This window comes from Dermacentor silvarum, chromosome 6, assembly GCF_013339745.2.
Source record: "Dermacentor silvarum isolate Dsil-2018 chromosome 6, BIME_Dsil_1.4, whole genome shotgun sequence".
NCBI lineage: Eukaryota > Metazoa > Arthropoda > Arachnida > Ixodida > Ixodidae > Dermacentor > Dermacentor silvarum.
The window spans coordinates 170397762-170469850 of NC_051159.1; the positions used below are offsets into that span (position 1 = coordinate 170397762).

Genomic DNA, 72089 nt, shown 5'->3' on the forward strand with positions numbered 1-72089 from the left:
GCTCGACGTTGACGTTTCGAAGCGGCTTCGCGTTCTCGAAGTGTGGAATCCGCTGCTCCACGCTGACGTTTCGAAGCGGCTTCGCGTTGGCGAACTGAATCTGGATCCGCTGCGCGCGTCGCCGACGTTTACGTTCTGCGTCGCGAGCTCTTCTCTGCGCAGCCTTGTCTTCAGAGGTGCTCGCGGTTCTGTTAATGAACTGGCTGCTGCTGTTTGAAGATGTGCCAGACAGTTCGTTGACAGATTCGTTGGCGTCCATTCAGCGCATCGGACGGCGCAGCGTGACTAAAGCGAAGCAGCAACTGAGGCAGCGGCGCATGCACCGGGTTTATATAAGCAGCTGGCGCGGAGAGGAGAAGGAGAGAGAGAGAGGCGCGCATGCGCGCGCTATCGCACAGGTGGCGGATGAAGACATGGAGGGAGAAGCGCGTTATCGAACAGATGGCGTGGAAAGGGGGAGAGGAGGAGAGAGGCGTTATCGCACAGCTGGCGTGGAGAGAATGAGGAGAGGTGCTCCGCATCTAAAAGAATTAGCGTTTGTACTGCCAAGCCGCAAATTTCCACAGCAGCGGTGGCGAAATGAATGAGCATCCACCTCGTATGCTGGAGGTACTGGGTTCGAATCCCGGTAATGCCGGGAACCCGCTCGTTTTTCTAATGGGTAGAGATGACCCCCAACCTGGGGCTCAGTTGCTTATAAGGACTTTGATCTCGAAAGGAGGACCTAAAGAAATAATAATAATAAAAAAACGGCATGTAGAACCGGCACTGAAAATCATAGGCGCTCCCCTCCCCCTTGAGCCGCCCGCTTGTTTTGGCGGCACAAGCGGAACGTCGCTCTTCAGACGCCAGCGTAGAGGGAAGTTCTGGCGTTCGCGTTTCAGTGAGAGCTGAATAACTGCAACAATGTCATGGTGCCATTATTGCACAATGTGTTCGCTGTGCAGTAAGTTTCGCCCGACAGGCGAAGCGTTGATTGCGATAGCAAATTATTAGACGGCTACACGAAATGACGTTCGTAGATTTATCAGATGCGTAAACTGTTGTAAACGTTCGCTTAGTAACTTAACAAGAGTAATGATGATGATGATTAGTAGGGTTTATTGGCGCAAGGGCCAGATTTGGCCAAAGAGCGCCAAGGCGATGATAATGGCGTGTCAGTGGTACATGAATAGTGAATTAGCAGGCGTGGATAAAACGTTAGATGAAGCATGGCTGTAAAGGGGCCTAAAAATAGTCGCTGTAAAGAGCGTAAAATTTAAATGTAATAAGGTTATGACAATGATCAATGACGTTTACTATGAAAATGAAGAATGCATTGAAAAAAGAGTGAAGATATTCAAGTTATTTTACATTTTGTAATTGGCAAAAGCACTACTGCCTAAACAGAGCCCTTGAACCACAAGGGCCTGGAGGCAGGTGCTATACTGAACTACTGTCACAGCTTAAGAGTAGAATTTTGGGTCAGTTGGGGACGCATATTTGAGAACGACTGTGTGGAGCTGTGCACGGTGTGACGTTGTATGTTTGTGTATGTGACACAAACACTCTCTCTGTCTGTGTGGCGTCTTAACAAGACAGATGTTCACGGGAGAATAATTTGGAAGATATTCGTGTTTTTGTTCGTGCCGGCTTCCGAGAGCCAGACAGCGGCACTCGTACGCGCGCGTCACGCGAATGCCTCACCGACGACAACCCGTCTCGCCCCGCGGCGTCGTGTCGTCGTATCTACTCCGTCGAGGCACGTTCGTGACGTGGCGTCGCAGCCAATGGGAATTTAGGTGCCGTTTCGCTGCTACAGACGCCGGTTTTTACGCGGAATGGGCCATTGGGCCATGTGATGCTTTCGAATAAATAAATAAATGAATAAATAAATAAATAAATAAATAAATAAATAAATAAATAAATAAATAAATAAATAAATAAATAAATAAATAAATAAATAAATAAATAAAACGAGATCCGCGAATGTAGGTTGAAGGCCTTCGATGGCCAGGCCGTACACACTCAGTGATATTGTACAGGACAGGCAGACAATTCTATACCGTCCTCCGTTTGAAGCCGATTCCGCGAAAGAACCGTTGGAAAACACAAGTTCAGGAAAAGCACACGGTAGACTCTTGTCACAGTAAAGGCACTGAGACGGCTGCAAACTACGCACCGAAAGAGCAACATCGAGCAAGAACAGTCGTTCCTCTGCCATTTCATTAATATGAGAGTTGCGTCCGCAGGCGGCTTCCATTAACGTGTGCCGCTCAATTGTGGGCCCGACATGCCCCGAGCCGTGTCTCTCTTTGCGAGAGCACAAGGCGCAAACACAGACTCGACGGGCATCGATCGCCGACGTACTTTGGCGAGGACGAGCTGTTTGAAGTGCTCAGCGGGTGACCAGTTAGTCTCCTAGAAAGCCAACGTCGCCACGCAGCGCTGAGCAAAGAGGAGGTGCACCGCAACGTAAGTATTGCCGTATACGGGCGCTGTAGTGATAACCTTGGGTCTCTGTCTTTTCGTATTGGTAATAAGAAGAATACACATCCATGGAGAGGAAACTTTGAGGAAAACGCCGAAAATCGAGCGAAATGTAAGGACCGCGCAACGAGTGATGGAACGAAAGAAAAACGGTCGACGTAAAATTAAGGGATAAGAAGAGCCCGGTACGTATTAGAGAGCAAGCACAGGTGTATCTGGTATTCTTGTTGAGATGGTGAAGTTTGAAGTATTGGAGTCAACGGAAACCGCTAAGTTTTGCGCAGGAAAGAAAAAAAATGTATGTATTAAGTAGAGGTGGTTATATGTGGAGCATTATGTCGGATTTCTTAGTCAAGTATTGTATCTCAGAAATATATGAAAATTTCGCCAGAGTCGCATTTTGTAAGTCGTAGCAACGAACGTTTACTAAAGATAGAATCCTGCGAACGCGAAATAAACAACAAAACAGACTGACAAACAGAAAAGACCCACACCAAACCTCCAAACAATAATTTGAGTCCAGCCACCCGTTTGTTAACTCGTCTTCGCGTCGCTGATTAAATTGACCGATTGGTCGAGCAGGTTAAACAACGGGACTGTTTGCGTCGTCGCGGGAATTTAGAATATTAGTCTCTAAAGCTTTATATTTAAGGTCGCGGTGGCTCAGAAATTTGAGGAGCCGGAAATTTCAAGCCAAATAATCATGATACAAACCTAATAATACAAAGCTACTAAGTGAGAAAGTGCTCAATGCTACACATTTTTGATAAAACTAGCCATCAGAACTCTACTGTACACAAAAAAAATGTAAGAATAAAAGTGCGAGAAATTTAGTGTGGCAGAATTTCAGTACAAGGGAACTGCACTGTGGACCATAGTAAATGCCGATATTTTTCCAGATGCACAATTTTAATGAGTGTTTGGAGTAAATGGATAGCATCTTTTCTAAGCGGAAGCTTAACGCACCGGGACACAGCAACTTGTAGAAGTGACCAAGGCGGCTGGCAAACCCAAGTTAGTAAGTGTGTCTTTATTGACCTACAGGAACATGACAAAAAGTAACATTGGGCAAGCATTTCGCATATCATTGCAAGTCGTCATAACAATCCATCTGAGGTGCATAGGAGAAGGCGATGCACAGCCAGAATGTAGATAACGCGATAAAATCGGATTCAGAATCGCGGTGCGACAAAGACCAACGCGAAAGTGCCCCGACAAGTCTGCCGTTTTCGGAACACTTACGCGCGCCTTAATCTGTACTCTTGCGCCAAGAAAATGGGAGTGCACTTAGCGCTGTCATTCTGCACTGATTAAATGGCAAGTGAAGCTGTAAATTAAGGAGCTACACACTAGCTTTTGTTGCCTGGCCGCGTGATTCGTCGGTATTCAGCCATAATTCTTCTTCTTCCGGCTCGACTATCATTTCAGCAGGCAGCACTTGTTTCTGGTCATCCGCTTGCATTTGGCGGCAAGACGTATTCTGCCAGCATGTTCTCCCCACCAATTTCAGTACTTTCACCTAAGAGGAATGCGCCTTTGTCACTCAGGTAATGCGCATGCTGGACGTCACTCGTTAAGAACTGTCACGAAGACGAGACTCTCGAACAACTCCTCCAATGCCATCCACATACCACAGACAGACTGAAACTCCTGGAAACCTCTCATTTCCTTAGGCTCCCGTCGAGCACTTCGCAAGCCCTCCACTTCCGGGATGGTCCACGAGCACTCCATGAACGAGCCTTAGCAATTAAATAATTAATTAATTTATCTATTCGCGTTCTTCTGAACTTTTTCTCAGAAACAAGCTTCTTTGCTCGCGTCTCCCCCACTGCCGAACCGGCCTTGCCCGTGCGTTTGGCATCGTAGCACTTTGCAACTTTCCTTCCCTGTTTCTTCTTTTTCCACACTTTTCCTCTTCTGGATGGCACGGTTGAGGTCTTCTGCAGTTAGTGAGACAGCTACTGTGACGTTTCCATAAAAAAAAAAAAAAAAAAAAACGCCACCACGAATACCAAATGAAAGCTCTTGCGCAATGGCCCAGTGGTTAAAGTGCCAGTAACTTGCACCGGCACAGATCACTTAAAACGTTATTTGAACACTGCCTACAAATAGACACAATTGTCATTCAGTAAGGTTGTCCGCCGGACGAGTTGGTTCATAATATTTATCAAGCAGCAGAGAAGCGCTCGGCACAAACGATGGTTTTTCCTGTCCTGCTTAACAGTTTCCCAAGCATTGAACGGTGTATCATAAAGTAAGTCAAGAGGACTATATGCGCTATGGTGCGAAATGAAATGAATTAGCGAGAGAACAATCTGGTAAGAAGGAAAGGGAAGAAGGTTTTTAACAAGTGGCTCTAATTTACTGTACTGCATGGCGGCAAGGGGATTGAAAGTATGTTGGCCGTACTGACGTGTACCTTACGGAAAGCGTATCACAGCGTATGCATGTACCGCGCAAGCACGATTACCTAGCCCTTAAAATCGAGTAATGTCTTTGAAGCGTTCATCATTATGCCAGCAGATGACAGCGGGCACTTGCCGTCTGTCGAGGTTTTGAGATCTGCTTTGTCAAAATCACTGATGTTACAGGGACGGCCGTTTTCCATGCATACTAGATCTGACAGAAATATTTCTAAATGTGACGACGAGCCACAGACGATGGAACAAGTAACGTTCAGATGATTATTGCGATATTTCATGCAATTATGGGAATTAAGTGCCGGATGTACAGTCACGTGTTGAGTGATAATGTGTGAACACCCGTTCATTTGCTTTTATTTAACCGCCAGGATGAACTTGCATTCATCAACGGTGGTGCGGGTGCTGGTATGGCTGAGCTGCATGTGTGGTTTCTTGTACCAAACGTCGGAGATCATCGAGATGTACCGCCGTTACCCGTTCACGGTCACCATCATCGAGGAAGTGCGCCAGAACATCATCTTTCCTGGATTAACCGTGTGCGTTGAAAGCTGGTGAGTCTGCTCGCCTGTGACTTGTCACACCACGGGGTTGGGAAGCATCGGAGCTTTTGTAGAGCTTTTGTAACGAAGATTTCGCAGACATTTTGAAGAGAACAGTAATACACTATATTTTCTGGTTACGTTTCGGAGCCCTTAAGCATTTCTTGTGCTTAAGAAGCAGCAAGCGATTCACATGTGCGAAGTCAGTCGTCAGGCGTAGTTGACAACACATAAGATTGTGGCATGTCCTTCACGAATTGGCTCCTGTCCACCTCACAGGAACTAGAAAACCTTGCAGGCTCCGGAACATCAACCATATCCGAACTCGTTATGGGATTGGAATCTAAATGATTCGTACATAGTTACGCCTTGAGCTTTCAGAAATACAGCTTGCAAGTTTCATGGCACGCAGCTTCCAAATAAAATTGTTAAGGCCTTACCATGCGTTTTTTATGAACTGCTGACCTAATGAGCAAGTGCACTTAGCCTCCACCATATTTAATTATCTAGACTGCAGGAAAGCAGCCGTCAGGATCAGGTTCGTACTCTCTGTCAGAGGGCGCTTGCTGGAGGCACTTCAGACCTTGAGTTGCGCGATGGCCGACAGCCGCGTTCTTGCGATTCTCGCTTCGTAACGAAATCGGCCGCTGTGGTGGGAGTTATGACACTAGTCGTGATGAGGGGGCACGTCTTTGTTCTAAGGCGAGGTGGCTGATGCCCTGGCGTAGGGTGGAAACGCCAATAAGCGGCTGCTGTGCCTCAGTAGCGAGGGCGCTAATTTTTGGCGGGCTCGCCAAGTGGCGCAAGCGAGAAATAGACGTTGCCGAACCAGCGACACCGAGCATATAGTACGGTATCGTACCATGATTACCAGATTTATATTTGGCGCTAGTGCCGGGTGTGTGGTGCCAGAAAGAAAATGTCACAGTCGCCCTGCAATGAATGCGAACCAGCGACGAAGTAAGGTGACTTTGGTAGCAACAACACGCAGAACTGTTGTCGACGCCATCGGCGTTTTGCCCGCGTTAGTCAAAATGCGTGCGGCGTTGGTGAGCTGGATCTGATATAAATAGGCACTTGGTGCCGCAGCAAGCCTCCCTTCCCCCCTCCCCCACGGCCTCTCGCGCGTCCGAAGAAGGCGCGTTTGCTCCAGATTTGCAGCCCTTAAGCGAGCACGGCGCAGAACGCGCGTTTGTTTCCGCCGGCGTTCACTCCCCTAGTGAAAGACGCGCGCGCCCTTTCACTCGCACATACAGCGTTCGGCGCGCGGCGACGATTTGAGGTTCCCTCACGGCGACGGCGACGGCGACGGCGACGGCGACGGCGACGCCGACGGCAGAAATCTGCTTTTGAGTGTCCATATAATTGCTATCGCAATAAAATTACAAGCCACGTGGAAATGACTCGGAGTACGTTGATTTGTCATTCATACTTATGACAGCTAATTTGTCTCTGCAAAATTCTTGCATGACAATGATTACACACTGTTAGCTTCTTTTTTTCTGCCATTGAACTATTTAAAATACTCGATAAACAAAGAAAACTGCTCAAAATATCGTTTACCTACAGTAAGTATTACTTATCAAGTGTCTGAATTTCCCGGCACGCATGCTACAAAGCGTCGACTCTTATTTATGCACTCCCAGTTACGTAATAACGCCAAATAAAAAGGGACGTAGAACAATTACTTGCGCTAAATATATGTTGCGAGGTTAACAGTTAACACTAGATTGCAAGCAACTGCAAAAAACCGCAATATGTTTTCTCAACGAAGCATTGCAAAATTGTAGAAAAAAATCTATGTACTACCTGCCATTACCATGGTGCTTCATCGACTACAGTGCGGATTTCCCTATAATATTACCTATGAACTTTATGCAAAACTTACACAAGCTGTACCAACGACGTTTCTTTCAGGATCAATACATCACGGTTGTGCGAGCTGTACCCGAATTCATGCACCGTTGAAGCTCAGGTAACTACTGTTGCGTCATTCTTGCTTTCGTCCTCATCAGACTCTCTTTTCATGTGATATTACTTTCCGATAGTAACCAAAATGTCAAAATGTTCCAAAAGTAACCAAAATTTTCTTCCAGGGAATGAGATTAATAAAGCTCTGTACAAAGCCTGCTGCACAATCCATACACGAAAATTCAGCAGTGTGTGCCGTGGCTTCTGAGAGCAAAGCCAACCATCGTTAACGCTAATGACAGTTAATCAAGAAATGTACTATCAGCAGCGATTGATATGCGGACGGTGGCGCGTTTGGATCTCGGTTCATGCCGCGATCTAACGATATCAATGTATGCCAGATTGCTATGTCTTACTATGTAGTTTCGACCATCGCTCTTTCCAAGAACACTTCATAGATTAGACAAGACCTGCAAACTTCTCTGTAAGGTTAGCACCGAGGGTTCGTCGGAACCATAAGCCTCGCAGGCATGCTCCCTGAAGGGGCAGTGTTGCCGAGTTTTCATTGCTTTTTAATGACTTCTGCTTTTTTGAATTTATAGGCAGAGTAAATTAGTGAAATAAAGACGTGGTCAGATACAAGCTAAGCGATCTGCCAGGTAATACAAGGCTGTTGTCAGAAACAAAGATGCTTATGCGCAGAGGCAATGTCTGGGGCTTTGACAGCATGGGGGCGAAGGACCCCCTCAAGCCATCCTTGGATGGCTTTTCCCCTCGCCTCCCAGCACTTGTATTGCAATCAATCAATCAATCAATAAATAAATAAATCAATAAATCAATCAATAAATCAATAAATCAATCAATAAATAAATAAATCAATCAATCAATGCCGCATTCAAGGACATAATTCTTTATTCACGAGACTTGAAATACCACGTCACTGGTGCTTTGCACAAAAGGTGCGGAGGACAAATTTAAATGGCAGGTTGAAAATTGGTGCGTAATATGAATTGTTCTTGTGTTTGTATTATTTACTACATTACCCCCAGGGCCAAGATGACATTGTTGTCAAAAACAATAGTTAAATATACAAACGAGCTCAAGAACATGAAAGTACTTAAGTTAAAATGACAAATGCCGTCCGTGTCCGTGTTCTTGTCCGTGTTTTTGGCGCTGTTTTAAATATGTATGATCAGTACCAAATAGCTCGCACCCAAACCCTTCTGAGTCAACAAATAGCATGAGTGAGTGAGTGAGTGAGTGAGTGAGTGAGTGAGTGAGTGAGTGAGTGAGTGAGTGAGTGAGTGAGTGAGTGAGTGAGTGAGTGAGTGAGTGAGTGAGTGAGTGAGTGAGTGAGTGAGTGAGTGAGTGAGTGAGTGAAATAACTTTATTGGAGGTCCGGCGAGGACGCGAACTCGTGGCGCGCTCGGCTAGTCCCACATCTGGACCGGTATACCTAACCATAGCCTCCTATACAGGAGGCTATGACCTAACATATAACAAACCTTGCAACAGCCGTGTAAGGTGGAAGTCATGTCTTCTATACAGGCGACGGATTGGAGAAGGCAGCTTCATTTTGCAGTAGTTCCCGACAAAAAGAAATAAGTAACTTGGGCGACCATGAGAAACAAGGCTCTTATATGATATCTCCTAATCCTAATCCCACAAGAAAAGCGGAAAGTTACCTATCAAGTAAGGGGTCATGCAAGGAGACACAATCTCTCCAATGTTATTCACTGCAGGCTTAGAAAAAGTATTCAAGCTCTTAGGCTGGGAAGGCTTAGGAGTGAGGATTAACAGCGAATATATCAGCAACATTCGGTTTGCAGATGACATTGTCTTTTTCAGGAACAATGTGGGCGAATTACAACAAATGATTCAGGACCTTAACCGAGAATGTGAAAGTGTGGGGTTGAAGATTAATATGCAGAAGACAATGATAATATTCAATAGCCTAGCAAGGGAGCAAGAATTCAGAATCACCCGTCAGCCTCTAGAGTCTATAAAGGAGTACGTTTATCTAGCTCAATTACTCACAGGGGACACTGATCATGAGACGGAAATTTACAGAAGAATAAAATTGGGTTGGAGTGCCTACGGCAGACATTGCCAAATCCTGACCGGAAGCTTACCACTGTCGTTGAAAAGAGAAGTGTAAATCATTGCATTTTACCGGTGCTAACATATGGGGCAGAAACTTGGCGGTTAACAAAGAAGCTCGAGAACAAGTTAAGGATTGCACAAAGAACGATGGAACAAAAAATGTTAGGCCTAATGTTAAGAGGCGGGAAGAGAGCGGTGGGGATCAGAGAGCACACGGGGATAACCGATATTCTAGCTGACATTAAGAGAAAGAAATGGAGCTGGGCAGGCCATGTAATGCGAAGGATGGATAACCGGTGGACCATTAGAGTTACAGAATGGATACCAAAAGAAGGAAAACGCAGTCGAGGACGGCAGAAGACTAGGTTAGGGTGATGAAGTTAGGAAATTTGCAGGCGCAAGATGGAATCAGCTAGTGCAAGACAGTGGTAATTGGAGATCGCAGGGAGAGGCCGTCGTCCTGCAGTGGACATAAATATAGGCTGATGATGATGATGACACTTTCAATGCTGGTTTGTGAAAGGTGGTAAAAAGTTTGCACGAAAGGCGTACAGCAAATAGTTAGGCTGATAATGATGATGAATCCCACTTGATTACACGTTACTTCCTAACAGTGCTGTAAAATTAAATTAATTCATTTATTTCTATGCCTGTACTTTGAGGCCTCGCTGTGTAACTATATGCATGAACGCTGCGATGCTGTTGCACGCATGGGAATTTTGGAAAATGAAGGAGCCCTTTCTCGACATAGCAGATTAGGCATTGATATAGATAAACTAGTGAGGTAAAAGTGTTTTTACCCGCCGTGGTTGCTTAGTGGCTTTGGCGTTTTGGCGTTGCGCTGCTAAGCACGAGGTCGCGGGATCAAATCCCGGCCGCGGCGGCCGCATTTCGATGGGGGCGAAATGCAAAAAAACGCCCCGTATACCGTGCATAGGTTGCACGTTGAAGAACCCCAGGTGGTCAAAATTATTCCGGAGTCCTCCACTACGGCGTGCGTCATAATCAGATCGTGGCTTTGGCAAGTAAGATCCCAGGATTTATTATTATTACATAAAGTGTATTTACATGAGGACATGATCTACTAAAGGGCGATGTCTTTCGCAAGAAAATTGCACATGTGTAATCTGCTCTGTATGTTGGCTTCTCAATACGTGGTGACTGCTGACAGCCACTTGCTGCTCGCAGACGATGGCCGAGGATGTGTACCAGGTCCAATTCGAACCCGAGATGCGGCAGCGCATCGCTTTGGAGCAACGGGACCTGTTCCGTTGCAGCATGCGCTCCACTGTCAGCTCTTGCTTCTCCTTCAACTGCCTCGAAGTGTGAGCAGCTTTGTGATTCCACTGATTATACAGCGGGAGTGTGCGGGCCTGTCTCTGCAACGGTAAACTAAAAAGAAGCTTTGACATTCACTTGACTGCAGCAGAGCGCGGTAGTGAAAATGTTTGCACGGGAGCGTACCGAGGGCTCGGCCTCTAAATGAATATTCATTGCACTTGGTGGGCTGTGCGCGTATATATATATAGATGACAAAGAAGAATATTTATGTCGGACTGCGTTGAAGAAGAAATGTAAGGATGCGTACAGTTGGACAAAATGAACCTCTGCCATGGCGCTGTGCCATAACGCGTGTAGAGTAACTCACTACGTGACTGAGCAGGACGTTTATACGAAGTATTTGGATCACAAACGCTTGGTTATAGCAGTTTGCAATACGGCACATGATTGGTGAGCTGGTTGATGGAGTGGAGACCAGGAAACATTCTGTTAAAAACAATTCACCGGCGACTACGATACTCCCTAATGCGAAATGTGAGCGCAGCTGTATACGTGTTTTCATTTCGCGATATATTGGCTGGCGCGGACGATCTGTCTCGTGCGGTACTTTGCAAACGTAGCGAAGTGTGGCGCGAATACCCCGCTAATCGCGAGGTCGCGAGAGGCGGCGTGTGGCTGACGCGTGGGCGTGATTCACAGCAGCCGCCCCGCAGACAGATCTCCGCTCATGCAGCGCTTTGTTTCCGTATACAGACGAAGCGCGTTACTCTGGAACTATCTCGTAGCCGTCATCACCGCAAAGTCGGTCTTGCGCGGCCCTACGATTTTCTTCTCACGCTTTCGCCATACCTTCCTCCTACGCTTTCCTGCTCGCGTTCTCTTCGCTATGGCCGTCTTTCATCTGCCACTGCGTTCCTCGTTCGCTTTCATCCTTCGCTGTGTTCGTTCACTCGGTTACGAGGGACAACGCCGACGCTCGTCGCAGGAACGGGCGCCTAAGAGTTGCGTTCTAAAAACGTGAGGAGATTCGTGCCACCCTGCGCGATGACTGATATCTGCAACGTCGAAGAGCGGTCTTACAACGTATCCATGTGAAGATCACCCCAACCTATGTGCACCGGCCTGCTAACATCGGCAAGGGTCTTATATGCATTCCAAAATTACGGATGTGCTTTAACAAGCTTCACTGCAATACATATTTATATTGAGGTGACATTATTTAGCATGCGAACATAATGTCGGCAAACGGACGCCCCGGGAGAGAATCTGAGATTGTAACAAAGCGGCAGGCGCAGGATCGCCAGGTCGTTCAAAGGACCGACGGGGACACCATAACTGGCCCCCCGGACTGATCCGTGGGTTGGGGCCGCCGAGGCCGGTGCATGCCGGGAGGTGTTCGCATACAAGAGCGGCTAGCCGGTCTTACACGCCCCCCTGCACGCGGAGGCCTCGGCGAGTCGCCAAACCACGGACCAGTCCGGGTTCCAGTTTTGGTGTCCTCGTTGGCCCCTTGGGGCCCTAGAGGCGCCGACAATGTATACTAAGTAATGACGGGTTTAATACTCACTTCTTTTCACAACAGTATACTGCTTATGCTTCACCGCATTACAAAACTGTACTGTGGTGAAAAAAAATTATGGAACGCGTATAAGATTCTTATTCTAACATCACCTAACCAGGCGACCGACATCCACGAGAAACAGTGTTGTTATTTCGTTGTTTACTGTTCTGAGTTTCTTAATGGAGTCCCTTGTGTTTCTGTTAAACTCTTGACACTGTGAGGTTCCTATTTCGCCGCCAGGATTGTCGTCATTCCTCTCCGCCCCGCCAATTTATGCCCGCTGCGCCGCTGCCTCTCCTGCTTCTTTCTTTCCACCATGCCGGCTAATCTGGTGCCCTTTCGGGCCGGCCACCCCGACGGCTTTCTCGTGAATTCCACACCCAAGGCACCCCTTCTCGTAAAATGTATATTACGTCTTGGCGCTTCCGGCATTAAGCTGCAGCCTTCGTGGCTCGAGCATCGTAGTTACAATAGTACAAATCGCAGGTGCTTCGGCGGCACTAGCCTTGCATCTCCGCTCTTCACACACGTTCCACACGATACACAAGGGGTCCATTGCCATACAACTCAATATGCGAAAGCACACAACACGCCGTCACGTGCCGCGCGGACGGGGCTTTGCATGACGTCAGATGTCTATGCGGACATTGGGACACCGACAACTCCTCCGCTAGAATAGCGCCACATCTCGTCTCTAAGAGCACGCCAACCTCGACTCCACGATATCGGCTGAGAACTTCCTGTAACGACATCTGTCGCTAAATCTCCCTAATACTCAGTCATCGACAGTTACGTATAATTTAATTGTGATATTATGATCAAGTTACTCAACTAAAAACCGAATAACTGAACGGTTTAAAATAATCTAAACTGCAAGTACGCAAAAAGCCGGAGTTTAAGCGAATATCATAAGCCGACACGCTATCGATTGAAAGGAAATTAAAGGGAGGAAGAAATGAGGACACTACTGCTCGTGATTACATGAGAATTCGACGCGACATCGCTGCGATACCCTTAGTTGCTACTTGCTTCAGTCCTCGCACTTGGTTTCCTATACTGAACCGTTCTAATGCCATACGCAGTGGCAGTGGTGCGCCTAGAAGCTCAGACACCCTGGACCATATTTCGCCCGCTCTCATTATAATTTGATCGACATCACCTAGCACCACTGTCATGGTGATTGCTGATTTCTTTAGACGCCAGAGACAGGTTCTGATGAAATAGTTATTTAGCAAAATAAGAAGTACGTAACGGAACCGCATGTTCGCGCCTTGGTTGAATCGAGAGACAACATGCTTCGCTGTTTGAGCATCGTGTGATTGCACGGCATTCAGGTGAGCTTCCCTGAAGAAAAGTATACTGGGCAGGATCGCTCAAACTTGAAAAAAAAATTACGCACAATAAAATTGCAATTTTTCGTTGGTTACTTGCAGGATGAGGATGACGTATTTCCGATCCCCAGCTTCCATGTGTTACACGGTGGACGCAAATCAGTGGGCGGACCGGAATCACCGCTTTCATAAATGCAACGTGCCTTGGACCTGGGGTTAGTGCTTTCTTTTGGGTACTTTGCTGCCACATTAGATAATTGTTTAGCTTTGTAGTCACCCGCCTCGCTTTCGGTACATCGTCGGTGATGACGTGGCAGGGGCAACGATGTATGGCGAGAGAAAAAGACGGGATAACTTTAAAAAATATTTATAATTGGACAAGGGCTGTAACAATATAACAACGGTATGGGCTGAGAAAAAAAAAGAAAGAAAAAGACACAAACGCATTAAGGGGAGGATGAGGGGTGGGGGGTATATGCATTGAATCAGGTGACAGTAGGTAAACGGAAGACATACCGTAAAATACAAAGAAAACATATAAATGGTGAAAAGAAACCTGTAAAGGAATAGTCAGCCTTGCCAGAGCAAAAGGATAAATCTTACGTCAAATATAAGAGTGAATGTGAGAAAGAAAATACTGCAAATGTCTTACACAAATATAAGAAATAACAATAGAAATGAGAAATAAATGGTGGCTATAGGGAAGAGAGTCATTAAAATAGGTCAATATTAGTATAGAGGCCCTAAAGGGTGAATACGACACGACTGTGCGTTAACGGAGCGCGAGATTAGAAAACAGAACTTTCAGAACTCGTTGTTTGTTAATGCAAAACCGACGGCAGAACAGAAAAAGAACTGGAAACTCGGTTCCAGTTCATAGGCATGGTACAGATGAGATAGCGCTATAGACCCGACCGACGTACGGAGCATCGCCATTGTGCAATCGTAGCAACGTCGTCGTATGCACTTTGGCACAACACGCGGCAAACCTAGATGCCGAGAAAAGGGATGGCTTTTGTTCGCCAGGATTTGTTCGAACGTCGGCTGAATTCCCATCGTTTTACCGAACGTTTCGCAGCCTGACTGCTTGCAACGACCTAGCAATCAGCCAGTTAGAGACCTGACTTTCCTGACGTCAAAAATGTCGGTAACCAGCTATTGTTGCATAAGAAGTAATGCCTTTTGCCTCCTTGTGAGCGTTACAACGTGTTTGGTGCAGTCGTCTTGAAAAGTGTCATCACTATGAAGCCGTAAATGCAGATGTTCGCAGCATCGTAGGCACTCGCTTGATACGTTCAAATCTTATAATGCGATTAATAGCGCCGTAGTTGGCCGTATGATGTTGCGTTAAGAATACAGCTGCATGTGAATTTGCAGAGCTCTCTCTCCGCGCCGCATGGTCGCCGGCCAAGGTTATGCAGCTGCAGAGCACGGACAAACTACCGCTAGTCATCCACCGGTCGGAGACATGTCCACCAGACAGACTGTCATCCATCACGGTCAAGCCGGGACTCACGTATACTGTCTCCGTGGCACAGGTACGCTGCTCGTCGATCGAACGGATTGCCTGTATACTCATCTGCCGGTGTTAGCACAGATATAATATTAACAAAACAAATCGAAATAATCGGCATGAAATTTGGCCTTTGTTTTAAGCGCCATTGAACCAGGATAGACCTGACGAATCCTTGTTTCTTGATATTAAGTAACTCTGCTTTTACAAAAATCCAGGCAGTGACGAAAATAGAACCTTCGAATGATTCTTGCGCGCTAAAGTCTTGCGCGCGAAGCCGGCAAAGCAAACTGAACGCAGATACGACACTTAACACGCTCCGCAGTTTTAACCACACCGGTCAAGGTCACTTTGCGAGCTCCAGCACTCTTGACTGCGAACTCGATTCGCAATTTCCTGTTGGATCACAGGCAAGTAGTGGGTTTGGAGGTAGTGATTACTCAGGCGAAGCAACAATGTTATAAACCAGGAAGAATAGCGAAGAGATTCATAGTAACCCGCAGTCAAGTGCTTCTCCGAGTAGTTCACTTTTCGATTTCACACCTGAAGCGCATACATCTAGGGCGAACCACGCTTTCTACAACCTACACATATCCCCAATCATTAAGTATATATCAGCAATCATGCCATTTAGAGTAACTCATATTTTGTCTAGATCTCATCTGCCCTAAACTCTCGTTCCCGGTTAGAAGCTTGGTCGGCTTTCACTCGTTCAGTGCGGCCGATCTCATCCGTTTACCTCGCAGTAGTATTCCGCACTTTGTCTTCCTTAGCACCGGTATGCCGATGCGAATGAACCGCCTTGACCTTCGTCGGGCTCCACAAAATTCCATTTCTTACAAAGAGGTATCACCGTTGTACTGCTGCTGCCTAGGCAAGAGTGCGTCAGTTGGCCAAGTTGGGCGGGCGCCCCATTCGGCATTGATGTCCGCGCGCCGCCGCATGAGAACGTCTGTGGCTTCTCGCGGCCGCATCGTGTTCAAAGCCAGCGCTAGCATGTCAAGTTGGATGCTGATGCGAGCGTTCACGTCAGCGCTGCCGCATGAGTATGCGTAATAAGGGAAAGAAAATTGAAGTAATTCGCCACCTTTCCTTCCACGCTGCCGCGTTGTATGTGACATCAGAGACATCAGATGCGAACATTCCCGAGCGTAACTGCCTCACCGACTCAAAGAAACGGCGTCCCGTTTTGTTTCCAGGCCAGCGTTACGGCCGCAGTTACGTGAAGCACGGCTATACTTTTAAGTCATGTCGAAATACACGTTGGCGCACAGATAAGTGTCTTAGATTGATATGTAATGTGGTAAAACCATTTTGAATATGCACGTATAGGCTGGTTCGGGACTTATTGTCGTCTTGTATTCTGTATTATTTCAGCAAACAGTTCGTCGTCTGCCACCCCCATTCGCATCTAAATGTTCGGATTACAAGGCAGCCGGAAAGAAGGACGAGTTCCTGGGGTACCTAACTCAAGATGTATGTGACTGACGAGTGTCATTCAGTATATTGCGTACTTGGTGTTTTCATTTTGTCCATAACTGACGGTAAAAATACGCCCGAGGCAACCTAGTAATAATCATACGGCAAACAGCGCAAGAACGGGACGAAGACAGGGGAAGCGAACGACACGTAACAATGGTTTTGTGTCACAACAATTTCTGACAACGTGCTTGCCGCTTGCATTTGTGAAGAACTGACCTGCTTGTAGCTGCAGCGCTTATTAACTAGATAACACCCACGAATATGCGCAGCATTTGATGCGTGCCTTGAGAAAATATTCGAAACCTGCGTGTGCGTCGATATCCATCAACGCCTAGTTGAAGGCAGAGTAAGTGCTCAAACCCTAAAGGGAAGAAATACGAAAAAAAATAATAACAGACCGAAGGAAATAAAGAAAATGAGAAGTAAGAAACACGAGAGCCAGATAAGATTACAGCATTTAGATTTTGCAAGGAGTTATCAGTACATTATTTTGGGAGTGCAGAAACTTCTTCAATTCTTCCTTTGCCTTATCTTGCTTGACAGCTGTGCATTCAAGAGTGCCTCATAAAACAAGAAATGAAAAGATGTCACTGCATCAGGCCTCAACACGAGTATGGCTCTAACTTTAAAGCGCCGACTTGCAGCTACCATAATACGGGTGAGTCTGCCCAGGTGACAAGAGAAGCTTGAGTAGGTAAAACATACTTTATCTCTTTGTCTGTTTCGTTTCTTTGGCGTTGTCACATAAATCAACCGCGCGGACCGGGGGTCCATGTTGCATCGCACGCCTCAAGGCTCGGCACACTATGCAATTAAGGGCGTAAAGCTATGCAAAAGACCAACATTAAACGAATGGAATCACTTTGAATGGATTGATTACTCTGCGAAAATCTCTCAGTTTTGCTCTGCTGAAGAACCTGCTTTTGAGTTGAATTCTTGGATTGTACGTGCCAAAACCACGATCTGATTATTAGGCACGCCGTAGTGGGGGACTCCGGATTAATTTTGACCACCAGGGGATCTTTAAGGTGACCCCGATGCACGGGAGACTGGCGTTTTTGCATTACGCCCCCATCGGAACCTGCTTTTTAGCAGGAAAAAAAATGTTTGTTGACTTTCGTGCGCATACTTCGGCATCCGCGACATCGTGGTCACGAGACAGGTTTCGATCTCATGACATTTTCACGTATTCGGGTCACCATTATGCCGGGACAGGCAAAAATGGTTCCCACGTTGAGTTCATGATTACATTTAAGAGCAATGTGCTCTATTAAAAAAATTAAAAATTAGCCAGACGCTGCCAATATCTGTGAAGCCACGGGAAACTGGTTGCGGTATTGATATGAAAGCGCTGCCTGTATTTAATTTTTACGTGCTTACTCACCTACCAACGCTGTTTGCAATCCTAGAAATACAATCTATCTGCCGAACTTAACAAGACATTTCCACCCCTATGGGGAGCTGCTTCAAGTTCAACTTATGTTGCCGTGGTGGTGACGCCGAGGTGATGTCTGAAATAGTTAATAAAGCGCAGTAGCCTTTCTCCCGATATAGATTTCAGCGTTTCTTGGGAAACAAGGTTTACTACAAACAAGACAGAAGTTGACAGGAAGATGGAGGCTTGAAGTGATCAACAGTGGTTGAACAAGGAATGCCGCTGTAACGACGTTCATTGTTCAATTCGGTTCAACCACTGAAGGTCTGCTACAGAGTGACTATTTTTTTTTTACGTTGTACTTATTCTTTTCCAGCCATCTGCGACAAACTGATCACGAACAAGACTGTAACGAAATGCATGAAGAAGTGTGGAGCGCCATGCGAGTAAGCGAACGTTCAATTATTTACCACAGAAAAGGGGAGATGATAGAAGGTATTAGCGTTGAGGTTACGGCGTGGAGGTTACCGCCCACAACAGTAAAATACGCTCAATACTATATGGTTCAGACGCACGTATGTGTACGCACACTACGCATGGGTCATGAACACTGCAGCACACATTATTTTCGTATTAGCAGTATCTTTGTGAAGTAGTTCTTCTGGCAAATATGTCCACTTGGTGAAATAACAGATGCATCGGCGCAGGATTTTTCGGTGTGCTCTATATTTTAACGAAATCTGTATAATTGTAATGCTGTGTTCCACGCGGCATCCTCATGTGATGATGCAAGCTTTATTCTACAGATTCACTAAATTATGTTACTTACTGTTAGGTTGCATGCGTAAAATGACGCTTGACATTCACTCATTGACATTGAATCATTTACATTCACTCATACTATAGCCATAATTAGCGCACAAGAAGCGCATTTGTAATGTGTGCTCTTCAGTGCTACCGCAGATGAAGGACATCATGTGTATACTTGGAATCCGACAAATTGAATACTGGATACTGTGCAGGAACAAGTGCATCTTTTGGTAAACCCGCTGACACGAAGAAATATATCCCGAAATGGACTATAAATCAAGATGAAACGTTAGAGTCGGCATTACTGGCGAAGACATTGAAGCTACGGCTCAGAGTGCAACTACATTTAAAACTAAGAGGATGTTAATTTTTTGCACGACATTCACGCCCGTTGTGGAGGTGTGGGTCTATAATAAAGTGCTTTTGAGAATAAGTTTGTTGATAATGCTCTAGTGTGGCTTACTCTTAAGCATAATTTTATCTCCAGCCAGGCTATTCATGTCGCAAACAAGGACGAAAATGCAATCGCTGTAAATTTCTCACCACCCAATTCAAGCATTTTGCATTAAATTGAATCAGTAATGTCTTTCAGAGAGACGTCGTACGATGTGCGTCTTACAAGCCTGGGAGAGGACCGGGTAAGTCGGACCAACATGCAATACAGGTTTACAGGCCATAGGTTTTTAACTTGGTACCACACAGTTTAAGTTTGTGTTCATGAAAAGGGGCAGCCATAGCAGAATAAGAGGACCCTTTGATTTTGTTTTATCGCGTCGAACAACTTACGAACGAACGAATTTAGTTTCGAATAAGTGGAAAGAGCCCCTAAGTCTCGATACAAAAATCTGAGGACACTTAAGCACTTTTTAGGAGTTGTGAATTCGAAAGCATTAATGTCAAATTGAACGTCACTGAGTGGTTATTCGAGTTATGAACTCCTCGCTGGCAAGCGAGCTTGTTGAGACGCTTGGCCAACGCCTCCTAGATTGCACTTGCTTGGCGCGTTTGATTTGGCTTTACCGAGGCGCAGTTAGAATGCAGGCGAGAGCTTGCGCGGACAAGGAACGCGCGGATAACACATGCTTCCCAGAGTGAGAGCGAGGGTGACGTGGCGTCGGGGCGATGCCCTCACCCCTCACGCAACACCTGGCGCGCTAGCGCAGCAACAGGTGTCCCCTTTCGCCCGTTCTGCTCCGTCGAGGCACGCTCGTGGCGTGGCGTCGTAGCCAATGGGAATTCAGGTGCCATTTTTCGCTTGTCCAGACGACAGACGTCAGCTTTTTCGCTGAATGGGCCATTTGATGCTTTCGCATCAATAAAACAATTGCCGTTCCACAGTTGGCCCAGACACACCTAATTACTCTCCCAGCGTATATCGTTGCATTTGACACTAAAAACTGTAAATAATATTTGTTAAATACTCCTGATGCGTTTACGACTGATCTGAGCGTTACAACATTCTGCTCTCCTCCGCGTATGAGTCAACGTAACCGCTTGTCCCCGATGTGCTACTCTGCGTGTTTGTGCCCCATATAAAGAATTCACTGACAGCACATCTCTGCAAGACTGATGTGACTATATACCACATTTATAAATGTGTTCCGTTTGGCGTGCTTATTCAGTGGCACAGTATTGATCAATATGTCACTGTCTCAGGCGCTGTGCTCAGCTGATCGCAATTATCAAGGACCCAGCCAACGAATTTCACAGTATGTAGCTGATTTTCAGCCCGTCTATGTAGAGACTCGTGCGCTACCGGTAGTGTTCCGAAGTGTTATGACAAAACCTGTGTGCCTGTGTTTGTTTACATAAATAGCGCAGAAACAAACTGTTAGGGATCGGGCTTTTTGGTATTCCATAATGTAACTACGTAGCACGGAAACAAAGGACGAGACGGAAGGGAAACAACACTTGTACGTGTTGTTTACCTTATGTCTCGTCCTCTGTTTGCGTGCTACGAAGTTACGTCATGCATAAATTAGGCAAGGACGTGCAGCGAAACCACAAGCGAGCACACACAAGGCTCAGGAAGCTCTTTGTAACTGCTGCATGCGTTGCTCATACCTTAGCTGTCGGTGTCCTTGTTGTTCTTGCGAATTTTATTTTTTGAGTAACGAGAAACAAACACTCCCCAATAGAAGCGTTTTCCTACTGTACGCTAAAGCTGCTAATATGAAGTCCCGTGGTGTGTGGTGGCGTGTATTTGGCAATTAACTAGTGCACTTTAACTCCAACGTAATCTGACCTGCACACATTAGTCGTGACCCTACGGCTTTTCTCGCGTACCCGAAATGGATGACACCAAAAAAGTTGTTGTGCGTAACCTATGCTGTGCTATAATTTCTAGAACGAAGGGTTTCTGTAATAAAAAGTTTTATTTCGTTAGTTTTACAGATAAAACACAATAGAAAATAGGTAAGGCTTGTGCCAGGCGGCTAACGATCTTTGTGTGTCTGTTCCTTTCAGAAAGAGAAGGAAAGGTACGTATACACTGTTCGTACGTGGTCTCTCGTCACATTTGTTTCTTTTTTTTTCTTCTAATGTGCACTTCAAGTCCAGCAGCTTCTATTTCTCCTACTTACTTTTGTCAGCCGCTTCGCTCGACGAGATGCACTTATGCCTTCTCTATATACAGACGTTCCTTAGGGAAAAAGACAGGAGCTAGTTGAGACAGACGTCGGGTCACTAAAGCTGATCCCGGTGCGTGATCTCTTCAGCCTTTACGTGATTTCCAGCCAGGCATGCAAATGGTCAGTTAACGAGATTAGGTTCTCAGCATCAAGGGCACCCGTTAGATGTGCAGATAGGGCCTTTGATGTCGTACTGCGAAACTGCAGTGCCTCGATATCGAGGACTTTGATGCGAATAGTTTCTTTTTCAGCGCTGTGCTGATGCCAACCTACCCGGTGAACAGCCAACGAGCTAGTTCTTGTCGGTTTGCGCTGCACTGCAGTAACGTGACCTTATGCTGACACTGTCTCTGCCAGTCATGTGCGTGTTCAAGCACGTCACCCTGCGGGCCTAACGCGTCACCCTAGTGCATCTATAGTGAACCAAAGGTCCGTGCGCAAAGGGGGTATAAAACTGCGTGATGGCTCTAACGTAAGAAATACTGATTTAATAAATAACAATAATTGGAACTATTTTTAGTTCCGCAATTTTTTGTATGTCGGTTCCGTCGTGTAATTTTGGAGACACTTCAAACACGAGGACCGGTGTTGCAGCTGATATTGAACGGGTCTGTATACATTAAAATTGAAACTGCGGGACGCGAGACGTGGCAGTTAGCGAGCTCATGTGTCTTGTACGCAGCGCGGTTTGCAATGGGATGGTCAGACTACCTAGGTACTCGTAACATGACCCTTCATTCAGAGAGTGCGGAAGTTCTATATGTGCCGTTGGACTCCGGAACTTCTGCACGCTTTAGCCGACGAGCTAGCATTTAGCTACAAGCTTGCCTGACAAGAGGACATTGACTGCGCAAAACGACTCAACACAAATTTGTCGTGGCACGATTAGTCGCGTTGGATCTGACTTTACGGGAATAATGCGACTACTAGTATACACATACACACATGCACACACACAAGCAATGGAGTAAGTAAGAGAACCACTTAATTCTACTCTCTAAGTTATTTCAATACCAGATAGAGATTTGCTAACTTCTAGTCGTGTAAACGAAGGAGTTGTCTCACATAATTAGATTCATCGCAATAAAGAAGTGCCCGAGACATTAGAGATTAGGCAACCTAACTGTTTACATTGTTACTATACAAGGTACATATTTTTTTAGACAATGCAAGTTTTTAAAATAAAAAGTCTATAAGCGCAGCGAACGTGCCATTTTTTCATACGAGTTTCTATGTCAGGCGGACATACTTTACCGCTAATAACGTGAGCTTCAGAAGACTAACGAAAATTTATTAATTATTTTTTTGGTGCCTTAGGGGCCGTTGTTTAAATCGCGAACTTGAAGACCGTCACATTTTGATGCACCCTACTTTTTAAAGAGATCTTGAAGATCGCACCTAATTCGAGGTATCTATAATTGAATTTCAACGGTAAATACAAGCAAAAATTGGAGGACGCTTAAGCTTCACCTTTAAGAGTGGAACGCGATAGCGTTATCGGGCCCCGTTCGCATCTCATTGAGTAGGCTTCACTGCAACACAGAACGTGGGAGAGCAGCTTACAAAAACCAAGCTTACACAGATCCCCTTAAAGTCGGCTTAACTTTTAAACAGAAATGCATTGCTGGGAAGACGATTTTTCAGGAGCAATATAAGTCGTCTTATACTAAAATGTGAAGGCCCTAGGACCTTTTTTATTATTTTATAATTTTTGCTATTGCCCCGACGCGTGCGCGAGACCAAAACGCATTAGGCAGGCTAAGTCCCAATTTGACATGCCGAGGATGTGAGCGCCATCTAGATGGGATTTTAGCAAATAACCTACCCGAGCGCGCCGCTGTTGGTGTGGTAGAAATGCTGGAAAAGGTGTTTGTGTTTGAGTTTCCTCGTAACAGAATTATGTTTTCTCGTACGTTCAAATTAGAATCCGACGCCATAATGTGTGTAGGTTGTGGTTAAGTCGTACTTTACCATTTTTCTGACGGATTTCACTGTGAGAAATTCAATTTTTGTTCACTAACACCTTGCGCCACGCGGAGGGCCAGCGCGGTCGGGGTGGTTCGGGATGATTTCCTCCGCCACGGACGCCCACACCCTCGCCAACACCGACGCTGGCGCCGACGCCGGATTTTCTGCGACATGGGGCCCTGAATGTTATCGCGTTAATATCGTTAATATCGAGCGCCTCGGCAGCGCAGATAAGGTGGCCCCGCTATCATATCAGACCGAACCGCCCTGTGCCGTCAAGCGCGAGGAAGTTAGAAACCGAACTTCGCCTCACACTTCTTTACGGGGCGTTGCCGTATGACGAGCAGCGGGACGCGCTCAGTCTCGATATTGGCTCGATTGAGCTTTGGAATTTGATGAATATCTCGAATTAGGTGCGATTTTAAGATTTTTAAATGATGGGCCATGAAAATGTCACGTCCTTCAAATTTTCCATTTAGAGAACTGCCCCCAAGGCAGTAATACAAAAATTAATGAATTAATTGTGTTAATAATGGGTCTTCTGATGCTCACGTCATTATCAGCAAAGTAGGCCCGCCTCGCCTAGGAACTCGTATGTAAAAACGCCACATTCGCGGCGCTCATTACGTTCTTTTTTTTTTTAAAAAAAAGATCTGTGTTGTTTAAAAAAAAGAACACCCTCTTTAAGTGCTTCAATTATGATTATGAACGAAAACATTGCTTCTTTGTGAAACCGTATGAACTGTTCTTGACACAAGTCCTTTGCAACTTAAACAAGTTTCGCTGATGCTAATGATTGGATTTCTCAGAGGTGCTCCGAAAGCCAGCATTTTTAGTAACTGCCAATATTACTTGGCACATCATACTTCATGAAGTAGTGAGAGAGAAACTTCTTTAATGGATGCCTGGCCCTACTCCTCCTACTAGACTGGCCATGACGCGTTCATACATAGTGCGCACGGACACAACACACACAAGCACACAGAGTAACAACTAGAATGTGTGGTCCAGGCCAGTGTCTCTTATAGGAAGGCTAAGGGCGCCTGATTGAACTCTGTGATATAGGAGCCACCTACTCGCAATGAATGACTTTGCCAAGTGTCAGCACTGGCAGTCATCCTGAAGTCTAGCAGTTAGGTCACCACCTCGTTACCACCCCTCCATTTACGACGCCATTGGTATTTGAACGGAGTCTTCAAGTGTAGACTGCACGCATGCGTAAGGCTCACAAGGTGAGCCATCGGCCATACCATGCTGAATACGCCGGTTCTCACAAGGTGAAAATACTTATTCTTGAGCCTATTCAGTTTTTATTAATAAATGCATCAAATAGGAATTATCAATAGGTAACGAAAACATCATTTCTTATACGCTTAATAAGGAGCACTGCAGAGAGCGTACGTTGTTCCAGGAATCATTTGGTTGCCGTATCATCAACGCAAGGCTCTTTGCTTGGATTTTAATATGCATCTTGCACTAGGCCGTACCGCAAATGACATGCTAAACCTGCCTAACGTTGTTAATTATGAACTTCTTGGGATTACTGCACAGAATTTGAGCGCACTGTACTTTACTTGCTTTTATGCGACGATCCTTTTACGGCGTGTCTTGCAGGAATTCGTTTTCAGTCTATGTCAAGTTCTCCTCCGACTCGCAGAAAATTTTTGAGTACCAACCAAAGCTGACGGTAAGATTTTGATGACAGAATAACACCGTCCCCAGTTTTTGGGCCGGTTTCTCTACATCGAATGGTAGCTTTTCATGTGCATGTGAATTCGAAAGTTGTAGGAAAATGTTCCATTAATCGTTTAAAAGGTATTCGCACCCCATATGTCGGTGCAAGTTGGGAAATAGTTTTTTGACTTCAGTAGCTTTAGCTAAATCTGAAATTACCTGTATTTTTTTTGACGACGACGTGTGCAACCAAGAACGTCGCTCTGGTTTGGCTACCCCCGCGGAACACGCCGGAACTTGTGAAGATTTATATGTATGTGACAGATAACACTGACAATTAACACTTGATGTATAAGTACCATGCATAGGAATTTTATTGGTGTGGTCATATTAGTACGCGCTCGTTACCAGCCGTGGTGGCTCAGTCAGCTAAGGCGTTGCGCTGCTGAGCACGAGGTCGCGGGATCGAATACCGGCCGCGGAGGCCGCATTTCGATGGAGGAGAAATGCAAAAACGCCCGTGTGCTTGCGTTGTAGTGCACGTTAAAGAACCCCAGGTGGTCAAAATTTATCCGGAGCCCTCCACTACGGCGTGCCTCATAATCAGAACTGGTTTTGGCACGTAAAACCCCAGAAAGTAGTAGTACGCGCTCGTTGATTGATCAAGAGAGGTTAATGTTCCTAAGCAAGAAGTGCCGCAGCAGAGGGCTCAGCATTTATGTTGACCACTAGGGGTTTCCGCAACATGCGCCTGCATGAAGCTAAGCACATCAGAATCTTGCATTTTATCTCCGTCGAATGCGACTGTCGCGGACTGGAGTCGAAACTTACGACAATGTGTTAAGATTGCAGCAGAATACCTATAACCACTACACCACAGCGCCGGTTGGTACTTCCAGGCTCTGTGTGGCGTTACATATTATTTTACACAAAGTCGGCGGCTTTTTTCCCGCGCTCTTATTGGCGCGATGTCCCGCCCGTGCATTGTTCACACAACCGCGGAGCCCGAAGAAACTGCCAGGAAAATTGGCTTAAGAACAGCGAGTGAGTGAGTGAAATAACTTTATTGAGGCCCAGAGAAGACACAGGGGACACCCCGCGCCACCCGGCTAGTCCCATGTCGGGACCGGCAAGCCGAGCGAGTGTTCTACCACGCACCCTAGCTCCTGTCACATTGTCATAAGAGGAAGATTGTCCATCCGGCACTACGCCTTGCTAGACGGGTTACATAGTGACGCCCACCCCAGTGTAGGGTAGCAAACCGGAAACTGACTTCTGGTTAACATCCCTGTCTTTCCTCTGTCGCTTGCTCTCTCTCTTGTTTGCTTCTTCGTGCTCCTTCGTGTACATGTCACCTTGCGGCTGGAGAATGGAATCTAAAATATGCATGGAGAACTGTGACACTCTACTTTTGTATTTTTTTTTCGGAATGTATAGTCATCGCTTCATGTTCCTCGTAGATGCGCATCCCTCTCCGATATTACAGATTTTCGACTAAGAATTTAGCTAATGTCAAATTATTTGCGAAGAAATCCTCAAGGTGAAGTTAGTTTTATGAGAGCAAAACATTCTCATTCGCCGGCTAGTTGCACGGAGCCATTCGTGTTACTCTCAAGCAGACGGCAATTTCTTGCTTTCTCGAGAATGAGTGATAAGTGAGTATATTTGCGCAGTTGCAGTAGTTGTATCTGTGGCATTTATTTATTGATCATTTTTTTGTCACCTGCGATTTACGTGTATTCTGTGATCTTTATTTTGGTGTTTAACTTTGGCAACTGGCAGCATGATGTGTTTTTTTTTCTGGTAATCGACTTACATCAAAGTCTGCCTTGTCTTATTAACGCACCAAACACGTCTTTGGGTATGGATGCAGACATTTTCTGTGCAGCTTATTCACCGTACAAGTCACCAATACATTGTTTATGAAACTCTGTTAGCCATGACAGTAAGGAGAGTCTCTTGGTTAACCTTTTTTCACTGTGTGCCCCTCTGCTGCGCAGCTCATCGAAGCGTTTGGTTACATGGGAGGATACATCGGCATGTGGCTGGGGCTATCTCTGTACTCTCTCATCACCGATGCCGAACAATGGCTGAGGAACTTCTTCATTCAGAAAGCTCTCAAAAGGAAGGCGCCTCTTGAAATGTTAGTGCGTTTTGTTTCCTATAAACTGCTCGTTACGTCGTGCTTAGACAACAAGCAGGGACATTACTTGAAATTGTCCCAAACAAGGTGCAAGCGAGCTGCATGTTCATTAAATTACGACTCACGAGCGAAAACATAATAGGAATTGCCTGTCTTTCGGATTTCCCAAATAACGGTCTGGATGCTTTGAAATAATGGAGCCTTCTTGCGCTCTACTAGATTGTTCGAATAGAGTATTTAAAACACAATTAAACAAATATTTTTAAAGTTACTTCGGGCATATATGAAACACATTTTCAATTGCAATTTTTTTCTAAAATGTTTCATGTAACTGTAAAGCCTTAGATTCATCCCTTTGCAAATACAGTAGACGCCCGTTAAGATAAGCCCGGTAACGCCTAATTTTAGGATATGAACAATTGGCGTGCATTCAGTGGACCCGATGTATAAAAAAAAATAACGTGCCATTCCATTGCTAGCTGTGAAGGTGGATTACCAGCGAAGCAGTTTAGCACACTGACATAGAGGTGGCGCAGAATTTAGATCAAAGGTATCAGCAAATTTTACTTCTCTTGAGCGGCGACGGCGGTCATCTCAAAGAAAGACACACGCACGCACACACGTTTATTTTGATCGGTGGTCTTGATCGACGGCATACATTCGCGTGGAAGACTACCGCCACCTCGGGGAGCCGGAGAAAACTAGAGACAGCGCGACGGGACCACCACGCCGGGAGAGCGGAAGGAAACTAGGCACGCAAGCGCTTGGAACGACGACAAGAGAGGGCGGTGCGAGCGTACACATGGCCGACGCAGGTCGCACAGCGGCCAGTGTTTGAGAAACCCTTATTATCTACCTGAGAGTCTACTGATTTTGAAAATGGTGCCTACTGATAACTAATCTACTGAAAATGCATATCCGAGTGATGAGACGTGTAAGCTTTTGCATAGAATGCAGTGATTTTGCATCAAATTCTGGAGCTGAGTTTTTGCACACGCAGAACTCTTGACGGACATGAAAAATGCATAGAACCCAAGCCATATATGGCGATAGACAGGCCTCGCCTGCAAAAAAGAAAAGAAGAAAAAAAAAGCCGCTATCACGAATTGCAGATTCGGTTAAGCCAAGCTTCCGCAGCTGCCTCTGACATCTGCTACTCGCTGCGGAGGCAACTCTGCGAGCTACACGAGAAGCAAATACTGTTTCGGGAGACATAAACAACTCTGCCAGTGTGGAAGATAACGTAGAAACCTGCAGAGCCGACACCACAGAAAAAAATAATAATTTAGGAAGTCGTCAATGGGCCTTTGTGGGGTGATAATTATGGTGAGGACATCGCCCATGAACCACAAGTACCACTGGTGTTCGCACATTATGCAGTTGGTAATGTCCCAAATACTTTGTTCGCTTATTTTCAGCAATATGAGGGACTCTGAAGAATTCTTGAGCGGGCTAGGTGAAATGTTAGCATTTGTGACAGCACCCAGGTTTGCACAGCTCCGGCAGGTAACAACTACTCGATAGGTTCAGCAAGAGTGAATAAAGCAGCTCCTTGTAGCATGCGAATCCACTAAATGTTATCGCTTTACATATGATTTTAACTCTGTTTCATTTATTATTTTGTGTCGTGAATATTTGGGTGCACAGAGATAGTATATTTTTAGTTTTTGCGGATCAATTCTGTTAAAACGAACTTCTATCATTCCGAACACCTTTGTACAATCCCTTCGACCTCGCATTTTGGGGAGAGTAGTGCATGAAATGACCAGTTGCTGTGTCTTCTACACTTGCATGCATTCGTGTTGCGCGCCACTTTTTCAGGTTCTCGCCACATACACAGGTGCTAATGCGCGTTGCGCATGCGTGTTGCGTGTACAGAGGACCCTTTCTTTCAATGCGGAGTGTATTTCGCGGAGGAACATTGGTGGACGGTGTCAGTAAAGCTGGGCTCACACGACGGAACATATCGATGCTCCAGACTGCTCACCGAGCGGTACTGAGTCAGTCACATGGGTGGCTGCGTCGGTCGAGTGAACGCAACTTAATCGAACCTCGCATGCAGTAGGTGCGACCGGAGTGACAGACTTCGGAGATTTGACTAGATCCATCGTTCTCACACCTCGCGTGCGTCACGCTCTGTCACGGCTACGGATAGAGCAGATACGAAAATATTAAAAATGTTTCTTGAATTGCATAGCTTTTCAAACGACGTTTTATTTACAGGAATAAAATGATGTAGTAGTTGTTACTAGCTCAGTGACTATTTCCGACGCTTGCCACACTGATACCCGCGACCTTCTTTTTTTTTTTGTCTCCAGGAGCAACACGCAACAGCCGCGGATGTTCACCACAGGTGGATACCCTGCTTGGGGGTGAGTAGGCACGTTACCGAATGGTACAATTTATGATACGTCAATCCATTTTGGGACAACCGTGAGCGTGTGCCAACGTCTGAACCGCACTTCCTTAAGTGCGATATATCTGGCAGAAGGGAAGAAATGCGCCAGTAGGAAGAAAAAGAAAAAGAAATGGCAAAATTGGCGCTGCTTTTTACCTAACTGTTGCAGTCAGCGTCGGCTGTCAGACTGGTGTTTTTAAGCATCTTGAACCTTATGACATATGTCAGAGTGCACAGCCCAAAGCAGGTATCAAACATATTTCACAGCAACCAGGCACAGGAGGCGTTCCTTAGTCGTCACTTGCTGGTCAGTTGCAGCAGACGGAATATGTCATATAGTGTTGTGTTCGGGGATGCCTCTGCATATTAATGACCACTGAGTAACTGGCGGTAGCAGGCTTTGAACATACGACGTCGCGCAGTACACTCCACCTGAGGCTACGGCTGCAGTTACAACGGGCGCAGAATAAAACATATCTTGGGCAAATTGAAATATTTGCCGTTAAAATGAAAGAAATCTCGCTGTAAAGAAGTCGAAATGTTGTCACACGCTTCACAGTGCAAGGCGTGCGAGAGAAGCTGCTTCGTACACTCGATTGGAGAGATCGGCTTCTGCACAATGATGCTTTGAGAACTAACCAAGTTAGGATTGACAGGGGGCACGTATGCATTAGTTTAGGATGCATTCTGCACTCGATGCAGTTGGGACAAAATAGCTTGGCAGCCGCTGCCGTAGAAGACAAAGGCGCCCTGCAGTTTTACTTCAGTATTTTTTGGTCTTTTCGTAGGACAAACTCACGTTCTGGGGATCTGGCAAGCAGTCGGAATGCAGCCAGCAGCGAGAAGACCTTGTTGCAACCTCGGTACTAACAAGATATTACAGAAGACCACAAAATATTGATAAGCATAACGCGTTATCTATTCAAGCAGCTTGTTTACACTGTACTTCCATCTCCGATTTTTTCACGTGGAGTTGATAGCGTTTTTGTTTCGTACCTGCGTCGTGCCTTCGACGATTTAGGAGATATTCGTTTTATGTAGGATTTGTAGGCAGCATAGCGGTGCTCCTAAACTGGCAGGAAAAAACTATCCTCGCTTCTGTTTTATGTCAACTACTGGCGTCTTAGAATTGTTGCAGGGTTTGGCGAAATCGTTTAACACCACTAAGCACAATAAATGCAGCTACGCATCACACACTTTACTGGTCGACTAATAAGACTTTCGTCTGTTAAATTCAGCATGAATGACAATTTCGGCTATAAGTAATATTGATGTAACATAATGAGTATTGAACACCATCACAGGCGTAATGGTCATATATATATATATATATATATATATATATTACCATTCGTATACTTACTTACTCGTGCACAGTAAAAAGTTGATAACGAGCTTGATATGTGTAGCAAATATATATATGAGGGTTGTGTTGCATTATGTATGATGTGTAGCCATTTTATTTTCAGTTCTACATTAGTGTATATCGGCTTTATAGTGAGGCAAAGGGGAGAAAATGATTTTGGGACAAGAACATTTTCACGTTTTCCCCCCACGGTATTAAAAAAAAATAAAATTTTTATATAGTATACCATAAGGCGCAATTAATTCATCTATTAAAATGTTTAATGCACAATGAGGTCATAGTGCCCTCCCCTGAAGGTCAAGTAGGCGTGCCGATGCAGCTGGCGTTCGAAGGTTGGTGCATTACCTCTATGCTTTGAGACGACGAAAATAAAGATGCCCAATCCGTAGCGTGCATGCCAGCATGATATGGCAGACGCAAAGGAATTTGGGTAACAAAATAAGTTTTATGTTTTTTTTTCTTGACTTGACATTACTGCAAGTCCAAGGTGTCAAGCCACCCCATGGGAAGCAGGGAACTAGTAAAACCCCAGCAAGCGACCTTCCTCCGCCTCCAACTCACTCCAGCACGATGTCATCATCATAATCATCATCATCACCAGCTTATATTTATGTCCACTGCAGGACGAAGGCCTCGCCCTGCGATATCCAATTACCCCTGTCTTGCGCTAGTTGATTCCAACTTGCGCCTGCAAATTTCCTTACTTCATCACCCCACCTAGTTTTCTGCCGTCCTCGACTGCGCTTCCCTTCTTGCTGAGCACGAGGTCGCGGGATTGAATCCCGGCCACGGCGACCGTATTTAGATGGGGGCGAAATGCGAAAACACCCGTGTACTTAGATTTAGGTGCACGTTAAAGAACCCCAGGTGGTCCAAGTTTCCGGAGTCCCCCACTACGGCGTGCCTCATAATCAGATCGTGGTTTTGGCACGTAAAACTCCATAATTTTTTTTTGCGCTTCCCTTTTCTTGGTATCCATTCTGTAACTCCTAACGGTCCACCGGTTATCCACCCTACGCATTACATGGCCTGCCCAGCTCCATTTTTTCCTCTTAATGTCAACTAGAATATCGGCTATTACCGTTTGCCCGTTTGCTCTCTGATCCACACCGCTCCCTTCCTGTTTCCTAACGTTAGGCCTAACATTTTTCTTTCCATCACTCTTTGCGCGGTCCTTAAGTTGTTCTCGAGCTGCTTTGTTAACCTCCAAGTATCTGCCCCATATGTTAGCACGGGTAGAATGCAATGATTGTACACTTTTCTTTTCAATGACAGTGGTAAGCTCCCAGTCAGGATTTGGTAATGCCTGCCGTATGCACTCCAACCTAATTTAATTCTTCTGTAAATTTTCTTCTCATGATCAGGGTCCCCTGTGAGTAATTGAGTTAGATAAACGTACTCCTTTATAGACTCTAGAGGCTGATTGGCGATCCTGAATTCTTGTTTCCTTGCCAGGCTATTGAACATTATCTTTGTCTTCTGCATATTAATCTTCAACCCCACTCTTACACTTTCTCGGTTGAATACCTTTTTCAGGAAGCGCAGCGACAGGAAGTGGACTTGGAAAAGCCGTAATGGGGAAACAAGGAATGAAATAGATTTCTCTGCCGATCGCAGCATAGACCAGGATGTAGAAGTGTTAGGTAAGGTAAAGTGCAGTGACCATAGCTTAGTGAGGTCTAGGATTTCTCTCAATTTGAAGAAAGAACAAAATTAGTCAAGAAGAAACAGGCTAACCTAGATGCAGTAAGGGTAAAAGCAGACCAATTCAGGCTGATGCTCGCAACCAAATATGCAGCTTTAGAACAGGAAGATGAAGATAACATAGAGATAATGAATGAAACCGTAACTAGGCTGATCTCAGAAGCAGCAATTGAAGTGGGAGGTAAGGCACCAAGGCAACCAGTAGGTAAGCTCTCCCAAGTAACAAAGGACCTAATAAAGAAACGACAAAACATGAAAATGTCAAACCCGAGAGATCAGATAGAATTCGCTGAACTGTCAAAACTGATCAACAAGAAGAAAGTAAGGAATATTCGAAATTATAACGTGGAAAGATTGAGGAAGCAGTAAAATATGGACGCAGCATCAAATCTGTGAGAAGAAAACTTGGCATAGGACAAGGCAAGATGTATGCACTGAAAGATAAGCATGGTAATATCAGCAATTTTGATGACATAGTAAAAGCAGCGGAAGAATTCTATACTGACCTGTACAGTTCCCAGAGAAGCCAAGCTACTTTCATTCGAAGTAGTGATGAACAGGATACAGAGGCTCCTTCTATAACTAGCGATGAAGTTAGAATGGCCTTGCAAGACATGACCAGGGGAAAAGCTGCTGGTGAAGATGGAATAACAGTCGATTTAATGAAAGATGGAGGAGATATCATGCTTGAAAAGCTTGCGGCCCTTTATACGCAATGCCTCACGACTTCAAGTGTATCATAGAGCTGGAAATACGCCAACATTATACTATAATCCATAAGAAGGGAGATGTTAAAGAATTGAATAATTATAGACCAATTAGCTTTCTTTCAGCATTGTATAAAATATTCACCAAGATAATTTCCAATAGAATCAGGGCAACACTTGACTTCAGCCAACCAATAGAACAGGCTGGCTTCAGGAAGGAATATTCTACGATGGATCATATCCATGTCATCAATCAGGTAATAGAGAAATCTGCAGAGTACAATCACCCTCTCTAAATGGCTTTCATAGATTACGAAAAAGCATTTGATTCAGTAGAGATACCAGCAGTCATAGAGGCACTGCGAAATCAAGGAGTACAGGAGGCATACGTGAATATCTTGGCAAATATCTACAAGAATTCCACAGCTACCTTGGTTCTCCACAAGAAAAGTAGGAAGTTACGTATCAAGAAAGGGGTCAGGCAAGGAGACACAATCTCTCCAATGCTATTCACTGCATGTTAGAAGTATTCAAGCTCTTAGACTGGGAAGGCTTAGAGGTGAGGATCAATGGCGAATATCTCAGCGACCTTCGGTTTGCAGATGACATTGTCCTATTCAGCAACAATGGCGATGAATTACAACAAATGATTGAGCACGATGTCACCATGGTCCAGCTCCGCATGCCACCGTTCTGCCGCAACTACCTAAACTGTGGTTTGCAGGTTGGGTGGATGGCATAATTCCAACTTCGCGTCTTCATTCTGAGACAACAGACGATATGAGCCATGTTTTAAGGCAAGAACCACAACGACGACAACAGCTAATGTCATCCGTTCTCATTCCTGCCTTCGGAGGTGGCTCAAGAGTTGGCCAACGTCCGCCGAACCATCGGGTGATACGCCCTACATAGACGCTAAATGATGCGAAATTCGCGTTCGTTTCACTATGTCAGTATAAACTTCTATGCCACATATCATTTCATTCAGCTTATGCGATTTTTACGATGTTAAGGAAGGCGCAATACCTCCAAAGTTCATTCCTCTGAGTAGCAATTTCTTTATGCTATGTTTACGCTGGTTAGAGAATCCTAGCTTTTACGGATGAAAAATAACAAGGAGGACAAGCCTCGTAATGTTCTCATTCATCAATTCTGAACGAAGGCTGGTTAGAACGTCTTGCTATTTCTCTGCCTGGAGGTTTTGGTCCATAGGCAGATCGTAATTAGCGCTTGATTTCACGGAGTGCGAGAATGCTCGTGAGGATAGGGCGCGCCATATCCGTGCACTGTTTTCTACGGCGTACTTCGCTTCCTGGCGCCAAAGAAAGCGCGTCGTGGCCTCATCATTACTTTGACCGCCTTAGCAAAAACTGAGTTAGAAGATAATCTCGCCATTAACTGTTTCGCGCAAGTGAGAAAGGCGCACCTTTACACAGTAGTCGCTTATGCGAAGGTCTCTTCGGACATAACTTGTCTTTCGGCCTCATTCCATAAAAGCTCCTTGCTTCCCTTGACTCCCACTTTCTTTGCAGCCTTCACGCAATCGTTTTCCGACAGTGGGTTCTTCTGTATATTTAGATTTATAATTTTAGAGAACAATTAGACCGAAGGAATTACCAACTATAGGCCAACACATTCTTCGACGGAATCACACTCCGCATCGTGCTATAAACGAGACATAAAGTTGCACTTACCGCGCCGCATTTAAAACAGCGCTCTGGGATGATCAAGAATTCTCAAGGATGCTCTAGGATGCTCAAGGATGATCAAACAGCGCTCTAGGATTGCGCTACAACACCACTCCAGGTAGATTTTAGAGGTCCAGAGAAAGTTCAATGATTCTCGTTGGTCCCAATGCGGAGGGGGCACGCTATATGCAAGGAAGGTTGCACTCACTAGGCAAATGTCTTCGATTGGTCGTTTAAGAGCGCTCATAGAACGCTCTGAAAAGGCGCCTCACGTTCACCTGAGTCGCTATTCTCGACTCGCATGGCGGCTGCACCGCCGCCATTTTCCGCCATCCTGACTGTCTCATTGGCTGTCCAGAGGTCAAGTGTTTTGCAAATTTTATCGGAGCTGCAATTTCATCGACTAATACTTTTTTGTGGTCCTAGGCCCCTATATTGCGACTTTAGCGCTTTAAAAAGAAAGTGGACGGTAGCGTGCAGAAGCCCGTGCAATGGATCTGCAATTTCGCGAATATGTGGTGGCGTTCCATGATAGTCACCGTGTCAGCTTGTTGATTGGCTGAAGGGATATTTCGTGAGGAGCGTCACAGGAAGGGCCGTTTCGTAACCGTCAATTTGACGTTGCGTGACGTTGTGGGCCACCATTGCAGAGATTTTCCGCCATAATTTGTGGTGTGACGAGCCGCGCGAATTTTGGTAATGAGCGGCCATATGCAATGGCGGTCGAGAGGCATACGTATCGCTTCATTTTCCGTGTCGTTTGGGGACGTGAAAAATCTTTTGTTCATAACGCGTGCTCATAGTATTTGCATCGCTCTCGGGAGGTGTTGGCATTTGTGTTTTGAACCATCATTTCTATTAAAAACACGTTTATTTCAAATAATATTGGTTGAAACTAGAAATGTCTGCGACTTTTCGCACTTTTCACTACTGCGTTTGTTTCGTAATCAATATTAATGACTTTTCGCGTCATCAGATTCTATGACAACGGCGGTGTTTTAATTTATAAAAAGAAATGTACGGAAGGCGGCGCCTTGAAGTTTCCTCTCGCGGTGCGAGTAAGCAGCGAAGTGAGGCAGTGCCGTCGCTTGCGTCGCGCAAGAAGATACCTGTGGGACGCACAACGCTATCGATGATATGGGCCGCTTCTCAGCAAAACGAGTCGGGCTGAGTCACTTGCGTTTCACGAAATAGCGATAACGCGGCCTAGAGCGTGCGCTCATCACCACTGGTAGGTCGCGTATGTTGTCTTAAGGTAGAAAGCGAGCGCGTGGGCGCCAATATACGATGACCCATTCCGTTTCCCAAGAACACGCATCCTAGGGCTCTATTCTGGACACGCATGGCGGCTGCACGGCCGCCATTATCCGCCATCTTGGCTGTCTCATTGGCTGTCCAGAGGTCACGTGTTTTGAAATTTGTGCCGGGAAACGGAAGTTTTGCAAAATGCAATTTTGTATTTTCGTCAGAATGACGAAACGTGACGCGCATCTGCAAATTTGATCGACTAATACTTTTTTGTGGTCCTTGGCACCTATATTGCGACTTTAGCGCTTTAAAAAGAAAGTGTACGGTAGCGTGCAGAAGCCCGTGGAATGCATCTGCAATTTCGCGAATATGTGGTGGCGTTCCAAGATAGCCGGCATGTCAGTTGTTGATTGGCTGAAAGAATATCCCGTGAAAAGCGTCACAGGAAGGGCCGTTTCGTAAACGTCAATTTGACGTTGCGTGACGTTGCCCGGGGCCGCCATTGCACAGATTTTCCGCCATAATTTGTGGTGCGACGAGCCGCGCGAATTATGGTAATGAGCGGCCATATGCAGTGTCAGTCGAGAGGCATTTGTATCGCCGTATTTTCCCTGTCATTTGGGGCCATGAAAATCTTTTGTTCACAACGCGTGCTCATAGCATTTGCATCGCTCTCGGGTGGTGTTGGCATTTGTGTTTTGAACCATCATTTCTACTAAAAACCCGTTTATTTGAAATAATATTGGTTGAAACTAGCAAACTTTCTGCGACATTTTGCACTTTTCACTATTGCGTTTGTATTGTAATCAATATTAATCACTTTTTGCGTCATCAATGCTATGACAACGGTGACGTTTTAATTTATAAAAAGAAATGTACGCAAGACGGCGCCTTGAAGTTTCCTCTCGCGGTGCGAGTAAGCAGCGAAGTGCACAAGAGATGGCAGTACCGGCGCTTGCGTCGCTCAAGCGGGTACCTGTGGCGCGCGCAATGCTATCGATGATATTCGGCCGCTTCTCAGCCAGCCGAGTCGGGCTGAGTCACTTGCGGTTCACGAGATAGCGATAACGCGGCCTAGAGCGTGCGCTGATCATCACTGGCAGGTCGCGTATGTTGTCTCAAGGTAGAAAGCAAGCGCGTGGGCGCCAGTATACGATGACTCACGATGACTCATTCAGTCTCCCGAGGACACGCATCCTAGCTAATGAAGCAGACGACAGCCTGCGCGCACGCAGACGACGGAAGCGAGAAACGATTTTGATAGAATAATCGTACGCTTTGAGCTAGCTGCTTTATTTTTACTGGGGAGGAAAACTGTTTTCCTTTATCAATAACGCTAGGTTCAATGCCTACATTACAGTTTTTTAGGCGAAACGTCAAATTTGCGTCACGTTACGAAAGCAAAACGGGGCCATCAGCGCCATTTTGTAAGCGTCGCGCCTACGTCACGCCTCGAAGAAAATGGTGGAATGTCCAGAATAGCGGCTCTAGCTAATGAAGCAGACGACATGTTTGTGCGCATGCAGACGACGGAAGCGAGAAACGATTTTGATGGAATAATCGTACGCTTTGAGCTAGCTGCTTTATTTTTACTGGGGAGGAAAACTGTTTTGCTTTATCAAGAACGCTAGGTTTAATGCCTACATTACAGTTTCTTAGGCGAAACGTCAAATTTGCGTCACGTTACGAAAGCAAATCGGGGCCATCAGCGCCATTTTGTAAACGTCGCGTCTTCGTCACTCCTCGAAGAAAATGGCGGAATGTCCAGAATAGAGGCCCTGGTCATTCTACAGAGCTGCACATTGTGTTAAGCTGTTTTTCCTAAGTGCTCGGCTACGGCGGGGAACGCTCTAATGTGTTTCCAGCATGAAAGCTAGAGCGGCTGAGCCTGTGCGCCTGTGCGCATGTGCGCCTTCCGTTGCAACTTAGCGTGGCGGCGGCTATCCGTGATGGTCTGGATATCGGCTTTTTGAATTTGTGTGGAACTTTGCAGGCGCAAGATTTATCGGTCTTTCTTGCCTATACTGTCCTCAGCAAGCTGTTTTGGACGTGCCTGCGTGTCACTATATATGCCTCGTCTTCGTGCGTATCAACGGTGATAGCAGCGGCAACATCGACGATTACAACAGCAGCGATCGCAAGGACGCAGAAAGGCCGAGATGCAATATCGGAGTGACGGGAACTGAGCACATACCGTAGATGGCGGTACAGCTGGTGAGAACCGTTTTACGAAGTGCCATTGTTGATTGTGTTTTTCTACGCCACCAGACATTCCTGCGCGCTTCTCAGGAGTACATTGCGCTTTTATGCCGTGTTGTATAACGGTGACAGTGGCGCGATTCGACTGCACTCGCCCATTACACGCTGGGCAGCCGTGTACGATGCCCAGCGAGCCGTCTAATGCGAGGCGCCGTTGCTGTCGGAACATTGCGTGTTGCCAACAGCAAGCGACTTTCGTATCACTGCCCGAAAATTTCGTGCAGCGCACAGGAAAACATTTTTGGTGAGTAAATACCAATCCTGAAACGTTGCATTTGGGATTATACCTTTCATAAGTTTCAAGAGTGAAGGATCAGGTATCGCTGTCATTGTTTCCTGCGACAGTGTTAGCGTTTGGATAATCCTGCGTACATCAGCATGCTTGCCAGCAGGTTATAGAGATACGCCAAAGCATCACATTCAGCAAGTACAAATGCAGGAAAACTTATATTTTAATTTGGAACTGAAGTCGGTCTCGAAATGTCGAACCTGGCGTCATCTGCACTTCCTGACGTCACGACCCAGAGCAACATTTGCCGTCGTCGTGTATAAAAATAAGGCTGGGTTATCATGACGTTTCTCATAAAAGATTAATAATAAACAAGAGTGCTGCGCGCGTTTCACCTGGCCAGCTTGCGTGTGGCAGCGGCAGTGATCGGAGGAAAAGAGCGAGCCAGTGAACCATGACGTCCCCACCATCCGCAACCTGGGTAGCAGAACCGAAATTGAATCGTAGAAATAAGTAATATATAGTAGGATATTTAGCGCACTGCCATGCTTGCCAATATATTTTATAGGGTTGCGAGTGTTCAGGCCTTCAGGTAATGCAAAAAGAAAAAAAAAATACACGTGGAAAGTATCATATCTGTTCTGATTTAAGATTTGCTTCTTTTTCTGTCACCTGAGCTACGGTTGGTGTCTTCTTTCGGTAGAGATGCTAATTTACGCAGTTTCTGCTACGATGCGCTTGTACAGGTTGTCGGCTCAAGTCTCCACTCTCACGAAAATAAGTTGGTACCATGGTGTCTCGAAGGGGATATAACTTGTATTTTGCTGTAACTTCTTCGTTCCGAAAGTGCAGTTCGTGCGAGTTACACGGGTTTCAATGCTGCTTTGTGGAACAAACGGTATATGGGTCGTATAGAGTGAAGAACTACCTACATACCGATCATTACGCATTTTTTTTTGGTAATTGCGGGAACAGTGATTCAGAAAATGGAAGGGGAGTTGATGCTTACATTTCAGCGATCGTAATTGGAAATTCTACTGGTATATGTTCTGTTCTAGGGCCATTTAACTTGAAAAGAGGTATAACATTCCAAAACGACACAGGAACTATTAGAGACGCCGCATTAAAGCGCTCCAGATTAGTTTTCCTCGTGTGGGGTTCATTTTCCTACACCCATTGCTAGATACTCGAATGATGATTTTGCGTTCCACCGCTACCGGAATGCGGCCGCTATGGCTAGCAATCGAACCCTCAACCTCGTGCCCAGCAGTACAACGCCTGTCACTGGGCATAGTGCGACGAGTAGCTTGTCAACAGGTGACATGCCTCCCGACCACTGACTCGCTTTCATCGTCGATGCTGCCATCAAAGCACGCATTTTCGCTACCAAGTAGATGGATATTTTTCTTCGCCACTGTATTATTGGGGTTATATTTAAGCAACACACTCCACCACCGCAGTTGGCTGAACGCTCCCTTTCCTCCAGCCCGCAACGCGTCAGCCCGCATAACCTGGCGTCCCCGTTCAGCGCCTCCAAGATCGAAGTGTATATAGTCTGCGGCGTCTGCATAGTGGGGCCATCTATTGCAGAGCGCGTTGACTTTCGCTGGAAAAGCTTGGCGAATCGGTTTTTTCGGGGAGCGGGAGCTCTCTCGGTTTCGACATCCCATAAGTGAATAGTGTCAGGATGAGAACCACTCATCATGCGTAACATAAACTGAAAAAAAAAAAAATCTAGCCGTTTTGCGCTGTGAAGGTGGATGACCAGCGGAGCTGTATATGTGAGGTCTATACACGACCGATGACGCATCGTGGGCACACTGATGTTTGTGTAACATTCAATGCCGAGCCTTTACAAGAGAAATGCCACGAACCTACTTTCCATCTGGCCGAGGCGCGTCTATGTTGAAATCACCCACAATTACGATGGGAGTGGAGTCGGTAGGGGTGATCCACCCAAGAGTGCATACGCTTGGCGTTTGCGGCACGATTTTCGTCCGTATTACGTCGCCGCGCACATTCCCGCTTCTGTTCACGACGGTGTTCTTCGTAGGCGCGTGGTTCTTCCTCAGTCGTCACCGCACACGGCCTAACCATTGTACGGGTGGAAGGGAACTGAGATAAGGTTACGTGATTTGTCTATAGAGCCCGTGACGTCAAACCGCAATCCATACTAAACAGAGTGTATTCCGGTTTTACTTTGGTTATTACGATATCTTTTTTATCAACATACGTTTTAACACTTCTCGCGATTAAACGCAGCTGGGGCATACCCGGATATACGTTTTTTTTCACCGCTTTTATTACGTAGATCGGCCGTTCGTGAGCTCTGCGGTGACCGCCATCTTTTTTGCCTACGCACGCAAACCGCCAGAACCTATAGCGTATAACAGCTCCGCTGTAAAAATCGAAGTTGACTATTGATAAATCTGGTAATCTCGCACATGTTACGTCGCATTAAAATAGATAAAATGCGAACATTTATGTGATTTTGTGGTGGGGTCGTCGGAAGGGGTAGTAAATATTGCGGAAATGATATCGCGTTTACGTTTTAGGTACATGGTATAAACAAATGAAATATTCACTGACCTCCTTTAAATATGCGAACTCTTTAAAGAACAATATGGTATGTTTTCGTGCTTTTATGAAATGCTCTGAAAAGGTCTATTATTCTGGAAAAATGTTATCTTGATCGCATATTTTAAAATAAAGAAATCTCGCAGCTTACGGGACCAGCCCCCGAGTAGTCACACTTTGTAACTGCATCATTTCGGACGCTTTAAGTGACCTGTCTCTGCTTCTCTGTCAGAGAAGGAAGTTGCGTGCGATCTGAATGTTAAGACCCTTTAGGGGGCGGATTCTGTTTAGGCGTTTATCTCAGACAATGTTTGAGCTTTTATATTAGCGGAAACATCATCTAGGGAAGCGGAAGCAGTGGATGCAACGCAGAGCGACTTATGGTATGATCAGACCTTGAATCAACAGGCCGGAAAAAAAAAAGGAAAGAGGAAGCATGCTATTCGCCGATAACAACACATGCGATGTCGCTGTGCAGCTTGTCCATGTTCATTTAGACTGAGAAGTCACTGCCGTTCATAGACGACGACACGCACTTGTGTGTCACCATTTGCTGTGACAGGTGGAGCGACTACCCACAGACCATTTCTGGCGTCGGCGATGCCAAACGCTGTTGCATCTTCGACGTCGGCCGCTTGAGTGGATGGCTTAGCTGCAACAATGTCACGGAAAGTCGTGAGCGATAACAATAAACAGAAGTAGCACTGACGCCGTATTCTGCACTCATGTCGCTGGATTATCTTTAGCTCACTGCGTCGCTCACACTCGAATGTGCATAAATTGCATTGTGCAAGTTCTCGGTTTTCGTACGTGTGATTGGGGGGATGAAGACATGATGCATGCGGGTTGGTGGAGCAAAGCAAGAAGCTACGCAATATGTTGGGAACACTATATATACATAAGCAACCTATACTTTGCCCTTATGCACTGCATATAATTGGACAATCGTCTGTATCTGGTCTTGAAAAGAGATTTTACTGCCGTAAAAGAAATAATTAAAAAAAGAAAACAAATTTGAGTAGTTCGGGCATGTGTTAAAAGTATTGCTGCAAATGCCGTGTCTGCCTACTTGATTATTTACCGATAAACTTTTGTCTAGGTAGCCGATGTGTTAAGGCTGGTGGTTTGACTCATTTTCTTTTTTTTTGTGGACAAGTGAAATTGAGTAGCCTAAATCGTGCTGCATCTAACCTCTTCACTGCACACCCCACTTACGCAACTGAAACCCACCTGCCTGTGCATAAACCTACTTGTTTTATTGTGTGACCGGCGATGAATCTTGGCAAAACGTCACACAATTAGAGCTATCGAGTAAGAGTCATAAAGATATTATTAAAAACTACAAATTAAAAGCACAAAGAAAGGAAAAAGACAGAGATAGAAACAAATGCCGTCATTGATACGTGAATGTGATGAATGTGAAGGTGATGAAGTGAATTTCTCGCAGTCGGTCAGTATTGTGGAGAACCAAAAAATGCGAAGGATTTTAGAGTGTTTTTTGGGGAAATCCCTAGTGGAGCGGAGGCTCCATCTCATGAAATCTCAACACGGCGTCACGCACATTTATGTTCTCAGAGAAGGTGGCGTGCAAAATTTACGGGAGGGGATTTGGCCGAAAAATGGGTGGTACATTGATTTGTCTAAACCTAGTTCTCGTGGTTTCACACGACTTCGTGATCTGTAAAATCGATATAGTCGAACAAAATATTGCATGTTTAATGCAATGTTTCGCAATGGGTATGCATGTGCGCAGAGTGTTGTTGCCTTCGTGCGTACAAAAAAAAAAAAAACAGAAAAAAAAACAAAAAAAAACAATAAACGAGAAAACGATAACGTGGAAACCTGCGGTAACAAATGCTGATAAAGCGTAATAAATAAAGCCACAAGATTGTCTGTGTCCACATGCATGAAAATTAAACCGATCCATATGCCCCCGTCATTTTCACGGTATCAGTTTTTCTGATGCGTAATTTTTTTTCCTTATATAGCTGAACGATCGTAGTGCCATAGGGTGAATGTTTACCCTTTTTTAGTTCACCCTAGAGGGTGAAAGTTTACCCTATAAAGGTGCTTACTGCCCTTTTAGTTTCACCCTCTTGTAATTTCAGTAAAAAACACTGTTGAGCGGGGCACAGCTTCAGGCTGCAATTCAGGCTACCTACAGGCCGTACCTAAACTGCAGTTGTACTTTCGTGTGGCGGATGAAGCGAAACGATGTGGGCTCACAATACCTAATATCACGCGTCGCTCTTACGCCAAAAGGCTCGATTTCTACAGCATTGCGCAAGTTAAAAAGCAGATAAGCTGAGGTAATGAAATCCCTTCGACCTGCTTGGAAAAGAAGTTGCTTGCTTCCGGGCCCTGTCACTCCTCAGTCAGCGCTATATAACGGACAGAACGCAGAACTGCAGCACACATTATTGAATTGAGGTCAACACGAAGCATACAAACAAAGAAATAAACAAACAAACGAAAAGGCTTTCTTTCTTTCTTTCTTTCTTTCTTTCTTTCTTTCTTTCTTTCTTTCTTTCTTTCTTTCTTTCTTTCTTTCTTTCTTTCCAGGTTGTCAAAATTAATCGGGAGTCCCACTACGGCGTCCCTCATAATCAGATCGCGGTTTTGGCACGTAAGACTCCGAAAACTAATCTTTCTTTCTTTCTTATTATTAACCAGCTGTTAGCCATGGGCAACCTTGGCGAGGTTCCTTAAATCACATAAACTGCCAAGCGCCTTCCCCAATGTTGCGAATATCGACCAACAAGGTGCGGCAATTCGAGTAAGAAAGAAGGATGTCGGGGTGCAGAGACGTCTGCAAGCAGACGAAAGATAGAAAAATAGAGTTGCGTGTGTGTGCGTGTGTGTTGGAAGGAGGGGGAAGCAGGTGCTTACTGCCCCTCCGGCTGCTATGTGGCCGGATGGCGGCTTTAGTTTCACCCTCAGATCACCTCCCACAGCTCTTTCATTTTTTTCTTTCTGCTTTCACGATGGTGGGTTCCACCACCCCATTCGCTTATTTCCCTTTCCCCTTTCGTTCTCCTTTTTCTTTTTCTGATCAATGAAGCACGCAGCTTTCTATTGTGTTGTGCTTTTCCCTCAGTTTCTGTGCGTTTCTTCTATTTTGCGCCAGTGATGTCCTGTAACGAAATCTCGGCAGCGCCATTCCGTCCGTCTGTATATACTGGCAGGCCAGCACGTCTGCCGAGTTTTTATCGGCTAGCGCTTCAGTGAACGTTTATCGAGGCACCGGCACAATTTTACACCATTTTCGCGAACTGGCTTCCAAGAGGAACTAAGAAAGAAAAGAAACGGACGACCCGAGATTTTTTGTTTACCTTGAATGGCCGGGCTTAGCCTTGCACGGGAATGCCCTGGGACCTGGAAGTGTCCTGTCTTTAAAATTTTTTTGGTTTTGTATGAGTACGTGCTAACAAAACACCTAGAATACAAGCGAAAAAAAAGAAAAGGAAAGCATCCTGCTGCAATGAAAGCAACTTTTCTGCCCAAATGGAGCAGCAATTCTTCATTTCTGCGCTAAGAGGCGGGAAGAAGAGGCCACCGAATACTCCCTCGTCATCCTGTCTTAATCCTTAATTGAGAGGGAGATAATTGAGAATAAATAACGTTGTTATCAGACACCCACATTCTCCTTTTTAGAGCGCAGCTCTTAGGTGCCCGTTCCTGCGTTTAGCGCTGGCGTCGTCTCTCGGCGTAACCGAGCCTACGAGCACAGCGAAGGATGAAAGACGGCGATAGCGCAGAGAGCATGAGGAGGAATGCAGAGGAGGAGGATGCAGCGGAACCATGAGACGGAAAGCGGAGGAGGAGGGTATGGCGAAAGCGTGAGAAGAGCGTTGTGCCGCGTAACGCGGGCTCTGCGGCGACAATGACTACGAGATGGCGCCAGAGTAGCGCGCGTCGTCTTTTCACCGATGACGCCACCGATGCCATATATGGAAACAAAGCGCTGCATGAGCGGAGGCTGCTGTGAATCACGCCCACGCGTCACCCACGCGCTGCCTCTTGTGATCTACCGATTAGCGAGGCAGTCGCGCCACACTTCGCTCCGTTTGCTACGTGCCGCACGAGACAGATTGTCTGTGCCGGCAAATATATCGCGAAATGAAAACGCGTGTACAGATGCGCTCAAATTTCGCATTAGGGAGTATCTTAATCCTCGGTGAATTATTTTTTGTGGCAACTTTAACTTTCTGGAGATAACATGATCAGGGCATGTATCCAGTATGTACCGATGCATCATAATGTACCTCAGGTTTTGTAACATTATGTGCCGACTTTGACATTACGCAATTAGTAGCTAAACGTACTCGAACTAAGGCTTCAAGGGCTAACATACTCGATGTTGTCCTCACAACTGCCCCTGACCTTGTTAGTTTCTCGAACATGTTACCTCGCCTAAGTGACCTTTGCGTCATCAATTTCACACACGAGGACCACGTCGAACGTGTTGCCAAGAAACCTAAATACATCAGGGATTACAAAAAGCTGATTACACGGCCATTAACAGCGAAGTAGAACTATTTCTTCATGATTATATGCCTAGTTTCTTAGATCAAGCAATCGAACTTAATTGGTCATTGTTTAGGAGGAGGTCGCCCATTGAATTCACATGCATGTGCCGCGTCGAATTATTCAACGTCTCGTTTAAGCGTCTTCTCAATAAGAAAATACGAGTTTTCCGTGAAGCAAAGTGCTTTCGCAGGCCTATTTACTGGTGGAAGTATCAAGACGTAGCCTCAGAATAAAAAAGCGCGATAAAAAACGCGGTAATCTCTTACCGAAATGACTGTGTTTCCCATCCCTTCGCAACCAAGTCATTTACTGTTATGGTCCACTCATTATTTGCCCCATGCATTACATGACCTGTCAAGCTCCATTTATCTCTCTTAATCTCAACTAGAATATTGGCTACAGCCATTTGCTCTATAATCCATACCGCTGCTTTCTCAACATTACGCTTATGATTTTTCATTCCAACACACGTAGCGAAGTCCTTAGCTTCTCCACAAACCTCTCTGGTGCACAAGTTTCACGCCTTCAAATAAGTGCTGGTAAAATGCACTCAATATATTCTTTTCATCAAATATATCGGTAAACTACCTCTCATGACTTAGGAGTGCCTGCGTGGCTCTACAACCCATTTTATTTGTCTTTATTTTTATTGTCTTCTCATGACCCGGTTCCCTAGTTTGTCTCATTAAATGCACACTTTCAGGGCTTCAAGAAGCCGACTACCAAACAGGAACGACGGTTGCCTCACCAGGCTGCTGAACGTTAGGTACCATAATCTTATGCACATTAATGTTCAAGCTTACCCTTCGATATTGCCGGTGATTAGTTTTATTTATTGATTTTTAGGCCAATGCCAGTCTCTGACGAGACATTAGGCGGGAATGTGCATAAATACGTGCGTAGATACACAACAACGAGATGCATCACACAGATACCGAAAATGTTACAAAAAAGAGGCAAGAAAACGCAGTGCACGAGGAAGAGAAGCGAAGCATATTGAACTTATTTTGGGGCGGCTGTCCCAAAGAGGAGGTACATAGTAGATGCATCGCATTCAACAAAAACAAGAAACTAGCAGAAAAAGGTAAAGAAACTGCGCAAACTATAACACAATGAAACGATCGGCATGTAAAATATCACCGCCCCTTCCACTACGTGAAGATGGTCGAACAGCGAAGCTGTTCCTGTAACACTGAGTGTTACACCATGCAAGTCAAAATTCGCAAGGCCTCTGGGTGCTGCCGTTGAGCTTCGGCTTCTCGGCCGCGCCTTTCGGGATCGGACTCCCGGAGCTGCCGTTTAAACTCAGCATCTCTGGCGCGAAGCTCGGGGTCTGCCCTACGACGATGAGCCCGTTCACGAGCCAACACTCGCTGACGCTTGCGGTAGGCAGCTTCTTCCTGAAGAATACGCACTACTCGTGGTCTTCCCATAGTTGTAGCTGGGGTGGAATGTGTGGAACCACTAATCCAAAGCTCCGTATATACAACCAACGCTAACGGGAACTCCTCTCACGCCCCACTCCTGCATTGACCTACATTTATTGCGATAGCAATTATATGGACACTTCAACCAGATTTCTGCCGTCGGCGTCGTCGCTGTCGCCGTCGCCGTCACCGTGAGGTTCCGTATAAAGTCCAAGGGCGATAAAAATCGTCGCCGCGTGCCGTATGCGCGAGTGAAAGCGCGCGGGGGACGCGCGCTATCACGGAGTGCGAACACACGGCGGAAAGCAAACGCGACCACCGCGCGAAAGGTCGCGGGAGTGTGGGAGGGAGGGAGGGAGGGAGGCGGGGTGACGCTGTGCTGCGGCATCAAATGCTTATTTTGCAACCGGGCGCAAGGGGAACTGGCCACTCAATCTCCCACGCGAAAGCAAGAAAGCGGGAAGGCAGCGCAGGGAGGGAGGGGGGGGGGCGGCAGCTTCTACTCTGCCAACAACTGTGCTTGTACTTTGCCCCGCTGTGGCGGTCGCCCGCACCGTCTCTTAAAAGCGATCTCCACACGGCTCTGACCTTTGTATGCGCCATGCATTCGCCGCTGAGTTTCCGTTGAAGCTATAGACCGCACGAACCATCGCCCACTGCGGCGGCTGCGCTTGCTGCCAGCGTTCTGACAGTCGTTGTCTGCGGTCATTCAGTGTGATCTTTTCATGTTTGCTTGTGCGCGCTGACACCACGCTTGTTAATTAGTTGGTAAGCGAATGAGTCCAAGTTTATGCAGCCGATAAAACTACTATCCCTACTTCGAATAGCTCTCTACTATTTGCTATCGCAATTGATGCTTCGCTTTTCGTGCGAAGTTGCGACATTTTTTTTCCTACACCGCCATTGGTTGGCGCGCCTCACGCTCTCCACCTCCAACGTGAGTATTGGACGGCACGACTTACGTCTACCCCCCTCTCCGTTCTCCTTTTCATCTGCACCCTCTTACAGCATTCTCACAGGGTTGAGCTCTTCTTTTCCTCTCCTCCCCCGCTGGGTCACATGACCCCTTTTTAGCAAAGTCCGAGAACGACGGCACAGGGTCCGCATAAACAGCTTCGCTTTAAAGGTACAGGAAGTTGGCGGCGTTGCACCAAGCACACGCGTCTACGACCGCGAAAACGGATCTGGATGAGGCGATGGTACAAAAAGCACGCATGCTCGTGAAAATGGTGACAAAGAAAGGTGAGAAAGGTGATTTGGTTTCTTTTACAGTTTAGTCGCGCACACGAATGATCACTCATAATATATTTGTTTAAAGATAGCAATGAGTGTTTCGTAGGCTGCATCTGCGGTTTCCGAAAGACAGACTGCACTCCAATCTGTTTGGGAAAGACTAACGTTAAATGCAGCTAAGGTAAGAGATGCGACGTTTTGAACTGCTCTAGTTGGTAATACCGCGGGCTTTTGATAGCACAGTCCATAAGAAATGAAGTGCCAAGTGGTCACTGATGTCACAACATATAATAACCGTCTCCACGCTATCTCTGCTTATGTTAGTAATAAAAGGATCAGTGAACGTTGCCAAATTAGGTGCGACACGTGTGGGAGTTTCTGTTACTGTGTCATAACCACTTGGCAAAACCGTAGCCACAAACGTGATTGCGATGGCAGACGACTGGAGTATGATGATGTTAAGGTCACTGCTAAGAATTAGTTTTAAATTGTTGTAATTTACATAATGTGATAATTTCTCAAGAATACTAATGAAGTTATTTACAGGTGAATTGGGTAGTCTATAAACGACACAATAAATGTAATCACATGATGTTAGAATTAAGCATTCAGTATCAGCACCGACATCAGAAAATTCCGGCATTATTTAAGAGTATATGCTGTCTTTTACTAGAAGTCCGAAGCCATCACCTCTTATCCTTATTCGGTTAAGAAAAAAAGTATTAAAACCATCTCGTTTGTAAATCTCGTCATCCGGAGTATACAAAGTCTCACTAATAATTATTAGGTCAAAAGAAAAATAAATCGCATAACACACACACACACACACACACACACACACACACACACACACACACACACACACACACACACACGCACACGCACGCGCACACGCACACGCACACGCGCACACGCGCACACGCGCACACGCGCGCACGCGCACACGCGCGCACGCGCACACACGCGCACACACGCGCACACACGCGCACACCCACACGCGCACACCGCACACGCACACGCGCACACACACACACGCGCACACGCACACACACACACACTCTCTTCTCTGCGACTCGTTCGCTTGAGCGAAATCTCAGCTTGCATACGAGATTGGACATTTGTGAGAAATTGAGGTTCATACAATCCAATAGCAGCTTGCAAGTGTGTCAGTATCGCGAACGAAACGCTAACGAACAGCATTGCGCATGAGTGGAACAATGACTCTAGCTCAAAATAGAATCCACAAATGGAAGAACAGCTTTCTTTGGTGTACTATAGGAAAACCTTTTTATGAGTGATGGTGGCGTTGTCATTGAGCTTATGGGCACGGTACGTGCTAAACGGTGAGTTTCTTCCATTCTCTGCTAAAAATACAAGACTAACTGAGAGAATGGTTGATTAGCCAATAAAGTTTATTTTTTTATTTATTATAGATTCCCACACTCGCTCAGAGAGCATTACAGTGGGGGAGAGGGAATAACACAAATTCAAAACAGTTAATTCAATTAAGGTTACATAACAAAAAAAAAACAGTAACGAATAATACAGTGCAGGCAGCATAACTAACTGCAAAACAAGGAAAAAGAAAGAAAAGGACTATATGTACATATATACACATACACATACATGTGCACATATTAAAATGTAAACACACATACGCACATGTATACTCTCATAAATATATATAGTAGGCGAGCAAACGCGAAAAAAATAACATCAAAACACACGAACTGATCACATGTCAAGCAGTTCATTGAAAAAGGCTGAATTTGATGTTTTAGAAACGGTGTCCTCAGGCGGAGCATTCCATTCATTGATGGTTTTTGGGAAAAAAGAATTCTTTAACAAGTTCGTTCTTTCATTCGTTCTTTATTTGTTTCTTTCTGCACAAAGACAGAAAATGGAGCAAAAGGCTTGTAGCCTGACAAAAAGCCTTTGCTCCAATACAGTTCGGCACGCAGGCCATAATATATACTAGAAAAAGAAGGAAGAAAAGAAAAGTACGTATACAGAGTAATGTAACGTATATAATACAGAAGCGTCATTAGATATACACATATATACATAATATCGCACTTGTAATATTGAAACATGTTGACAATACACTATATGTGATTGCTCATCACTCCCAGAGAAAGCAAAACAAGGACATATGCACGAAGTATACAAAAATAAAAAAATAAAAATAAAGAACAGAGCGTATGCTTAGAGATAGAACAAAGCATATAGTATATTCCTGGTATTGACACACGCTAGACGATATAAGATCACATAACAATAATCAAGAAAATTCAATGTTATTACTAATCGGGAACCTCCTGAGAATTTTCTTGGAAATGGCACTTTCTATGTCTATGACGCCGTCGATTTTATTTAACAAAGTAGGCACCTGAAATGCAGTATGTTGCCGTCCATAAGTAGTTCTGATTTTTGGTGTTCTTCTTGTGTATGTACGAAAAGGATACGAACAATCCCGAGTATCCTGCAAACAATAAAGCCTATTGCGTTGTATATACTGGAAAAGTTTGAAATAATATATTTGATTAGCTTTAATCATGAGGTGCTTCAAAAACAATGGTCCTGTCCGCAGGTCACGTATAGGACCATGAAAGTCTTCAAAGATTCTCAGAACTCTTTTTTGCAAAACGATCAGTTTAGAATAATTTGTTAACGTTGTAGTCCCCCACACAAGCGCACAATAAGATAGTCGAGAGTAAAAAAGAGTATAATAAAGCGTCTTTTTTAGCCACAGTGGTATTAAAGAATTGAGTTTGTACAGGCATCCAATGTTCCTACTTAAATCAGCTGTTAACTTTACTATGTGCTCATTCCAACATAAGTCCTCCTGGAACCATACATCCAGAAAATTCTGTGTCTTAACCTGCTCTAATACATGGCCTTCATAGGAGATGCTCATGTTGAAGTTTCTTGGCTTATTCACCGGGGCAAATAACATGTACTTAGTCTTATTAGCGTTTAAACTTAACCTGTTTTGTGTTAGCCATGATGAGAGCGGATTTAAAACATGGTTCACTTTCCCTTCAAGATCAACAAGAGAAGCACCCTCAAAGAAAATATTGGTATCGTCCGCATACATTACTAATTTAGACTTCAATACATTACTACTTTAGACTTTTGACTTCATTGGCCTTACTTTTAATGTGTGTTCACGGCAATTGGATATGTAATGTGGGTTAAGTATGTATTTTGATTTATTAATGCCAGTATTGTTGTAAAACATCTTATGAAAAAATTTGAGACGCAAGCAACGCCGGCGTTCGGCTAGCGTCGAAACCTCTAGGCGTATTTTCATTTCTGTGACGCTACTAGATCTGCGATAGTTCCCAGTGATAAAGCGTGCCGCTCGGTTTTGTACGCGCTCTAGGATGTATTTAAGGTTGTCCTGATAAGGGTCCCATATCGTGCACGTATACTCAAGAATAGGCCTTACGTATGTCGTGTATAATAACTTCTTAGTTGCCAGAGGACAGGGGTGAAAATTTCGAGCCAACAACATTAGTGTGTTATTCCCTTTCGCGGCAATCTCAGCAATGTGATCCTGCCAAGTAAGATCGCTTGAGAAGTGAACGCCGAGGTACTTGGCCCCTGTTACGCTCGGAATGGTTGAATTGTTCACTCTGTAAGAATGGGAAACGTCAGTTTCTTTCCTAGAAAAGCACACGTAGTTGCATTTTGATTCATTTAGTGTCATGCACCAAGTAGCGCACCAGTTAGAAATTTTATTAAGGTCCTGTTGAAGAATTTTGATGTCACTTGGATTGTTTATCGAGCGGTAAACAACACTGTCATCCGCGTACAATCCTAGGTTCGACTGGATGTTTTTAGCAATATCGTTAGTAAAAATAAGAAATAATAACGGGCCCAGAACAGACCTCTGCGGTACTCCGGACGTGACTGGAACAGCTGATGAGCAACATCCATTTACCACTGTTATCTGTCTGCGATTTACGAAGTAGTTTTTTAACCAGTTCATTAGGTCAGCGGGAATTTTTAAATGCTGAAGTTTGTGTATTATACAATCATGTCGTACCCGATCAAATGCTTTTTTGAAATCCAAAAACAAGCAGTCAACGCTAGTATCTTGATCTAATGCAGTTGTTATGTCAAAAGAAAATTCCGTTAACTGTGTGTCACAAGAAAATCCGGCGCGAAAACCATGCTGTTCTGCATAAAAAAGTTTTGTGAATTCAGGTGCCTTATTACGTTGCTGTATACCGTGTGTTCCATAATTTTCGAAGCGCCACATAGGAGAGAAATTGGGCGGTATTGTTCCAAGTTATTTTTTGGTGCTTCCTTATGGACAGGAACCACATGAGCAAATTTCCATTCGTCCGGCATGATTCCTTCAGATAGAGACGTCATATACATTGTGAGAAGAAGATTACTAAGAGAGCTAGCACATTCTTTCAGCACGCGATTGGGTATGCCGTCAGGACCTGTGGCTTTGCGTCTAGGATGGCAAGGATTTGAAAAATCGTTGAAAGTTAAAAACGTTGAAAATTAAAAGGGCCAGAGTCATACTGCAAGTTCGCAAACTCTTTCGACCAACATTTGTTATAGTGAGGCATAAATTAATAAAATAAGAGCCTCTTCCCGCACCATAAGAATATAGCAGGCATTGCCAATTTAAAATAAATGAACAGGGCATTGCCAAATAAAAATTTGGGGGGGATGGGATAGGAGGGGGGATGGGGGGAGGGAAAGTTGAGGTTAGGGGAAAGGGAAAGGGTTGGACTACCAGCGAAACCACGGCCAGGGAACGGGCTTGGATTGCGGGATTTATTAGGATATATACAAATAAGTTCTTGCTGTTAACACAAAATGGTGAGTATTAATCTTCTCTCTTGCGGTGAGTTCTTCAGTTGATATTCTTCCTCGGCTTCTTGCTTGAGTTCTTTGTGAAGTATTCTTGCTTTGGCTTAGCTTTAGTTAAAATGGGTAAAATCTGAAGAATAGAACAAGTTTTATTAGTACACCCCCCCCCCCCCCCACCCGGTTAGTATGAAATAGCTCTCAGGTGTTAGGCATTTCGTTTATTAGATCGAGTGGCAGATCTGGAATGCCTTTAATTTATATTATTGATTATGGTTTTCTTGTTTTAACTTTTATCATAGAGTAATAGTTTCTGTAATTCATTTGTCTCCTTTTTGTTTATAAATGAATAACTGTATTTATAGGATTATTCATGGAGGTTATGTGGAATGATGGTCATGATTTGTTTCTTTAACATGTGGGTTTATTTTGATTGTAAATAATATGTATAGAATCATATCGACACATATACTTATATATATATTTATTATTTCTATATTGTTTTACACTTGTAGCAAATGGTATATTGTGGCATCTGGCTTCCGTAATGATTGGGTAGGCACTGTTTTTTTTTCGTTAGGCATTCTGCCTCTTTCATGTATAAATATACAAAAGAATTACTATGCTTTTTAATAATTCAGTTTGCAGTACTTGTGCAAGCTTGAGCATAGCCAAACACTAAATTTTGTTCATCGTTTTGTAGTGTTTTAGGCTTAGCGGCCTTGGTTTAGGTTGGCCTTTTAAGTATTTGTTTATTCCAGAGCTCGTAATGTGCATTTTAGTATTATTATTTACATTTTTCATTTTTTCCCCGTGGCCATGGCTGTGGGTTTGGTGAGTCCCTTCCCTGTTGGGGTGGAGTATTGAGCTGACAGGCTAGCGTGCAAGAGTTCCATAAAGAACCTTTATTTGTGGGAGATTTCCGTAAATCAGGTAAAAATTCAGGCAGAAACCATCTCACAATGACTGTCGACATTAATACGATCAGCATTAAATAAATCTAGCAAAAAATCGTATTGCCGATGACACCTTTATTTACAATTTGTAGCGCGGAAAGTAATGTAAGAAAATTGATCACATAATACACGCATGCGGCACAGCGCCGCCACAGACCACAGCGTGTATATTTTTGGACGCCATAACGAAATCTTCAGTAAACGCGGCCTCAGTCACAACCACAACCAGTTATGTCCCGCTGGCTCCCACAGACCAGAGCGTCTACACACGTACGGATGCTACAAATAAAGCTTCAACAAACGTGGCAATAAACCACAGTATATTTTGTGCCGCTGGCACGGTAGTATTATGGTGCAGCATATCTGACTTCGAGTGAACTACGACGCCATTACATAGGTGTCTGTTTCAGGAGTAAGATTTTATTCATTGTCGGCTAGGAGAGCGGACGTTTTAAATTTCATCAGTCGGGTATGCACATGTGCAGTGCCCTCGCAGTAACTGAAGGGCGCCGTGAAAGAGGTTAGACACCGGCAGACAGAAAAGTGCCTCAAGTATCCAAAGAATGCTAATCGCATTAGGAATGCGGGTGTTGTAAGCACAAACTCAGATTATTTTGCACGGGACCGCTGAACTCATAAACTCAAGCAGAGAGCAGGCGCTGCGAAAGTCACGATGAGCTACTTACTAGGTGGCGTTATTTACGCAAACTTTAATCACGGATACTGCTTTCTCTGAAGTGTAAACATTACGGATATTGTTCGCTGTACGGCCTTGTGACTACAATGTCCTTGTTTTTTTTTTCGATCTTGTTTTCGCTTGGCGTTCTGCTTGAATATGGTAAATTATGCTATTAAGGCAGCAATTCATTTCATATGCACTGGCGGTCGCCAGCACAGGTTGGTTTCTGACTACCTCTTTTACAGGTCGGTTTAAAGTCGACCAAAGGTGGTAACACCAAATCATACAGGCCATCACATTGTGTTTTTAGTGCGAAGCTTTAACCCCTCTGGTACGAATGAACACAACAGAGACGGTGTAAGCAGCGCGTGCAGATGAAATGCTCAACTTTCACAAAAAACAGTTTTTTAAAGAAGAAGATGGCGGCAGCTGCTACGTTGACGCGGCCCAATACGGCAACAGCAAACATTTCGCAGTAGTGTCCATCAACCACAGGGGTTCGACCGTTAACGCAGCTTCAGTGCGAACCACGTCGTCATGTGCGGCCGAGCAAGTGGCCATTGCCTTGGCCCTCCTGGACGAGAAACATGCCAACATCTTCAGCGACTCCAGGGCAGCCATCCGCGCGTTCAACGTTGGCGCCGTGTGTAAGGAAGCCTGTCGCATCCTCGACGGCAAAAGCATCGCCACCCACACTCTTACGTGGTTCCCCGCTCACATGGGATCCATCATGGGAGGCCCCACAAACCTCAACGAGCTGGCCCACTCCAAGGCGCGAAGTCTCGCTTTCCGCGACCATGGAGAACTCCCCGGCCGGCCCGCAGTGGTGGAGAACAGAGATCAACCGACCACTTATAATGAAATTACGCAGCACTTTATCTCGGCAGGAGAGACTTTCCCCTTCCTCAAAAGAAGTTAAATAGAGCGCAGGCATTGACCCTCAGATTATTGCAAACAGGCTCGTATCCCAGGCCGGCTTCATTACACAAGCTTTATCCCGACACTTATGCCAGTAGTTCTTGCAGGCACTGCAATGACTTCGCTAGCTTAGACCATATGCTCTGGCGTTGCCCCTCGTTACAAGGCACGGAACAAATAAATGAGGACAAGTGGCTCTCCGCTATCAAGAGCCCCGACTCCGGGGCGCAACTATGGGCTGTCCAGAGGGCTCACGATGCGGCGGTCGGGCATGGCCTGACTGCCCCAACGTGGGAGCGGCCCGCTGCGCGCTGAGTCGCGTACCTCAGGACTTTCATTAAAGTTTTACATCCATCCATCCAAAGAAGTATTTGTGCATACTAAGATAAACAATTGTTCAAAGTTCAGCCCTTTGTTCACGTCGGTTTCACCGTCTCTTTTTTTGTTATGCGCTGTGTTCAAACCTAAACTAGTTACGGCTTATACTGGTTAACGTATACACGTCCTGACATTTCCTTCACTAGTCTCGTTAGTTTGTTTAGCTTCCCTATACCTTTAATCCTTGTGCTTGCTCTCTCTTTCACTCTCACTTGTTTGGAGAAACGTGAGTACAATCTAGTGCCCGTTTCTCTCTGTGCAGAAGGCACCTCGATGCAGTGCACAATGGGTGCAACAGGAGCGTATTTCTATTTCACGCAAGACTGCATCACAGCAGTCGAGAAGCTCCTGATGGTTAAGGCCGCGACATGTTACCCGAGAGGTCAGTTCGGATCGCGTTAACGAATGGCGACGACTCGCGAAGTGTGCTTAAGGCAGAGAGCACATTTGGACCATACGTTGCAGACCACAATTTTTTGTCCTGGTTTTTAGTATAGGTCCCGAAAGTGGTCTGTGTACGTCCGACATGTATCCGTAAACAAGAAGCTTGAATCATTTGTGTGCCCTCATTGTGTCGTTTCTATCAGAGCTGTTGTTTCGATTAGGCAGTTTGATCGGATAGTTCGTACGATTTCATAGTAACAGGCAGCGCAGTATTGACGAGGACAGGAAATCAACAAAACTCGGAACACAAGCACTAGCTTTACCGCTCGTGTTTCGTCTTTCGTTGATCCTCTGTCCTTGTCTATATATAGCTGCCTGTTACCAGGTTTTTTCGAGGCTTTGAATCTCTTAAAAGAGCGGATCACTTTGCGAAGACGTGCATTCCTGCAATATACGAGAGCTCTCCTATACACTACTGCGGAAATTTTATAAGAATTGTGATAAGGACAACTAGGAATTCGTCACGTACTACTTAGGAACGCACTAAACTGAATTTACGCTGAGAAGAAGCGAGAGCACTTTACTCGCTTTTCTACAAATCCAGAAGCCGATACGTGCCCATCGTAAGAGCACAAGATCTCTCCCTTGCCGACGTGTGTGTTTCTTCTGTGTACGACCTCCTCCCGAATCATTGACAAAGTCCTTCTAAACCTGTACCATCAACCTAAAGCTTTTTAACATACTGTGATGTTTACGTATTACTAAAGTTTCCCAAGTGTAGATTTATCTTCTAACGAGTGCGCTATACGCGTATTTTTTTCTTTAAGCTTTGTGATCGCCTAATAACTTTCTGTACAGCTGCAAGTCTAGCAAGTCTGCACCCACTCTTGCTAACAGACAATCCATCTCCTAGACTACATGTTTCACCCACTTCGATGTGGTTGGTAAAAACAATTCTCGCAGTTCATTATCTTCCGAATGTAGTAGTGTCTGTCACCAGGTGCCAAAGATGTCCCACAGGCTTCTTGGGGGCTTTCTCTAGGAGGTTGTTGACGCATTTCTTTTCTTGAAAGTTAGATCCAGCCTGGAGTACATTTTCACTGCGAGTCGAAAAGCAATTTCGGCTGCACTAGCGGACTCAATTTTCCCATATCCTTTGTATCCTGTACCTTATTTAGGTCGGCTTTATCAGGATGTACTTAGGTGGGTCCGTAAAATGTGCATACCTCCTGGGGCGGCTTGCAGGAACATTTAATAACGAAAATAATAACGAATTTAGGAACGCGTTCATAAATTCGTTATTATTTTCGTTATTAAATGTTCGTGCAAGCCGCCCCTGGAGTTAAAACATTGTTCTTTAAATTACATTCGAGAACACTTCCTGTTAAAGCTTGGTTAAACTCGAGGGGCTGCTTTGTGCCGTGGTCTACGAACTGTCCGCGTACCGAGATCATAGATCACTGTTTCAGGGATTGTAGAGATGCTTTATTTTTTTGGGACATTCTCCATTGGACGCTCAGAAATGAAATTGACATCACGACATACTCAATTAAGTGTCTACCGTTTATAAATACAGGTGGTCCTCCCTATTACATGCTCATAGTACTGTGTTTGTACAGTCGCTGGAAATCTAGACTGTGTGGTCGCCATGCCGAAAGACAGCGATCTACAAGATCCTTCTTTCGTGAAACGGCAGCTTATGTAAGAAGTGTGTACGCTGTGCAGGAACCTCCGCCTGACTGGATACACTTGTCGGACGCACGTGTGTGTTTGTCCGAAGAAAAAAAAAAGTGGGTGGGTGTGAAAGAAGGAAAAAAAAGTGGGTGTTTAGCCCAATGGGTAAGACACTCGGCTTCTGAGCGTAGAGTCGTAGGTTCGAAACTCACTACCGCCAACCTTTTTACTTTCGAATTTATTAATGCGATAGCAATTATACGGACACTCCAGGTGCATATTTGCCGTCACCGTCGGCGTCACCGTGATGTTCCGTATAAAGTCCAAGGGCGGTAACAGCATCGCCGCACGCCGCATGCTGTAGGTCGAGTGAAAGCCCGCAAGGGGAGCCGACGATCGCGGCTCAATCTCGCGCGTGCAAGAGAGGAAAGCGGGGGAGGAAACTCGCCGTCTTCCGTCGCGCGAGAGGACCCGGGGTGAGGGGGCGGCGTTGAACTCTGCTAGCAACTGCGTATGGCGCCACCGCGCCTCACGGACGCCGACGATCATGGCCCAATCTGGCGCATACAAGGGAGGAAAGCGGGGAGGAAACGCGGTGTTCCGTCGCGCGCATGGCGCTAGGGGGAGGGGAGGGACGGGGGCGGGGGGCGTTTTACTCCGGCAGCAACTGCGCACTGCGCGGCCGCGCGCGCCCTATTTTGAAAGCGATCTGCGTCGGGGGCTGAGTCGAAGTACGACGGCGCATCATACCCTTGTGCGTGCTGCGCTCTCACTGTTCATTTGGCGTTGAAGCGATACACAGCACGAAGGTCACTTCGCTCGGTGCTGCTGCCGCGCTTCCTTACGCCAGCTTTTTGACAGCGAGTGTCCGCGGTCATCGAATGTGATGTGTGCATGATTGCCTGTGCGCGCTGACACTATGCTTGTTAGATTTAGATAGTAAGCGAATGTTCGCAAGTTTTTACGGCCGATAAAACTTACTTCGTATAGCTGTCTACACATTTTCTATCGCAATCGATGGTTCGCGCGAAACTGCGACTTTTTTGTTTTATACAATAATTTCTTTATAATGATTCGTCCTACGTGACAGACGGACGGACGGACAGACGGACGGACGGACAGACGGACGGATTTCCTCGTTGGATAGGCATAGAAAAGCTTACGCATTTAATAACTTTATCATCGTAGCATTTTTCCACCTTAGCATTTTTGCCCTCAAATCCTCAACGCAGGCTACTTAAGCGCGAAGTAACTGATAAACGTATTTTCTGTATCACGCACGCAAAACTTCCCAGTTAAATCTTGCCGTAACTAACGCGCATCTGAAGAGGGGCACGACGAGCAGCTAGCGTACAAGAGGACATTATGTACTCACAATAAAGCTACGTAGAGTGACTGCCGTTAACTGAAAATTTGTAGGCCAGCTGTGTCTCCGGAACTACTTACACCGGCGAACAGTCTTACAAATTCAACAAATGAAACAAAGTTTGACTTATACGCGATTCATTTTGTCGCCGCTGGTAAATTTAACGGCTAATTACAAAAAATGCAAGATACGAACATCGCTTTTTAAATGTTTATGCATTGCACAAACTTTTACTGATATGACTGGCATTGTACAGAAAAAGATGGTTTGACGCAGTTATTCACAATCTTGGATTGTTAAGCAATGTCGTTAGTCTAGTTATTCTGAATAAGAAACAGGATTGCGCGCCTTCATCTTGTATGCTCATTCGTACAGGGTTTTCAAGTCGCAATCAGGACAATTGCTGCATCTTCACCCGCGCAAAACGGCCCTGTTTCACGCACGTACTCGCAATTAGCACATAAGAGTGGTCCTTCACTATAGTCGACGCGCGTTCGTAAGCCAGTTACGACTACCAACCCCCCTACGCCCCCTGCTTTCTTCAACCCACGTATACTGATAAACACAGACTGTTTTTATGATGATTAGCGCCGTGACTTCTGTCTCACAATCGCTGGGGCCAGCTGTTTCATCCATATTACAGCAGGGTTTAACTTGGAAATAGCCTTGTTCGACTTCGGTGCTTTCCTGAGAGGGGGTGTCAAGTTTCGCTGCATGTTGTTCTCTCGGCGACCTGTTGGGTGAGGAGACGTCGCGCTTTTTCCGTCTATATACTTATACTAGGGCAGCAGCAGCTCTCAGTCACCAGCTGCTGCAGGTCCTTTGTCAGTCGTGGCACTAAAGCAGGAGTTCACGAAGAAGCATCACGGAACTCTCTTGGGATCTGATACGGCAAACATATGGGAAAGTATTCGAAACTAGCAATGGGAAGCACGGCGTCAGCGCGAGCGCAGTGGTAAGAAACCTTCAGGGAGGGAGCTGTGGGGAGGAGGGTGAGGAATGATACCGCCTGTCGACGGGGCGTGCTGCGCTTGATTGATAATTCACCGGACATCATTTGTTTGCCGGCTGCCGAAATATCGAGAAACGAGAAGTGCTAGGGAAAGAAAAACGGGTCTGCTACGAAAGGTTAGCACCATTACACGGGCCCCCACAGCGGCAAGGCGCGTTCATAATTCACTCCTTGTGCCGACATCGACGATCTCACTGCCACTGGAGTGGCGTGTAAGAACTCGAGTGCAGAGGAGAGATGGAGAAGCCACAGAGAAACCTCGAAGACATTGTGCAACCAAGAAAGAAGACAAAACCTTGACTACTCTGACGATGAAAGCGGAGTAACGCCTGGTCCATTCCTCGTTGCACGAAACTCCTCACGAAGTCCTTCAAACTCTAGACCGACAACCCGAACTCTTTATCTCTCGAGGGATGGTGTAATATAGTAAAGCTTGAAATGCAGACACTAGGCTATCGGTGCTCATTTGTACGTGGAAAGTAAAAGTAAGCTCTAACCTACTAGCATCTCTATGACAGTCAGGCGTCAGGTTGCCTTCACTGGCGACTAAGCGTGTGAAGTGAGACGGATGAACACTGATACAAAAAGAAAGGAAGGAAAAAATAAGAAGGAACGTATGAAGACAGAACTGTCCAGGTCCTCCGTTAGAAAGGATGCCACGTGATAGACAAAATCCACTTTTTACACGGCCACGAGGAACAGTTGCCCGAACATTGTTGCATGGTGCATGAGGCTTTATCATGAAAAACAGCTTTTTCGATTATTTAAATTTAGAGAAGTTGGCGCCTTTAGGTCGTACTGGCTGCTCCTTTCCACAGCAAAAGAAAAAGAAATAAAACGCAGAAAATGCCGAGAGAACCGAAGGGAGTCTCATGTTCACACACGCAAAGTTCTATATACAAGTTGAATTTTCCTTGAATACAAAATTAGCTGGACGGCAGGAGATGCACGACGCTGTAGCGGTGGTGGGAAACAAATGGTACGGCAACCGTAGTTGAAAGGACGCGCTACCAAGCATCGTCGCTTTGCGCCGTATGACGACTTCTAAATAGTACGGCTTGATCACTATTAATGACTGCCAGGAGCGTAGTGACTTTTTGTAAAGAAACGCTACGCGCAAATCAATATGGCGTTTTTTTCCAACGCATTGGGTGCGCCACTTTTTGGGGGAAATAGTTTCGGTTTCGCGTCAGGAACGTTTTGTGCTTTGCTTATCCCATGTCTGCTAAGAACCTGAACAAGGAGAGACGGGGGCTCACGCAATCGGCAAATTATAACGGCACGCTGCACGGGAAAGACATTGTGTGGGAACCGGCTGGGTGCCGTTGACCTGGCAGAACAATCTTGCACTACTACTTGTGTGATGTCTCCGTGCCGGGTTTTGTCCCTCTGGTGAGCAGGTAAAGTTGTGTAGTGTTCGAAAATTCTGTCCAACTTTTAGTTCCTGACACTGGGTGAAACTACAAGCCCGTTTGCTCTTTCTTTGTTTTCATACTGTAACATATATCAGCGACACAATAATCGAACTTCTTGGCAACTTGCACAGCTCACTTCCCCGTCTGACCACACGACAGAGAAAAAAATATAGAGTAGCGCTCGCAAGTAATCAGCGAGAATCTAGAAAGAAAAACGCGTTATCATGAGAACAGAACGAGACAATAGGAATAAGAAGTCAAGAAAAGTGGTCACATGTCTCGCTCAAGGCACAGGAAAGGAACGATAAGAACACCCAGAAACAAGTGGGAGCTGTGAGGGATTGCTTTGAAGGATAACGACTCGGTGTGCTTCCGGGAGGATAGCAATTTGTTTACGGAGTACGTCAATTTCTTTGTTTTGTATCGTCGCAGGGATAAACATTTATCGCTTATCCATTGCGCGAAAGGATCGGCCTTAAGTTGTGATATTAGCGCTCTTTGTCTATGACAAGAGAAAGAACATTAAGAAAGCAATATCTGCGCGATTTAATCTTGTTAGACGGTCACTTCGGCTGCGAGCGAAGAGTATAGCGTCATAAACATCTCTTGTCTTTCTCGGCATTCAATAAAGAAGTTCGTCAAATATTTTTTATATTGAATTAATAATATACGTCATTCAGTCATGCATAATGATTTAGTATTTTTAAGGCCTCCAAAATAATATGTGTAATATATAATATATATTAAATATGGCGCAAACATTGCAGAACAAGAAATTGTGTACCTCAGCATGAATCTTTCTTCGGACAAGTCTTCATAGTTAAAAAATTATTCATTACAGGTATTTCCCGTTGATAATGAAAATCACTGGAATATTTGTAGTCGATGAACTAGTTATTATTGAGTCTAGTGACTTCAGATTCGAGAAAGAACGGGAATTAGCAGCACTCGATGAATTAACACAGCAAATGACACGTTGAAGTTCTTTTTCATGTCGTCATTAGTCGCACCATTCGAAGTGCGGTGCGTCTCCATATGGATACATTGAGACTGAGAGAGATGCAGACGTGCGGTCGCTTTCTTCCCACTTTCTTTTCGTTAAAGATTGTTGCAGCCGAGCGCAAAACGTTTGGAAGGGTCTGGCAACACGGACCCGATGCAGTCGGGCCAGCTGTATTGTAAACCTATAGTGAACGCTCTCGTGAAACACACGTCCTTCCTTCACGCCAGCTGAGCCGTGCTCCCTCAAGGGCTGCAGAAGATAGCGCCAACCTTTCCCTTTCCCTCAAGAACCACTTATCATCATCATCAGGCTCGCGTTTCGTTGCCGTTCAGCGAGAGCGCACGCGCGCAGACGACCATTACGTGGACAAGAAGTTAGGTGAAGCGCTCGTCCAGAACTATGTAATGAGATGAAGCACTCTTTCAGGACCAGAAACGGTCAAAGGAGGCTTGCAGGTAGCCTGAGGAAGCACCAAGGAAGCCTTCACTAAGAGCTCATCACTAAGAAAGCTTTTGAATTTGGCGTAATGTGGCCTAACCGCATTCAAGACTTCCACAATGAGGAAAGGGAGGTTTCAGAATTACTGCGTTTGGTCCACCATTTAACGCAGCCTCAACGCTGTCAGATATGCTCCATTGTCAGAGGCACATCACCTTTCGAGAAGCGTTCTGAAGCGCTCTCTTGGACTACGTACACAGGAATAAAAGCACATATCCCACTAGAATTTGGTGACAAATACTTCATTTATCTGAATGATAAATACAAGTTCGCATTAATCACAGAGCATTGTAGGTTAAGTAATATAGTTAGAATGCAAGAAAGCGCAGCAACACGTAGTACCTGTAAATAAGAGCACTCAAATATAGTTCACTGCCGTACACACAGCGGTAAACAAGATTACCGATTTCTTTTGTCCACGATAGTCAATACTATTTCAGGGAAAACATACTGTACTCACTAATATTGAGCTGTCTGTGAACTAATCCCTGAATCGTTTGGTAGACTTTGGCTGTTCAGGTCCTGTGTTATTAGTTATAGGTCGTTGCTTAAAAATCTTCGACCACGTTTGAGATATTTCCCAATATTCCTTAACCGTAGTCCTTCCAAGTCCTATACATTTGAGTAGTGGACCTAAACACCTAGTAAAGTAGCAACATATACCAATATAAAACTACAGAATTTAGGACCGATATTCTTTCGAGATCTTATTGCCCTTTCAAATTCTTTAATCAAGTTCATTTTGAAACTTCGTTTACCTGTGGTGGGAGCATTCGTTGAGACTCTATAACATTGAGAAGAAGGCGCGAGTGGCTGCAGGAGGGGACCATGGACGATGCATCGAAATAACATCCGGAGTACAAGAGCGAGGAAGACCAGAAACACGGTCAAGATGGCTTCCTGGAAAGCCTCTGTGCGAAAAAGAACAGAAAGGCACATTGCAGCAGACAGTGTCCGAAAGAAGGGAAGAAGGAATGAAAAGCAGGGCGCGACCTTCGTCAATAGCCTCATCAAGTCAATAGCCATTTGCGAAGAGGATGGGATTCTGGCACCCTCCCCAAGACGCAATCAATAGGAAGGAAAAAAGCCCACATGGAGTCGTCCTCTTGTTGCCTGCGGCAACTGTTGCAGGTACCGGGGGATAAATGGATCGTCTCGCTTCTGCCCGAACCCGTTCTCCCTTTTTCTCGTTAGCGCCCTCGGCTCGAAACCACTCGATGACTCGGCCCATCTTGTTACCGGTATTGCGAGACGGAGGCGGCGCTATAGGTGTTGCAGCCTTTGTTGCCTCCCACCTTGCGAGTCCGCCTGTACTGTCTCTGTGCGTGTGCTGGCGCCTTTCTGTGGAATTCACTTAAAAGAGCTAACGAAGTCCTTGAAGCAGCACTACTTAGTGTCCGGAGGTTGCTGAGAAGCGACCGAATAATTCAACGTTGCATACGTTTCACACTTTGCAGAGACGGGTCAACATCAAGGAAAAAAAATATTCACGCAGAAACTCCACTGAAGTTGTCTCAGTATGCGTAAACATTGTGCCACCTGCTCATCTCCACGCAGCGGGGTGTCATTATGAATCTTATCAAACTTCATCCGACCAGCATAAAAACTCATCAAGTTTTATCGGTCGTTATCAACAGATACGACCCTTATGAACCCTTATCGGTTGGATAAACCTGCGAAAGTGAATGTCCAGCGAAGCTGTTGCAAAAACACCACTACAACTGCTGAGGGGGGTATGGAATGTTTTATTGATGGGTTGGATGCTTGTTTTGAGCTTGTTATTTATTGAAACGTATGCTGTTTTATGTGTTGTATGGGTGATTTCAATGAATGTATGCACTGTTCGCTTCACTTTGCTGAGCGCTTGTAGCCTCAGCCTTACGGGGGTAGGGGCCGTTGCATTTCTTGCTTGCTTATGGCGGTAAGAGCCATTGCATTCGTCTTAGGTGACGGACGAACAGGTTTCCTGGGTGGGTAGGCATAGAAATGCTTACGCATTTAAAGATGCTCCCTAACAATGGCCTGACATAGTGTACAAAAGGCACCGGAACATCGACAGTAGAAACAATGTCGCCTCTGTGTGACATCTGCAAGGAGAAACAATAGGTGTTAGCCAACACGTGACGCAGCGTTGTTTTCTTTGCGCTGCCTTCCCCGGATGTCTTGTAGCATGTGCTATAAAGCAACAATTGCTTCTTTTTTTCTTTTATTTTGTGTTGTACTTACAGTGCGTTCCTTGCGCACGCAGTATAAGTTGGCTCTAGTATGTTGATTTTTGTTATTTACATGATTTCTAAGGAATTTATGGGGCATCCGCCCACCACAGAGCACGTTTTGCTTGAGCGCCTCGTTGCTTGTGCCGCCGTCAGGAACTATCATTATCTTGTATTGCACTCTCTCCTTTCGCATTAGCCGCTCACTGGTGTCTGCTCTGGCCTGCCTTCTATAAGGGAACCGCATTAGGAATTGCCATCTTCTGTTCCCTTGGCTGCCTGCATCGTAGCGTGCGGTATGCCTTGAACTCCTCACACGACGAGCAGCTTTGTATACAGGCTTGGTATAATGATGCCGCGCTTCATGAAAGGTTTCCCATGAAGAAGAAATTAGGTCGTTCTACAAATGATGAAAATAAACGCTTGTTTGATTATGATGACGACGACGATGATGATGACTATTGTCATCACCATCAAGGCTAGACATGCTGTTTAAGGCTTATCAAAGGACTGGCTGAGAGCGACAAGAAGACGAGGTGAAGCGCAATCTCACAACTGGTTTATTTTTCGTAACGGCATGCGCCTTATGCATAAATATAAAACAACAAGATATAACAGATAAGAAAACCGGACACAAGAACAACAACAACAACAACAAAAAATACCTGTCTAAAAAAAGAGATTGAATTTTTGAACGCTGCGCATGTTGAAAAAAAAATGCAAACGACTACGCTGGGAAGATTTTCGATCATTTCGCTCTGGTGTGCCAAATAACACTTTTGAACGGGCATGCTGTCGTCCGCCGCTTCAGAAATGGTGACCACGAAGACGGCAGAACGCGGTGCTTATATGCATCAGATAACCGCCGCGCCTTTAGGTTGACAGTATGCCTCGCGGCTGACTTAAGGGCAGTCTAGTCACGTCAGAGCTTTGCGAAAAAAAAAAAAAAACATCTCTCCCCTCCTACCCTTTACCACCTTCATGCGATGTGAGATCCGCGATTCCAGTGTGTGGACGTGAAGGCCGGAAAATGGGAGGCCTTTTTAAACACCCCGATTGCCCTGTCTCGTACCGTCTTCCTGCTCTCCTAACGACATAGTGAACAAAGGCCTCGTCAAGTTTAGCCAACTTTACAGAGCTAGCTGAGAAAGGGCGACCGACGGCACGCTTTCCCACTTTCTTCCTTCCATCAAGCGCAGACCTTGAAAATAGCGTGTAATAAAACCTTGGCCAGAAACTTCCGTGGCAGATGAGGTGGGTTACAAGCAGTGTTCACAGGAGTACCACAGCACAAGTTTCTTGCAGTTGGCACATAGTGTTGATGTTCACTTCCTTATGAGCAGTTTTGAACAGTCTTCAGAAACATTCGCATTATTTTGCTCTTGAAACATGCCACTCATGTTCGTGCTAATTGAACCATACCATCCTTCGAAAGAGCTGTTATGCTGCCGCACCGGGGTTTTAAGGTGCGTGATACCTTAGAAACCTGAGAGGTAGAAAGGTAGAATTGTGCAGCTTGTTTCCGCGTGCAAACTTATGGACTCGTTATCTACTCCCGTGTGCGTGAGAGTGCACTGCGTAAAAAGCCACAAGCTCACTATTGCTTCTGGTAGTCTACCCATTGCGGCGATTAAACGGCTATGGCATTCTTCTGTTGATTACGAGGTCGCAGGTTCGGCTCCCGCCACGGCGACTGCATTTCGAAACAGGCGGAATGCGAAAGCGCTCGTGTACCCTGGGTTGGGCGCACGGAACAAGCATGCATCGAAATATTTGCTTCTTCTTCTCATTCTTTCTGGAACTTGACGTGCCAAGACCAGTTCTGATTATGAGGCACGCCGTAGTGAAGGGCTCCGGAATAATTTTGACCACTAGGGGTTCTTTAACGTGCATTACAACGCAAGCACACGGGCGTGTTTGCATTTCGCCTCCATCGAAATGCGGCCGCCGCAGCCGGGATTCCATCTCGCGATCTCGTGCTCTGCAGCGCAACGCCTTAGCTGACAATATTTGCTTCACCTGACGTGCTTGCTTTCTTCGATCGCCGATAAGTACTTCAAGCAAAGAACCTTCGTAGACTTTAGATACTACGAGGGTGAACTTTAATGACCTGGGATACAAAATGCCTTGGTCAAAAAGCGACACCTTTAAATTTTCTTGTGCGCTTCCTTTCTAGTACCACTTCTGTTACGATGTTCTAGAAAACAGCTTTTTTTTTTAGCACATTTAGACCTTCGCATTTTTGGCTCCCTTTTCATTCAATAAACATAACACGCGAAAACACCTCACTGGAAAAGGAGCATCTTATAAATACGCATCTCAAAAGCAGCGGAACTCGTAAACCAAAGCACGCGCTGATCGAAGTTCAAGCCGGCAGCGCCAATGTATGCCGAGGAAGATGCACAAAGGTAGTAAGGGGTAGAATCACACCGCCTCCTATGTACGCCAGCCGAAAAAAAATAAAAATAAAAAAAAGCATTTTTACCAGTGTGTCAAATTTTGCTCGTCCTGGTGTCCATTATTCGGTCGTATTTTTTCTACCTTTATATCGGTTGATGCTGCCATCGGGTCGTTCGAGTCACAAAGAAGTATAAAAAAAAGGAGGAAAGAGAAACAGGCGTCAGAAGCCTTTCAAAGGAGGCGTGCGATGTCGACCAACAGAGCTTTCCAAGCGTACAAAGGAAGCGTGTCGAAATATTTAAATCGCGCTCTCGGTGCATGCGCTCCCTCACGCCTTCGAATGGAGATAGCGGTGGAAGAAAGGCAACAAAACATTGCACTCAGTGTCGTTTTCTGGGGCGCCTCGGTATCGAACGGAGCCACGATGTGCGTGAGCTTGCCGTACTTAGCAAAAACGACAAAAGTCAGCTGTTTTAAAGAAAAAAAGAAGCCTCGAAGCAGATCTTGTCAATAGAGGGGAGTAAAAGGAGCCGCTGACATGAGAGCAAAGGGAAGCGAGCTTACGCTCGCTGCCAGAGACATGAACCGCATCTTTCGATTGCGTATAAAAAGAAAAAGTGGGAATCGGAGGTGGGTGATCGGAATAGGCAGCAGCACGTGAGAGACGGAGAAGAGGGAAATGGTGGGGTGGGGGGTGCGAGAACAAGGAAAGCGGGGTATAACGAAGATAAAGAAGGGGAAATTAGGAGAGATCAAGCGAACAGGCTCCTCCGCTTAGCGCAGTTTGAGAGGGCGCAATTCCCGCCTAGACACGCTTATTTGAATTCCGCTCGACCGTTTGCACCACTCTTCCTTTTTTAAGGATATATTTTATTTCATGTGCAAAAAAGCGGATAGCGTGTAGCAAGCTGAGACAAAGCTAAAGGCCGCAGCTTGCATGCTAACATCGCCGTCGCGTTCCCGACGGCGGCGCCAGTCAGGCTCTGTGCCTTCAAGCTGCGTCATGGTTTTCCTTTCGTCATTGACCCTTGCGTGGTGGTGACAACAATAGCTTATGAATGGCACAACCAATAACGCGTCCGGCGATTGCTTCGTGAGCTTTTCAAGCGACACGTAATGTAGATATGCCGGCCTCTTCGCCATAATGATGAATTTAATGGCCGGGAACAGTGGAAGCTGTAGAATAATTTGAAATATATGGTTATGTTCCCACCAAGCAAAGGGTCTATTTTGGATGTCTTCGGTTGACATTTTGATACGTAAGGTTCAAAATGGACACGCACGCACACACACAACAGCTACGAAAGAAGGCAATATGTAGACGTAACATGGTGCCAGCGGTGCACGTAACTGCTAAAACTCACAGCAGAGGGGAATAAGGTCAATTGAAATGTTTGAACACAGATTAAGAGGTTGGAATCATTAAGAAATTCCGAAGAAAAATGGTACTGTTTAGTTGTATGTGTAGCGAGTACCGCTTTAAAAGACTCAACGCGTTACGACTGACGACGGCGGCTTCGTGCATGCACAAGCCAGCGAATAGGAATTAATAATTGTTGGATGTAACAGCATGGAGTTCTGACCTTTTGCGTGGGTGACATGATGCGTAGTGAGACATCTGTATATCTCGTTGAAAACTTGCTGCCATTCCTGTAGCACTAATATAGAAGCGCATCCAATGTTGCAGCATATGATTTATAGGCTCTGCGCACAAGCAGGTACTAAAAAAGTCGCTATACGAAGTAAGAACAGCTATACGAAGTAAGGATAGTAGTTTTATCGGCCGTATAAACTTGTAAACAAAGGCATACTAACTAAATTAACAAGCATGGTGTCCTGCGCCCACAAGCAAACATGAATGCATCTCACTCGATGACCGCGCAAACTCGCTGTCAGAACGCTGTAGTGCGTAAGCGCGGCAGCAGCAGCGAGCGAATTGACCCTCGTCGCCGCGAAAGCACAGCGCAGGGAGGAAGGACTCCGCCCGCGCCACAGATGGCTTTTAATGAATATGCAGACGCCCGAACGGAAGCGCGCGGCGTAGTACGCGGCCTCCCCCCTCCTTACCCCCCCCCCCCCCCCCCCCCCCGGAGCCTTGCAGTGCAGCACGGCGGGCGCGCGCGGTCGCTCGGGCGGCGCGGAGTAAAACGCGTGACCCCCCGGCGCGCGGCGGTGATTTTATCGCCCTTGAACTTTATACGGTATCTCACGACGACGACGACGGCATGAATGCGCTTGGAGTGTCCCTTTATTTGCTATCGCAATAAAAAACGTTGGCCGCCATTCCGCCCTGCGAACATGATGTCCAGCGCAGTTGCATCAAACACCACACATGGTCGAGCATATATGAAACCGTGGTGACGTCACTAAGTATATATATATATATATATATATATATATATATATATATATATATATATATATATATATATTATGCGTGGCTCTGCTACCGCAAACACCAGAGACCAGCGGCACTAGGGAAAGCCTAGTAAAGTAGTGGCAAACCACACACTTAGTTTCCTGGCGCTCAGGATTTCTTTGCGATGTTCTGCGTATTATCGCGATGAATTCAACCGGGCACGTTCACAAGCCTCCCGATCTTCATTTCTTCGCCTACGCGAACTCTCGGCTTTCCTCAATCTAAACTCGGAATGTTCTCTTCTGCGAGGCTTGGTTTCAGCTTCCCTAGCTGTCGCTTCAGTCACTCGGAAGCAACTAGTGTCCATTTCTCTGGTCGAAACCTGCCAAGCCGCCACCATAGGCAGCGGCTGCAGTCACGGACACCGGGCGCGTTAGGCGCGAACGCGGCCGGCGTCGGCAGCAGCTCTACTCGTCCCACTACCACCTGCCTCACTCCTCCTCTCCACCTCGCATCCGCTATGCTGCACGATGATACTTTGCAGCGAAAGCGGTATATGGCTAGGCGAAGCGAAAAACCGTTCGCTACATGTTTCGATAAACGTCTCCATTGGCTGCGCCGTCAGTTACGTCGTTCTCTACATCGCACCCAAGCGCACGCGCCATTGGCAGCGCTGTTAGTGACGTCGTTAGCGAACGCGTTCCCGCCATTACCACGTTGACGCTGCTCTGCCCGCAACGCCACCTCCTCAGCTCGCCGTTGTCGCATGCGTTCGATATCTTGATTTAGCTCGGCGTCGTGGTTAGCAGCATCCGCCTGCTATTGGCGCTTGCGTTCCAATAGAAACACAAATATGTAACCAATAATGAGAAACACTTCAATACAGCGTCGGGATTAACCCACTGCTAAACACCGGGGCCGCACGTTTCAGCTTCGCTAGTTAACCATCTGTACGGAGTGCGTGGGCGATGATTTTTTATTGCGGTAGCAATTATATGGACACATCAAGCGGATTTATGCCGTCGCCGTGAGGTTCCGCATAAGGTCCAAGGGCGATAAAATCGTCGCCGCGCGCCGTATGCGCAAGTGAAAGCGCGCGGGGGACGCGCACTATCACGGAGAGCGAACGCACGGCGGAAAGCAAACGCGACTTCCGTCGCGCGAAAGGCCGTGGGAGTATGGGAGTATGGGAGTATGGGAGTATGGGAGTATGGGAGGAAGGGAGGGAGGGAGGCGGGGCGACGCTGTGCTGCGGCTTCCAAATGCGTATCTTGCAACCGGGCTCAAGGGGAACTGGCTACTCAATCTCCCACGCGAAAGGTGGAAAGCGGGAAGGCAGCGTGGGAGGGAGGGGGGGCCGGCAGCTTCTACTCTGCCAACAACCGCGCTTGTACTTTGCCCGACTGCGGCGGTCGCCCGCAC

The 72089-nt window shown here is 45.7% G+C and overlaps 1 protein-coding gene across 1 annotated transcript; it reads left to right on the plus strand.

Moving 5' to 3' along the window:
* Positions 1 to 5261: 5261 nt before the first annotated feature.
* On the plus strand, positions 5262 to 28222 carry LOC119457050 (uncharacterized). The gene is made up of 13 exons (XM_049669192.1): positions 5262 to 5443; positions 7349 to 7406; positions 10634 to 10770; positions 13721 to 13831; positions 15126 to 15156; positions 16509 to 16607; positions 17157 to 17271; positions 18365 to 18434; positions 19391 to 19436; positions 21265 to 21278; positions 25011 to 25083; positions 27071 to 27217; positions 28214 to 28222. Exons 1-13 carry the CDS (start codon positions 5262 to 5264, stop codon positions 28220 to 28222), a joined length of 1092 nt encoding a protein of 363 aa, XP_049525149.1.
* Positions 28223 to 72089: the final 43867 nt, after the last annotated feature.

Coding starts and splice junctions, on each gene's coding strand:
- LOC119457050 (XM_049669192.1), top strand. CDS start 5,262: ATGAACTTGCATTCATCAACGGTGGTGCGGGTGCTGGTATGGCTGAGC. Junction 7,407..10,633: donor CATGCACCGTTGAAGCTCAG/GTAACTACTGTT, acceptor TGCTGCTCGCAG/ACGATGGCCGAGGATGTGTA. Junction 15,157..16,508: donor ATACTGTCTCCGTGGCACAG/GTACGCTGCTCG, acceptor GTATTATTTCAG/CAAACAGTTCGTCGTCTGCC.